Genomic DNA, 72,089 nt, shown 5'->3' on the forward strand with positions numbered 1-72,089 from the left:
TCTGCACAAGAAAATGACAATAGACATATATATCATAGCAAGAAGAAGACATATGTGTATAGAAGACAGACAAAAAGTTGTTGGTGTGAAATCATTTATAGAATACAATTCCTAAGTTCCTACCAGCACACACCAATCCCACATCATTATCATGGGAGCAGTTGTGTTTGAGTGAAGATGATGTTGGACAGAAGTGAAGCTGAGATTCGTTGCCTCTACACTGAAGCTCCTCTGACCACACCTGACCCTCCCCTCTGCCAAAAGCAGCTGCTGCCAGCACCTCCACAGGAAGCCCACAGCCCAGCTCTCGACACACAACCTCTGCATCCTGCTGGTCAAAGTCAGCATCACACACTGTGACCCAGGTCTTATTGTGAAGCACCTCTACTCTCCCAGAGCACCGAGATCCACCAATCAACCTGACTCCTGAAAAATTATTGAGATTGAAGTGAGACAGTGCAATGACTTTTTATGGTGAAGAAAATCTAATTCACAGGTTATTAAAATTAATTTTATTTAAAAATATATTACATAAAAAAGATGTTGTACTTGCAAATGCTTTGAACTTATTATGTAAACCATTATGTAAAACCTATATGTAGACATATGCAGCGCACCTGAGCAGATGACCCCAGCATTCCTAGTCTGATTGCAGTTATGTTTACCCCATCCTGCTGATCTACAGTTCTTCAGTGTAGACTCTGATCCACTACAGTCCACATCATCCATCCAGATTGGTCCTGATCCTGATCCAAAGTGAGCTTCACTCAGTACATCTACAGCCTCTCCACAGCCCAGCTCTCTACACAACACTGCAGCATCTCCCATATCCCACTCATCATCACACACTGTTCCCCACTGTCCTCTATGAAGAACCTCCACTCTCCCAGCACAGCGACTGCCACCATCCATCAACCTCACACTGCCTGTACGACACAGAGAGAGCAATAGAGAAATCGTACATATTAAGGTAGTGAAATTATCTTTTATTTTCGCATAAATAAATATAAAAACATGTATATAGACACAATGAAGGTAAGAATGATCATTTAGCGACGTAGCTATACTCGTCATTTTGTCAAACCTGTGTTATCATCTTTATTTTTACCCTTATGTTGATGTGCATTTTTCTATTGGTTTTTATGAAGAGTTTTGAATATAATTTATTTAAAAATGGCCTCTTTTTCACTACAGGGCCGAACAACTCTGAGCACAGAGGGTAATCGCTCCGGGGGCTTTTCCACATGGACGCAGTTCACTGCAAAATGCTTAAATGGACTGGGCTTATTTTTTTCAGCATTGTTAGCCAACCATACTCGGTACCATAAACCCGTTTAGTGGGAGGACTTAATGTCATAGGAATCTGCTAATTGGCTTCATATTTGCTTCATCTTTGCGCTGCAAGATCCTGGGTCTGTATATTTCCAGTACAGGAAAGAGCGAAGACTATGTAATAAGTACAAGAATAGTTGTTCCATTTTACCGCTCTTGTGCATTGATAATTAATGTAGCGACAAATACTCTTTTGTTCACTGTAGCATATTTAATACATTTTGAGACTGTATATTGTATTTTGCCTGGACCATGGCTATACACTATATTTCCAAAAGTATTCACTCACCCATCCAAATCATTGAATTCAGGTGTTCGAATCAACCCCATGGCCACAGGTGTATAAAATCAAGCACTTAGGCCTGCAGACTGCTTCTACAAACATTTGTGGAAGAATGGGTCGCTCTCAGAAGCTCAGTGAATTGCCAACTTTCTGCAGTGTCAATCGCTACAGACCTCCAAACGTTATGTGGCCTTCAGATTAGCTCAAGAACAGTGCATAGAGAGCTTCATGAAATGGGATTTCATGGCCGAGCAGCTGCATCCAAGCCTTACATCACCAAGTGCAATGCAAAGCATCGGATGTAGTGGTGTAGAGCATGCCAATGGACAAGTCTGAGTTTAGTGGTTGCCAGAAGAATGGTACTTGTCTGACTGCACTGTGCCAAGTGTAAAGTTTGGTGGAGGGTGATTATGTTACTGGTTTGTTTTACAGGAGTTGGTTTCAGCTCCTTAGTTCCTAGTCCTGACCTCCACTCGATAGAACACCTTTGGGATGAATTAGAGTGGAGACTGCGAGCCTGGCCTTCTCGTCCAACCTCAGTTTCTGACCTCACAAATGCTCTTCTGGATAAATATATCCATTAACACTAAAATCCTAAACTAAACCCCTAAACCTTGTTAGAAGAAACCCAATGGATTACGAATGGGATGTCACTCAAGTTCATATGTGTGTGAAGGCAGGCGAGCAAATAATTTTGGCAATATACTGTAGCTATCCATTGGCGTGGTGCTAGACACATGTCTGCATCTTTTTAACAGTGAAGTTCATGTTGGACCTGGCTTAAAGTGACTTACAAGAGAAGTAAATCTGAGACTCATGGTGACAAACAGTGGCAATACATCCTGTTACTTTTTTTATATTTATAATGCACGATTGTTATTATTGTAGCTGTAAATCTATGATATGTAAATGCAGCTCTTACCAGCACACACCAGTCCCACATCATTGTCATGGGAGCAGTTGTGTTTGAGTGAAGATGATGTTGGACAGAAGTGAATCTGAGATTCGTTGCCTCTACACTGAAGCTCCTCTGACCACACCTGACCCTCCCCTCTGCCAAAAGCAGCTCCTCCCAGCACCTCCACAGGAAGCCCACAGCCCAGCTCTCGACACACAACCTCTGCATCCTGCTGGTCAAAGTCAGCATCACACACTGAGTTCCAAGTTTTCCTGTTAAGCACTTCAACCCTCCCAGAACAGCGAGAACCACCAACCAGCCTGACTTCTAAAGTGAGAGACACAGAGAACAGTTAAAATATTAGATTTTTAGTGACAAAGTCAAAGACAAAACAGAATTATGTGTTTTTTATACAATGTATCAAGAAGTAAAGGGAGTAGGGGGGGGATCCTGATTACAGACCTTTTCACATATTAACAGCATTAATATAGGTATTTAGGGGAATTTCACTGGCATCATTACTGTGGACCGTTAAGAGATCAATATTAACATGTAACCTGTTAATCTAAAAAAAATCTAAATCTAAAGAGATTAAGGAAGATTCTACCAAACTGCAATCATCACACCAGGCAGAACCAAAGAAAGAAGTAAGAAAGAATACACATTTTTCACAAAAGTTCTCAGAAAATGTTTCCATGCTCAGAGTGTCTCCTACATTGTAATGTTAGATAACAGACCTTGCATTAACCTGTGTTTTTTTCTGTCGTCGCTTACATATACAGTTGCAAAGAACGTAAGTCAACCCTTCTCAAGTTTGCCTAAACTGTGTTCCACTGTGTTTCCGGGAAAACATTTTGTGAACACAAGTGGAATTTTTGAACACCAAAACCTCACCCCAACTGTGAAGCAGGATGGAGCAAGCATCATGACACTGGGCTTCTTTGCTGCCTCATGGTCTAAAACACCTTTGCAGAGAGGAATTTTTCATAATTCATCCTTAACACTGTGCAAGTCTCATTTGCAGCTACAGAAAACCTTTAGTGAAAGTGATTGGTACTAAACGGTGATCAGGTTTCACTTTTCCAGCCTGCAGTTTGACCATTTACTAATTTAAAGGACAAGACTTATTTAAAAAACATCAATCAATAAATCAATAAATTAATAGACAATAATCCAGCTGGTGACACTTTGGTGGTTTGGCTCATATCTCACACTGGACAGTATCTGTTCTTAGTTGTTCTTTCTGTACACAAGGGTACATCTACACATATTATACAAAGATTAGCCCCAACCTTTTTAGTCAGAAGTAGATGACAGGTTAGTGTAATAAAACAGTGATAGAAATGATATATGCACTATATGCACTGTAAATTACATGTGAAAAAAGCTCATTAAGCATTATGTTGCTTTACAGCCTCATGCCATTCACAAAACACAGCTATTCAGTGCACAAATCTTTTTTTAACATTCCGCCCCTGAAAAATATGTTTCCATGAATAAAAGTTACTAGTTTGGACACATGCATTCTATGTATTTTTGTTTGTTTTAAAAGTGTTCTAATAAAAGCAAAGCTAACACACTTTGAAAAGGCATGATTTTATATGAGTTTTTGGATTTGTATTTAAGTGAGAGAGAGAATTGACAGCTTACCTGAGCAGATTATTCCTACATGTTTACGATCACAGTTGGGGTTAAGTGTTTTTAAATTTCTTGATCCACATTTCCTCAGTGTAGACTCTGATCCACTACAGGCTCTTCCATACCGCCACATTGGTCCTGATCCTGATCCAAAATGAGCAACTACATCTACAGCCTCCCCACAGCCCAGCTCTCTACACACCACTGCAGCGTCAGTCAAATGCCAGTGATCAGCACACAGTGATCCCCATTGTTTTCTACGAAAAACCTCCACTCTCCCAGCACAGCGACTGATACCATCCGCCAGTCTTACAATATCTATACACCAGAAACAGTGAAGGAAGAGAAAATAAAGTAAATAACGTATAATAATAATATAAGATCATATATGAAGTATTTAATAGTAGGTAACTGTACAAGCTTTAAGGTTTAGATATACGGCTGTAGAGCACTGCTAATGTACTGTCTCTTTCTGTCTCTCTTGTCTTAATACTACTGCAATTTTGTGCCATTCAAGGATACAAAGCAATTCAGCCTGATATTGTTCAATCAATAAAGAAACATTATATCACAATACTAAATATTAACATTATAATTATAATAAAAATACTACAAATAAAAATTATAATCGCAATTAATAATAGAACTCTTTCCAACCTAACACTTACCAGCTGTGGAGAGTGTGATCGTAAAGGACAGAAGAATGAGAAGCACACAGCTGTCCATCTTCCTCTGACCTGCACACACTCCGTTCAACTCAGCAGCAGAACAAGCTTCACCTCCACTCCCCCAGAGAGACTGAAGACACTGCATCCCCTCACTTCCCCAAGAGAGCGAGAGCTCCGCTCTGCCGCCAATCACACTCACTATGACCTTATTAGAAAGAGGAGAGGAAACCATCAAACATTTTCAGTGACAAATCAGAGGAGGCATTTTTTCCTTTCTCCATATTTATCAAAAGAGCGTCAGCGCTGATCAACACAACTCCACCTTACTCACTAGAGGAGTGTGTGAGTGTGTGTGAGAGAGAGAGAGGAGAGACACTGGCAGCAGTGTGGTAGGAAACCCACCAACGTACAGGAGACTGACTTCAGAGAGAGTAAACACTCCAATGTAAAACAACTTTAATGCTGCACCTGCAGAGAGCTGATCCATACGCTGATAAATGCCACACACAACTGCTCTAGATTAAGTTAACTTACAGTTGAGTTTTAGTAAAAGTTTTGTAAATGCTGTCATATACATTACATCATATACACAAAAGTATAGGGACATTAAAGGTTATTAAAAAAGGGGTTTGTTGGAGTAAATGTCTTTACTGTACATGGAAGACTTTCGGGAGCATTTTGGAGCATTACATTGAGGATTTGATTGCATTCAGCGACAAGAGCATTACTGAGGTCAGGATGTTGGATGATGATCACATCCACCCCTCATCTACACTCAACTCCCAAACTCATCCCAAAAAAATTGGATGGAGCTTCCACTGCTCCATAGCACAATGCTCGGTGGCTGTATACCCCTTTAGCCCACGCCTGGCATTGGGCATAGTTCTAATAAGCATGATCCTCTGCTTCAGAGAGTCCTAATCTATTGGCAGTACTTGTTTACAGGGACTACACAAGCTGTGCAATGGCTGCCACTTAAAGTAGCTGAAGGTATTTATTAGATGGTGTGTCCACAAACATACAGTGTAGGCAGAGGGAGTGATTAACTAGTATGTGATTTTTGTGTTTTTGTTAAATAACCACATTTCTTATGTTATTTATTAACATGTAGTTTGGAATGTTACCCTTTATTTGCATTTGCTCCCCACACTGGTAACAGGGCTTGTATTTTCAGGCCCTTAAAATTCTCTACTGGTCGGAAAGAACTGCACTCCAAGACTACCCCTCGGAGACCTCTTCCACAAACAGTCAATAATGTTGGCAAACATTATGCTTTGGGGTCATTGTTGTAGGGAGCATGATGACACTGTACACCCGAGGGCTGTGCCATATCCACAGAGCAAAGGCCAGAACCATATCCACAGCAAAGGCCAAGGGGTTGGAAAGGTGATGAAGTGGTCTTTGATGCTCTTTCGTGAGTATACAGAGTGTTGGGAATATTAGAGGCTAAAGCGTGAATTTGCATTGCATTGCAAGAATTGCTGTAGACTTACTGGTGTCGCTAAGACAACTGCAACATTGCACTATTGGCTTGGCCTAACCTTTGTGTTGTGTAGTAAGAGACTAAAATAAATGGTCATTCATTGTCATTTTGGCCTGTTGTCATCCTGAGAGAAGAATGGAAAGAGCCTGAAACAGTGGGTGTTAAATCGGATCACAAGTAGCTTGCTTCAGCCCTGGAGCTTTGCCGTGGGGAAAGGTCCACAGGTTGTTCTGACCACATTCTTTCAGTAATCCAGCATTTTTCGGTAAAGGTGACAAGACATCGTGGCCAAAATCTTTATATACAGTGAAACCCAGTCTCTCACATTAAATCTGTCAGTGCTCTAAGCTTCATTTCCCATGAATATCCCCCTAATTCTGTAACACCCACATGTGCTCAGCAATTTAATTAGGAACAGTTTCCACGCTCAGAGTGACGTGAGTTCTAACTCTTGTCAGCAATGTCTCTTAGCTCAATTTAGCTCAGTCTATAGGCTAGGTTCACATTACCAGGCTGAAATGATAGAAATCAAATGTGTCTCCGGTTAGTCAGACAGAAATCTGATTGCAGTGTGGGACGAAATATGCAAAAAAATGGCCTGTTTCTCAATCATTACATAAAGTGAAAAAGGCTGAAACACTTTGAAACACAATATTTTAGTTCAGTTTCAATAAACCACAAATATATAAGAACAATGTTATCTGACTTTCCATATTTCGTTTTTAATGCTGATTGTGTACCAGATTTAAATCTGAATATTGGCTTGAAGAGGCTAATTGGGACCTGCCCACCAGGTATGAGAAAACTTTAAGTAAATGGTTTGGCAAAAAAAATTATATTTTTTTTTTCACTCACATTCTTTCCACGAATACATACACCCTTACATACACATTAAAATGCTCACACTTGTTGATGTGATACAGTTTAATTTTACTATGAGGTGTTAAAATGAACAAAACTTCTGAAAGTACACCAAAATAAAATGCTTTAAAGAGTTCTTTATGAAATGCCATAGAAGAACCACTTTTGGTTACACAAACAATCAACTCCTTAAAATGCCTAAAATTAGAACTAGATGCACACATCAGCTGCAGATGATTAGAACTATCAGCTGGGATTTTGGAGGAGCCGGTCTTATTTAAACCTCAGACATTACGTCTGGTCTGCTTGTTAAAGTAAGTGTTATTACCATTGTGAGATCCAACAAGCTCTCAGGTGCATTTAGTTGTAGATGCAGATGAGTCTGGGAGGGGGGCTTAAGAAGAAAGATCTCAGAATAATTAGAAATAAGCTGTTAGACTGCTCGCAAAATCATTTCCAAGTGCAACATCTGCCAACATGACCAGATCAGGCCGTCCTAGCAAGTTCAGTCCAACCACAGACAACAAAATGTCCTCATGGGATGTAAACACTATGAACTATTGGTGGCCAGTATAGGGAGATAATACTGAGATACATATACAGTAAAAAAGACACTACAAAATATGTATATTGCACATGTTATAGTGACAGAGGCTCTTATTTAGAAGGGTTATGGCATGATATATACAGTGGTTATGTACTTTACAGTTTGTTTATGAGTATTTATTAATGGGTATTTATTTGTAAAGATAACAGACGACTGAGCCCCAGTGCTTTGTATAATTCCCCAATGCTTTGTATAGTTCCCCAATGGCCCTTACTGCTGCTTTTTGTGTTTCTTAGAAGAATTCCATCAGTTAAACCCAGTCAAAGCTTCCCTGATTAAGATGATAAACTCATAAACACTCAGAAAGGCAGTTTCAACTTTTAATCACTAGATGGAGCTGTATGACTGGACAAAACTGTGACTCTGTCTATCACAATACTTCATACAATACAGTATACACCAAACAGCCCTAACATTTATACCAGGTGAAAAACATTGATTATCTGTCAAAGGGTGGATATATTAGGTGACATTAGGTATAAGTGAACAGTCAGTTCTTGAAGGTGATGAAGGTGTTAAAAGGAGGACAAGTCGGCCAGCATAAGGATCTGAGCCACTTTGACAAGGGTGAAATTGTAATGGCCAACATTACATCTCCAAAACATTAGGCAGGTCTTGTGGGGTGTTGCCAGCATATTGAATAGTTGAATAATTGAATAGTACCTACCATGTGAACCAGCGACATGGTCATGGGCTCCCAAGGCTTATTGATGCTCATGGAGTTCCCACCTCATCACTTACAGGACTTAAAGGATCTGCTGCTTATGTCTTGGTGTCAGATACCACAGGACGCCTTCCGAGGTCTTGTGGAGTCCATGCCCTGAATGTTTAGATCTGTTGTGACTGCACAAGGGGGACCTACTCAATATTAGGCAGCATATGTCATCGTATTTACGTCAGCATTAACCCTGTTTAGGAATACATTAAAGTAACAGGTTATTTTGTATTGCTATCTTAGTATATCTGTGTACCTGTATCAGTTTTTGCATATTTATGATGTTCACTAGCACTGATGTGTGATGTTTATCATATGACAACACAGGTTTGCACCACAACACAGTCCCAGATTGACACATACTGCAGACTTAAACCCTTTTAGACCAGTGAAAAGGAGAGGTCTGTGATGCTTAGCTTTTCTCTTGAGGAACCATGGCACCAGTGCGTTCCAGCTATTAAGGATGTACCCTCAAATTGCAATGGTGATTGACGCTGGCTTTCTCAGCCGTCTGGTCGCTGTGGGAACGAATGTACACCTATTAAATTCTTACAGAGGCTGCTGCCGCTGCTGCAGATGGGGGTTTCCATAGAGACCGCAGGAGGCCAAGGCCGCGATAAGCAACCCCAATAACTCCTCAGATCCTCAGCCGCACTCCTCCCCCCACTTTCCACCTCTTTCCTGAATCCAGGTATGCTTCACTGCTTGAACAGTATTGTGTAGTCAACATAAATATGTGCTTCCATACAAGCATTTCAGACCAGTAATGTGATTACCTAGTTAATGTTCTTGTACTAAGAGCATATTTTAAAAGCTGTTTTAGTTCTTTACACTATATGGACAAAAGTATTGGGACACCTGCTCATTCATTGTTTCTTCCAAAATCAAGGATATAAAAATGAGTTTATCCTGCTTTCATTAGAGTAACTGTTTCTATTGTCCAGTGCAGGCTTTCTACCAGATTTTGGAGCATTGCTGTGATGATCTGATTTAACCTTTTCTGTAATGGTGATGTGTGAGTGTGAATGTGAGAGACTGTACTGAAGTGTCTTCAGATTCCCTTAGCTTAAAGATGAATGGGTGAGCCATGCACTCAGCGCTACTGGGCTTAACTCCACTGCTTACCAAATTGAGCAGGGACCTGTGTAAAACCAGTGGTATAAAGATGCTTTAGCCCAAGCCATAAGACATCAATCTACACTGCCCCACCAGCTTCAAAATCTGGCCACAGTTCCACATTATGCATTTGTCTCTAGCCGTAGTGGCTTTTCTTCCTGCTAAAACCCAAAAATTACATGAAGGATGCTGTAGATCAAATCAGTTTATAAATTCATTAAAAATGTTGGTTTAGTTCTTAAAGCATATATATATATATATATATATATATATATATATATATATATATATATATATATATATGAGAAATTAAACAAGGGTGAAAAGAGATTTATTAGGACTTTAATGAGAGGATGTGTTTGTGTATGTGTTGCCATTCATGACTGTGAGAGTGGACCAAAGTTATAAACAGTAATGCGATATGTACCACGTCTGTTATCTAACAGTTGGCGGCTGACTGCAGCCACTGACTCGGAGCACACACAGCTTCAGTCAATGACTCAGAGCTTGTGGAGAGTGGGCGTCCAGCAGCTCATTCATAGAAACATCTTTTTCGACCACTAAAATAGAACTAAAATCCAGTAACGGAGCACTGCTAGCTGATTTCCAGGGAAACTAAGGACTCTCATCCTCACATTTAAACAAAAGCACAAATATAAAACTGTAAAATTACAAGCCAGTAAAGGAAGAATCCAATGTGCATAATCTTTAGAGATGTGTGAACTTAATCAATATTAAGCTTTCAGTCCTCAACATGACCCCCACCATACATGTTAGCTGCTATTTCTTAAACTGAGAGAAACGACTACCTGAGGAAACTTTGCTCACTCCTTAGCCGCCTTCTGTAGGCATCAATTATTTCCACTTTCAGAGTGCTAGGCAGCTGCTTAGAGGAGCCCATGATTGCAAATTGTTGTAACAAGGTCTGAACTAGCAGAGTATTAATAAAGCTTTCCTAATGAGGACTGTGAACAAGACATTCATCAAGCTAATTAAGGTTTAAAAGGTAAAAGTTATTTGAAAGGTCACATTGCTTTCAACTTTATTTCTTTTGGAGATCATTTTATCCTCTACTCACTTTAAGAACATCTACCACTAAAGTGTACCCCAAGAAATGTCTAACATTTGCTTGAAGAAATATATATATATATATATATATATATATATATATATATATATATATATATATATATATATAAGACAGGCAGCGCCTGTCTACTGGCTGTTTTACCAAATACACACAACCCAGCCTGTCATGTACTCGAAGAAGCACTGAGAAAACAGTGGCCAAAATGGATCCCTATTCCCTCATTAGTATTGTGCTATATAGGAAGGCTCCCTCCATACAAACAATGTTAGTAAAAGCATTGTGCTGTTCGTGAAATAATTCATGATATAATAAGTTATTTTGCTTAGAAACCTAAGCCTCCAGTTATTGAATTACATGGGAAAATATCTAAAATTTACAGCAGCCAGTGGCTTGTAACTGTCTCCCATTTAAATGAGCAAATGTCGCCAGCTCCAGTTTGTTCCATTGGCTGTTGCTTAGTAACATCACTCACAATGCATTCTGGTCTATGTGGTGAGCTATGATGTTTTATATTTACGAGTGCATAGTGGGAGATTGCAGTGCCCTCAAATTTGAATTCCACTTTATGATTCAGACACTCAGAGAGAAATGACTGACATGCTCATAAGTACCCTAAAATGTAAATAGGCAGTCATTTCGGTCACAGCCAGTGTCGCTACAGCATTCTGCTTTTCTCTGTTATGAAGCTTCCAAAAAAACATTACACGACAGAAATGAATGAAAAAACTGTACGAATTTCACAGTCTACTATGATTATGTTTAGGGTAATGGTAAGGGTAAGGGTTAAGTTTAGGTTATGATTAAGGTTAGGGATAGGGTTAGGTTAAGGTTTAGGTTAAGTTTAGCCTACATTTAGGTTAGAATTGGGTTGGGTGTAGTAGTTTAAGTTTAGGTCTATGTTAAAGGTGTAGGTTCAGGTTAAAAAACTATATCAGGTAAACTAACTATGCACAGTAACAGACATTTTGAAATGTACTCAACTTCATGGCATGTTGAGATTAGGGAGAAGTAGAAATGTGAGGTTTCATCATTGCAGATTCAAATTAAAGTGTGAGGACAGATCATAAAAATATGATTAATTATAGATTGATTTTGCATTGAAGTTGATATGAGGTTGTTTCAAAGCCTTACAAAAATGCCAAAATTCACAATTCTAAAATATTACAAGTCATTCAATCACTGCTTGCTATGAACATATGCGCATTACCTATTTCATTTATAATTGGGGTTTAATGGGAGGCTGGTGGTGAAACAGGCAGGAAGATCTTTAGTAAGACACCCAATGTTCTCCATCAATCGCTGTAATTAATATCTCCATTGAAATTCACCCTCACGTTCATCTGTTGTCTCTGCTGATGTGCAATGCAAGGCCACTTTTGTTGCTTGTCATGGAAGATAATAGCATATAACAGCTACACTGGTACTGGAATATGATTAAAGTTTAACCCCTTAATGCAGAAAGGCTTATTACACACTAAGGTGTATTATTCAATAACTACAGGAGCATCTGAACAAACTGGTGGGGCTAGTATTTGGTAATAGAACTTTGTACTTTCAGCCCACTGACGGCCCTAGACTGTTTTAAGGGGTTAATTTGTATCTAAATCTGTGGTTTAGTGCCTGACTTTGAATTGGCTGGTTGACTGTGATAATGGGCTGATAGTCTGGCACTGGCTGTAAATCATTGCCCCATCCTCCACAAATGTGTGTGTGTGTGTGTGTGTGCAGGACTCTGATTCTGCTTATAGATTTCCATGTGAGGTCTCACATAGGGCGCATGTATTTGAGAAGTGGTGATGCTAGACCAGGTGGAGGCAGAACTTTAGATCTAAATGTTCTTCCTCTCCATTAAATAAATGCACATTATTATTTTATCAGTTTATCCACTGAAATCAAATGTGTCAAATCAAACTGTTCTCATGTTTCATTATTACTGCAGTGCGGTTGTGTCTCCAAATTAAAAACATAGAGATATAAAGGCACTAGGACTAGGACACTAAGAGCATTGCCTTTTTTAAATAAGAGAGTAAAGAAACAGTCTGCAATTGCTGAAGCTGTGATGAAAGCATGCCGAGATAAACACAAGCCTCAAAAACATCACATACTGAGTGGAATAGTGAATAGTTTATATGTGATTATACAGAATCTATATGGATTTGTGGCAAATTATGGTCAGAATAGCAAGATATTGATTTTCTCATCTGCTTCTTAGCTAGATATTGTGACGAGTCCACTTTTTTAGTAAACTCCACAGATAAAGTGTGAATGAGCCTTAGATATAAAATAAATAATGTGATTGACTGCTTTATATTGATTACTGTTATATAACCCCACTGAGTACTATGCTAATACTGGGTAAAGCTTCCCTTTTCTCTCAAAACAGAAATCAATTCAATACATTATGCCATGGACTCCAGATGTTGGAAATACTTGTTTAAGATTATGGTCAGTGCTGACATGATTGTGTCATGTGATTCCAGCTGATTGCTGAGTGCTTTGCTATTTACTCAAGAATAACCTCAGCTAGTTTGAATAGGCATAGGCACAGCTAGTATTACTTGGCATTCCCACACCATTACACCACCTCCACCAGCCTAGGCTGACAGGACAGGTTGGGTTCTTGGATCCATGCTGTTGGTTCCAAATTCTGATACCATTTGTGTTCCTCTGCAGAAATTAGACCAAGCTATGTTTTTCCAGTCTTCAACTATCTAGTGTTGGTGAGCCTGTGCACACTTCAGCCTCAGCTTTCTGTTCTTCACTGATAGAAGTGGAATCCAATGTGGTCTTGTTCTGTTGTAGCCCATCCACCTCAAGGTTTAGCAAGTTGTGCATTCTGAGAGATATCCAAGTTACTGTAAACTCTGTGTCAGTTCAAACTGGGCAGGCCATTCTTCATTTACCTCTTTTATGAACAAAGCTTTCCGTTCGCAGAATTACCGCTCTCTAGATTTTTTTTCCTTAGGGCACCATTTTAGCATTTATTTATTTATTTATTTAATAATTCAATCAAATGTACTAAATGTTTGTTCAGGCATATGATACTGTGGATAATGTCCTTAGCTGACTGTTTTTTTTCCTACTCTCCTCCGCTTACCACATTGAAGTCTTGTTTATTCATGAGTTGATTACGTGAGAGGGCCAGAACGAGAGAAAGAGGGAGAGGGAGGGAGAGCGTGTATGTGTCAAAGAGGATCAGCCAAGAGAGCTCTAATGAAAGATGATTTTTGTGCTGTGATCCGAGGGGCAAAATGTCTATTTCTGGTCGCTCATATCAATAGGTTTCCACTGGCGGCACCTCAGTTGGATGCTTGGAAAACAGCCGCTGTGACCTTTCATCATTGAAAGAGCTCTCAACAGCCAAGTGAAAGCAAAGCAACAAATGGGTTACATTTTCTTTGACAAGCAGTGCATAATGTTCCAGGAGTATGCCGAACGCTTTCAAAAAAAGGGGATTACAAAGAAGTTGTGCCACACAAGCCGTATGGAAATAAACCTTTATGTCAGCTGGACATGATGCTGGCTTATGTTTAGCATGTTTAGCAGAACAGTTAATATTGCAATGATATTGATCATACAACTGTCATGTATGTAACTGTTTTTGACTGAAGACGCCGTATTGTATTAAAGTCGATGTAGTCAAGGTTGACATATCATCTTATGTTCATAAGAATGTTGTTAGCCAGCTACTGATGGTCAGTGTGTAATCTCTGTTCCCAGCCAAACCAGTGAGCATTAACTGTAACATACAGAAACCAAGCAGGTCAGTGCTACATGCTGGGTCTCTGCTCAGAAAAAGGGGGCTCTCTGGCTCATCAGCTTGAGTTCCCTGACTTCTTTGCCTCAGCCCACAGTGAGCATGGCCCACACAAGATGTTGGATAATCTCCACCCCACCCCATCCCAAAGATATTGAATGGAGCCCCATCATTTCAGAGAACACAGTTCCACGGGAGGGGTTATACCACTCTAGCCCACATGTGTCATTAGACATAGTGCCAATAATTTCATGTTTATCTGCTTCAGAGAGTCCTATTCTATTGGCAATACTTCTCTACAGGGACGAGACAAGCTGTGTTTGTATCTGTGTCAGCAATTTGTGCAACTTCCAGTAACTGAATGCGTACATCTGAAGGGGTGTACATATAGTGCATCACCATATGATCATTATTACTGCAAGTAACGACAGTGGATATCATACACAGCGTTCCAGCTTGCCTGTTGTGACATAATGCATTATTTGGGTCACTGCTTAAATGAACATTCATCCGATCGTAACAACAAACCTCAATCATGCAGAGGTCTGGGAAAAGGTACCCACATCGATGGGTGAGTGTGCTGACCTCAAAAATTGGAGATAGCTCACAGTCTGCGAGGGCCCCATATCAGGACAGTGCCCTTCTATCAAGAGAATGACCTCAGGCCCACGCTGATCATAGAGACACTAATGCAAAATCAATAGCCATGCTGCATGAGCTGTCTGCTTACCACACAGTAGGAGAGGTCTTGCCAAAGGCTAAAGCAGTGTTTCTCAACTCCTCCTACAATTTTGAGGGGAGTTGTTCACTAGGCAAAGCTTCTGAAACCTGTACTTAGTATGCAAAGTGTGGTGGAAAACTTGTGACAGAAGAGGCACTGAGTCTCCGAGTCAGTATCGAAGTGAGTAACAAATTTATTGAGAGAAGTACAAAGCAAAACCTTAGTTTCTGCCTGTCTGCTCTGAGCTCTGCATGGTCTGCAGGAGCCTTTATCATCGCTGGGCTTTACCCTCACCCGCTCAGCAATGATTGACCAGATAGCCTTATATGGTATAAACAGGCTATACATTTATCTGTTACTTGCATGAGAACTGTCCCAGGAATTTGACCCCACTGACCCAGTCTGGTCCCAGTTTATGGGGGGTCATTCTAAGGTAAGTGCTGACCGGAGATCGTTCTGCCCTACAGTCGGCAATTGCACCCTGATAAAGACAAGCAGAGACAGACAATAACAGTGTGGACAGACCCCGGTACAACATGGATAAATAACACAAAGTGTTACGTATCACAGAATATGCATCAGCCATTTAGGTATTAATTATGAATCATCAATAACTTCCATTATGTCTTGTATTACTATAAAGCATACAGTGCAGCCTATATTAATTCATTAACACAACTGTGTTTTATAACTGTGTTTACTTGTTCATAATTCTAAAATGTTGTGTTGTTTATTTTCTGATTAAAAATAATAATAATAATAATAATAATAATAATAAATAATTCAAATTCATTCAATGTAGGCCAGCTTGGTAGCACTGCATATATTGACCTAAAGTAATAAGGTTAATGAAAGTTGAGGAGGTGGATCATCAGTTGAGTAGGGATTGTTTCACTGCCCATACTTGATTAAATCTGCACTTACATAACAAACCAAAGGAGAGTACAGATTTATTTATAGCTTGTAATGGCTATTATAATTAGATGGTGGACTGTTCTAATCCCTTTAAAAGTCAAAGATGTTTATAACAGCAGACTGCTTTTTCTTTTTGTAATATAGCGTGTTAACTCTTAAGCTAATGTGATTGTAAATCTTACCTGAAGACGTAAGCTTTCACAGACCTCTTGCCTCAAACCTTGAGTTGCAGTTTGTTTTGCATATTCACTCACATAATTTTCCCTGTACCTTTTAGCAATCTGACCTGCTGAGTCATTTCAGTTGTTATTGCTGGTTTTTACAAAGCCATGAAAAGCCAGTCATTTTCTTTTTTTTCTTTTTTTCTTTTTTTTTTGAGGGATATTGTCAAAAGAGATACGTGGACCCGCCTGTGTAAAAGCAGGCCCACTGAACACTGCTGCCTGATGTGCTTTCAAAGCCTTAACGATGACCATATGGAGCGGCTGGCAAATGTGTGGCAATCAACAGTGTCAGATTGTCTGCAACAGGTTTTTTTCCTAATCATGTCTCTCCCTCTCAGCCAGGCTTTTCTAGATCAAGAAATAAAAGTGTGTCTGTGCTCTAAATTCAAATGTTACATTCAAACAGTCTCTGTAACTCTTTTTAAATGCGTCATAGTGTTTAGTTGTCTGGTTCCCCTTATGGTTGAAGGTTGAATGCACGTTGCTTTATTTGTTAAGGAATCTAGCTTCTTCAGCAGGGGCTTTCTGGGGTGGTCAAGCAGAGTAAGGTGCAGTCACTATGACCAGATAATCGCTGGTTCGAATCCCGGTCCTGCTGCTAGCATTCGGCATCCGGAGCATGTTGTTTGCCGGGAATTGGTGCATTGACAGCAGTTCCAAAAAGATGTGATGTCTGGCTGAACACACTGAACTTGCCCTCTCCGGGGTTTGTCTTTACCCTCAGTGTCAGGAGGATTGCATGCAATAGTAGGAGAATATGTATGTGTTGGGTAATTGGTGATCCAAATTGGAGAGAACATGAGTAAAAAAAAGAAACAGCTCAGCTAAATGTGACATGTTTAAAAGTTTAAAGAATTGGAGCTTCCGGCAGAGCATCATGTATTGTAAAGTCAGCCATGCAACAGACTGTAATGGCAGCTCATATCTGTATGTAACCCACTGAAGCAAAAGTGTTATTTTTTTGTATTAATTTATACTAGCTAGCAACTACTTATTGTCATTGAAATTATTATTATTATTATTATTATTATTATTACTATTTAGCAATATTATTAGGCCCCTGTGCATTTACCATGTGCACTTTATAGTTCTATAATTACTAATTGTAACCCATCCATTGCAGCACAATTTGTCAGCCAATCTTTGCTAGTGGTGTAGTCAGGCATATACAAACATCTATATAAACCTGCCATTAAAGGCAAGATGTGGTATTTGTTAGTGTAGTTTCTGTAATCACACCAGCAGTATGCATTAATGATAATAATAATAATAATAATAATAATAATAATAATAATAATAATCAAATAGCCTACTGTTTCAAGAAATGCAATTTCTCAAACATTTTCTAAATAACCTTCAATAGGCAAAGTCAAAGTTATTTACTCCCACTGGTAAATGGTGGTGATTATGCAGCAACAGAAAGCTAATGCAATGCCAAGCTGCCATACCAGCCTTCAACTGAATAGATCTGGTTTTCAGCCAGTCCTCTGTAGGAGACTTCTTTTGATATCCTTCAAGATAAAGAGGCAGAGGCCCGTTGCCCTGATCAAGGTGAGCCTATGTGCACCACATGTTTGAAGAAGCGCTTTGTGGACATCAGAGATATGAAGCTCACCCCTCCTTTGAGCAGTACCTTTTTTTCATGTTTTTTTTCTTTTGGTGTGTGTGTTTTTGGCACTTGTGCAACATCTTCAGTGGTAATTACCATTGTCAAGGGCTTTGAAGGGGCAGTTTTAGGGGGAATTTACCCCCCTTTATTGTTTATAGTCCCGCTAAATTAATATTGGGCTATTACATATCCCAATTCAAAATATACAGTAATAGCAGGGTGCTATGGATCTTGTGATCCATAACAATTAGCCCCAATACAAGGACTTGAACCGTGGTCTATTCAAAGTTTTAGGACACCTATCCCATTATACCTATAGGAGCGTCTATGACATCCATAACAGCAGATTTGGAGCTCTGCAGTTATTGAGTCAGTAGAGGTTTGGGATACTTTTATGCACTATGCTTCTCTTCATTTGGGTCTGCGACCCTGCTCTGTAACTACATGCTCTGTCACTTTGTGGCTGAGTTGCTGTGGTTCCTGGAAGCATCCTCTTTACAATAATTCCACTCACAGTTGATGGTGGGATTTCTAGGAGGGAAGAAATTTCAATACCTGAATTGTTGCAGCTGTGGCATCCTATTACAGACCCACGCTGGAGTTCAGGGAGCTCTTTAGAACCACCCATTCTTTCACTAATGTGTGGAAAGGCAGACTGCATGGCTAGGTGCATTATGTTATATACCTGGTGCAATGGGACTGAATGAAACACCAGAATTCAATAATTAAGAGGTGTGTCCGAATTCCAAGTCCGTATAGTGCTTCTGGGGCCCTAACATGTGTAACTATTCAAACTGGAACAAATAACAAATAAACAACAAATAAAAAATTGAAACAGGAAACTGATGAAACTGCACTTTGACAAGCTGTTTTTATTTAGTTAAAATACATAGGAAACAGATACAGTAAAATTATATTTCAAATATTTACTGAATAGTTTTACAAAAGTTATCACAAAACTGTACATGTCATGACAAAGTGTAGCGACCACTTTTGTTGCCAAATACAATTATGACCAAAAAGCACTGTATTTTACTGAGAATCCCTTCAGATCCTCGGAGAACGGTATTCTCAGCAAACAGAGTGCTAATCCTACCAAGTTTACAGTTCGATGAGTCAATTCACTTGATGCAAATTGTGTATAAAGATATTATCGAAGATCACAAGCTCATAGTACAAATTACCACCAAACAAATAGAAATACACTTTAACATAACGTTCAAGAAAAGTCTCAAGTATTTACGCACGTTGGCACCAGGAAGGAGGATATGTGCAAATACACACACAATTTTCAAAGTTCTGTAGTAGCACAAATTCTACTTTTTAAAATGATAGCAATCAAATCCAGAGGCTTGTGTCAGCATGCTACAAGAATATATTACTTTTGTTCTCATACTCAAACAGAGTACTGGGGCAGAGACATTATACTAATGTGCAAATTAAAGTTAACAGTACACAGCCTTTATGTAATTGCCATGTTAGTTTGCATTATTACTTGTGTGAACAATTAAAAGGCAGGGGTCAGAGGTCCACCAAGTGAGTATTGTGAAATTCACAACATATGCCATCATTTCAAAATGTACCAAATCTTAGCAGGTACTGATAAAGTCAGTCCTCGGCATGCTTGTGTTGCTATGGTGACATTATAAAATCAAGGGCATACAGCTCTGCAATCAGCAAGCAATCAATTTTTGGACAGTGTAATGTAAATTTAGGTTTACACCTTTGGTCAAAAAAACATTGTACATAGAGGAAATTGGAAAAGTACCAAGAGTAATTTGCATAATTGCAAAGCGCCCTACTCTAATTGCTGCTTTGGCTGTTCTGTAATCCACTGGGAAAATGACATAGTTCATACCTGCTCTGTATTTGGTTTATTCATCACATTTGAAAATCAATTACAATAAATAAATAAATAAATGAATTAATAAAATATTTACTCTATATAAATTTATCAAAGGCAACTAATGCTCACTTAATAGATGTCAAAGATTTAACAGACAAAGATTTGTTCCTTTTCAACCTATTTCAGTGGCATACATTCAACACCTAAATCATTTCCATCTACTGCAAAGTTTTTTAGAGTTTTAATTAAATAAGACCATATGTTGCACTTAATGCACTACTTTTTCATGGGCGCTCATGCACTGTTATTATATGGCTTAAGAACGGGATAGATAGATAGATAGATAGATAGATAGATAGATAGAGTTGTGTAGTGTAATTTTAGTCACTTTAATGAATTCCTATATCTGTTAAAATCTGGAAATGTGAGACTAATATGCTACCTTTCTACACACAAGTTCAGAGGCCAAAAGTTTGTCACTGGAAAATATAATGTGTTTTATTTTGTTATTCTGTCTAAGACAAAGTTTACTTTGTGAGCAAGAGATTCACATTACAAAAGAGATGTTTTTATCCAGTTACAAACTACATATAACACATATAACAAATAGTACTGCGCAAAAAGTCAGAGACCACTCTTTATTTATGTCTTTTAGAAATGGCCAAATTTGATAGATTACATTCCATTTGTTTATGAAAGTTTCCAAAACTGGATTTGAAAAACACAAGAAAATCAAGCTTAACTTCAGATCTAAAAAAAAAGAACATCTACAGCTGTCTCTGTCCATCCTTCCACTATGAGAAGACACTCAATACTGTGGGTCTGAGCAAATGTATACACTGTAGTCATATAGGGTTTTATATAGTACTTCAATTTTGTTGTGCTATGTAGAACCATTTTTAAAATGTTGTTTGAAGAACCATGTATAGGAGGTTTTGATCATAGGGCTGCACCACTTTGCCAGGCATTGAACCATTTCAGCAATCAAATATTTAAATTATTTATATTTAATATTTAAAGAAATTGAACTGCTGAAGCTGCTGATGTTCTTACTGTTCTCAGAACAATTAACTGACCAGCACAGAAGGTTGGTCTCTGACATCTGTGCAGTACTGTAGTTTTGTCACATGTGGGTAAGAGTGTAAAAAAAAAGGTTTTAGCCTGAAAGTTCATGTGTTCATGTGTAACTGCTGACTGCTTGTGAGACTTTTCATGTGTGAATGCCTTTTTTAAGGCTAGATTAGATTGATTTGTTAGTGGGGTCTGTGACAATGTGCGCTCACCTTGTAAATATGATATTTCAGGAATAACCTAAAGATAGCATTATTATTAAAATTCTAGGCAATGATAATTGATAATGTACTGTTAGCTGTGCTGGGGCACAAACTCTTTGCTTTATGATGGCAACAAATAAATACAAATGCTCACGCTACATCATCCGGCTACTGTGACACATCTCTTTTTTATCAGTTCCAGTGAAAAGCTGTTGAATGCAAAAAAAAACAAAAAAACAATAAAACGGGAAAAGTGTCTTGAAAATAAATTCAGTGAAAGGTTCATGCATCCTTCCAACTGTTCCATCATGTTCAATTTCTGAACCTAAGCAAAAGTGCTGGAAACAAAAGCAAGTAGCATCTGTTTGCCAAATATTCCATTATAAACCCATCAAACCTTTTGCAGGGTTTCAGTGTTTTAGCTGAATGCATTGCTAAATTGTAGATGCTTTTCTCAGTGATTTATTTTTTTAAGAAATGAAGAATAAAGCAAAAGCACCAATCTTAGAACTTACACATGACCCTGGATGACTGTTTGTAAGGCTGAGGTTGTTGACCTGCACTTTAGGACGAACAAAGCACTGCAATAAAAACGGTTATATATCTAAATGTACCCAAAGCACTGAAAATTGTGGACCATGGCCTATTCTGACTTTTCCTAGCTACTAACTACATTTTAAGATGCTGCTGAAATGCTCCTGTTTTCCCCTTACCAGTTGTCAAGTGACTACTGTTAGGTGAGCATTGTCTGAAATAAAATGGAAATACTTTTCTTCACGGCTTTGATAAACCATTAAGATATGTAAATATATATTTTTTTAAATCTTAGTAATAACAGTTGCATACATTTTTACTGTCATAAATCATTTTTTATACTCATACATTGCACACGTGACAGTGTTTCAGTGTTCGACATTGTTTTATCCTTTAAATCACAAAAACACAGTAAGTTTAGATTTTAGATATCCATGCCACTTCGGTTATTTTTTGTCCTTTTAAATAACACATCTATATTTTCAAATATTGTCATCAAGTAAACACAGCCTCATTTTCAACATTTTAGAAAAGACAAAATGGTAAGTGCTGTTATTTGATATGTCATCCATCCAACTGACATAGCATCATTACACTGTCAAACCTCCCTATTCCATCATTTCGCCATCTGTCACATCTACTGAGGGCCTTGCTGATTGCTCCAAACAGCTCATACATCTTCAGAACAAAGTCCTAGAGGTAATACAGTAGCATCAGGTGTGTGTAGCAGGACATACCTGCACTGAGTCATCCTCTGGCATAGTGACGCAATGTTACAAGCTACGACAAGAGAAAAATAGATAGCTCATTGATACAAACCAAAGCACATGTGCGCTAAAGTGTTTGAGGAGACTTGTGTGGTTTAGGATCTCATCTGCCATGGTTATGGAGTCTGTGGAGGCTTCGGGGACGGGCAGGAGCCCTGACTTTCAAAACTGGATGCTCTTCCTGGCCACTGTAATGAGAATGTGAAGATCAAAGATATTTAGATATACTGAACAGTAGCAGTGGTTCCCATCTCTGGTCCTGGACTATCCTTGCAGAGCATATTTAAAATCAGAAGGGCCCAATCCTGGGCGATGGCAAGAGGTGGGTTTTTGACAGATACTTCAGGGAGGCCACCTTAAGCTTAAACAGTCCCATACAGATAAGTCAATAACGTAAAACTCAAGGTATGTATCATGTAGTTTTGCTTTAGCCACATTAGCTCTGTTATACCAACATATTTCGATGTGATAAACCCTATTGCACTGTTGTTGCGAGTCAATAAACACCCTTAAAAAGAAATATCCCAAACCGGCCCTAGATAAACACCTTTGAACCCTTTAAAATGAACATTTTAATATGCATTTTTAAAAACAAACAGGAAATGTGTGGACAACTGTCCATTAAGCCCCTGCTATAGATTACCATAAAAAGGTTACCTACCTCACACAGGGCATGCCAGTGTGTGATGGGCTTGCGTGGGTAAGCTAACATCTCATTCCAGTGGTCTCTGCCCAGGCCCTCCGCATCGGGGCCTGCCCGACACACTCCAATCACCTCATTGTGCCCAACCCTGAGCAGAAAAGTTCACTTTATGGTAATCTTTAACTTTCATTGTTTTCTTTTCTCAATTTACTCAGCTTACTTTAGTCTCATATTAGTTCAGTTCTTATTTCTCCTTTAGTTTATGGCTAATTTCACACTTTTTGTTCTCACATGTACTGAGGGTATTGTCAGTAAAGTCTGCATCAGTGACTAATATTTTCTTGTCAGCGTTAATCCTTTCTGAAAATGCTTGCATTTGTGATGGCAGTTCTGTGCTGGATTCCTTTGTCCTTAGTTTCCTTGTTTCTATTCAGACAAAGGCTCTGTTGCACTCGGATTATCTCAAAACTGAGAAATTAAATGAAAGAGTGGTGGTTTCATGACATGACTTGTCAAATAATGTTGTGTCTAATTATGCCTTTTCAGACTTATGATAATTGCCAGGTTTGCATGACATACCTCTGCTTGATTGATGAAGTTATTTTGCCATTTTAAATTGATTAAAGCATAACTAATCTTTTCATTTCAGTTCATCATACCATGGCTGCTGTACACTCTTAAAAACAAAGGTGCAACAAAGGGTTCTTTGAGTGATGCCATTGAAGAACCGCAGAATTGTTCACAGCTATGCTCTTATTTTGTCAGATCTTATTGTTCAAATAAGAAAACACTGGTGAATGTCAGAATATTTGAGAAAACTGCATGAGTGGGTTTTAGAATAAATTTCTTTTTAAGAATGAATGGTGAATAAGGCCTGTGGTTCTTTCCATCAATGGTTATTCAGAAGTGGTTCTTCTATGGAATCAAGCAACTTTTTTTTTAAGAATAATAAAATCTCACTTCTCCACAATCTCTAAAAATCTTCTCTTAGCCTAAACGTATTCCACTGCAATTTTATTTCAAGTCATTTTGGAGCATATCTATCAGCCCATTCATCTCCAGATGTTCACACAATGTGACAAAGGTGATTATTTCAAATGGTCTTAAGACAAGAAAGTCAAACTGCCCTCAGTAATTTATCCCACTTTCTCATACATGCTCATATTTGATCTACTGCCCCTTCACTTTGCAGCCATACTGTTCATCCTGTAACCTTCTAAACCATGCTTCAAGTTGTAATTGTAGTCAAGGAGGCCCACAGCTATTGAACACACACCACTCACCTGTCATAATCCATCACCATGATTGACAGGCTGACTTGCTCCACGTTCTCGGGTGGGATGTCAAAGATGATGGCCTCATTATACACAGGGTTGAGAGTGTTTTTCTTGGTGGTGGTCTTACGTTTCTTGAGCCTCCGACCATCGCAAATCAGCGAGACTTTAACATATGGATCTGAGGAAGCAAATACATACAGTATATGGATAAAAGTATTGGGACACCTGCTTATTCATTGTTTCTTCTGAATTCAAGGGTATTAAAAAAGAGTTTATCCTGCTTTTGTTGGAGTCACTGTCTCTACTGTCCAGAGAAAAAGACTTTCAACTATTTTAGAGCTGAGGATTTGATTGCATTCATCAACAAGAGTATTAGTGAGGTCAGGATTTTGGTTGATCACCACCCCAACTCATACTCCACTCCCCAACTCACAAAAGTTTTGGATGGAGCACAACCATTCCACAGTTGCACTGCTCCATAGCTCAATGCTGGGGGGCTTTAAATCCCTCTTGTCTACACCATTCGGCATTATGCCAACAAGTTTATATTATGTTATCTGCTTCAGAGGGTCCTGTTCTAATGTTAATACTTCTCCACAGGGACTAGACAAGCTGTGAGTGTGCATTTGCACTTCTGTGTCAGCGATGGGTGCAATTGAATGTAGCTGAATGCATTTATTAGAATTGTACATTTAGTGTATAAAGGTCACATAACTCACATATTACACTTTAGGATATTTCTATTGGTCTAATGAAAATGGTTCGGGTAAGTCCGGTGGTATACTCACCAGAGGCGCCAGTAATATCCATGGCTTTTAGATTTCGGCACTTGATGACGGTCAGGGTCATACGGCCAGCCGTGGGAAGGTAGCAGAGGGAGTACATGATTTCTCCTAAATCCACGCTTTCCTGCGATAAGTACAAAGAGCATGGTTATTGTTTAGGAGTTCTTCTTGATCTTTATAAGCATCACAAGCCTAAGTGGAACTCACTGTGTGAGTGCAGGAGGTCTGTCATTGGAATGATCATGCACAGTTATAGATAATAATTAAATAATAGCGTATTAAATTCACACATAAGAAACCTTCAAACCAGACATGTTTGATAATTATTTTCGAAAATCAATACATTAAATCCCCAAACAAATGTTTGTTTTTTTTGTCTATGTTGAGAACTTTGAGTTCTGTGCAAACCACAAACATAAAACACAACGGATTGACAGTCCAAAGAATATTCTATTTGTCTTACCAAAGCCCTTGATATTGGACTAATGTTTGCTCAACAAACAAAACAAAGATCTTATATTAAATCTAAGGAGTAGAGACTTGTTTTCTTTAAAACCTAGTCATGAAAAAAAACACACAGGAGAAGAACTATATGTCCCTGTCGGAACACTGAACATTTCTTTCTGAGAAAGACAGCTCTTTCCTCGAAGATTTCAATCACAACTGGCTTTCCAGGAAGACTTTCATAATGACTGGTTATGAGAGCTATGAGGTGCTGAAGAAAACCACAGCTCTTTAGACAGGCAGAAGATTCTGTAGTCGTTCTTATTCATATTTAAATTGACCAATTTAGAGAAGGCAGGTCATTTAGATATGACTTTTTATGCAAGATAACAACACACAAAAAATTAAATGTGTTCACACAGGTATCTTCTTCTTCCCTTTCAGCGAGGTCAGTGTAAACAAATATTATTCCAAGTCAGACCATTTCAATTGGTCCTTTCATCATGAAATTGTGACACAACATAAAGAACTGCTTCTAGTTTCAAATTTTGTCAAAAAGTGAAAAATTACAAAAATGGAAATAAAGGTTTTTGCATGACAGCGACAGTATTGCAACTCTGACATCTTTTACTACGTTATTTTCCACCTTCTCTTTCCTTAATGGTGTCCGTGCCATGAACTACAGAATTCGTTAGCTTCATATTTAATGGAACATAAGAAAGGATAAGAAAGGAAGGTGCTGATATGCCACATGGTGTTCTAACCGTATGCCTACTGGTTATCAGGGATCTTCCAGTCAGTTATGGAAAGCAAAAGCTTGATTATCAAGATAAATCAAACCAAATTATTGTTTAAAATCTAACAATGCAAAAAAAAAATCCCCTTCTTACCCAAAATAATCACAAATAGAGGCAAATCCAGCTCATATATGCTTACTAGTTTATCAGCATCTTTGCTTTTGACAGGGTTGGGGAACCTAAGGTTGTGGCCAGCAAAGTTTAGTGAGTTAGATAAAGCATGCTTGAGCTGGAGTTTCACACCTGGCTGATAATATACATAAACCTTGTATATCCAACACAGTATTTTACTTACATTTTCATTGAATTTAATATAAAAAGATTTTATTATTTAAGTCATTTCAAATCAGTTTTATTGGTCTACTCACTGTAAGACTTTGGCACAGTGAAAAAAAACAGCTGCCAATTAAATTTACAATCAAAAAGTTACAAACAAAATTGCAAACATATAAAATTGGAGACAATAAAGTGTGATGATGGTTATTCAATATATTAAAGTAATAGGAGTAAAAGGAGATATTTTACATTTGGTAAGTTATTCTGGAAATGTAAAAGCATCCTTTACTTTTTGGCTTGTTTCTGCCATTTCTTGAATTTGTAACAAAAAAAGAATGATCTTTAATGTAATGTAAATGTTATTCATTAAACTACTTATTATGCAATTACAGTACAGTCAAACAACAAATAACTCATAAAAGGGCTTCACAATGTATTGTAATTACTATGTGCACATGGACAATAGTCACATCGCAGGACGTGCAATGTCAAACAGTCAATTTTGTGCTGCTTATTCTGCCTAATATCATGTATTTTACTTCAGTAGTTGATACACAGAGTGCATTATTAATCATTGACATTTTGCGACTTTTGGTGCAAATTTCTGTATTGATTAATTAATTAATATATACCACAGATAATAACTGGTAGTACAACTAGTACTAGTACATTTCATTAGTTTCATTGGTTTTCTTTACAGTCAAAGCACCACTATCATGACAACTAGCTCTTTGTTTAATGCTGCATCTTTAATGTTATTTTAGCATACTGTCACACCAAAATCTTGTATCTCCATTTTTTCTGATTTGACAAGTTTTCTTTTTGACCTAATGCAAATCTGGCAGTTGTATTTTTTACATTGTGTCATAATTTGGTCAATCAAAGTTTTTTTTTTCTCCAATAAAGTTCATATTTTGGAAATACAGAATCTTTGTGTGCCCGCAACACTAAACTGCTACACTGTAATAAATACGTATTCTGTAACACTGTTCCTCTAAGTGCTTTGTTGTTGTTTTGCAACACTCTTTGCTGGATGCCATGATTCTTGATTAGGGCTTTAAGGAACACCCCCTGTCACCCTACATTTCCCCTCCTGACCAAGCCTGTCAACAACTGTGAATGCACAGCGCTGTAGGCGGGCTCAGGGGCCACGTCATGTCACTGTGTTCATGACTAACTGAGACAACCTACAGCTTTTCGGGGCAATAACACCCTTCCTGTTCCTGCCCATCTGACTTCCACGCCTTCGCAGTGCTGCCCGACGCTCAGCCGTGCACTGCAACACGTGGTGACAAAATTAGGCCCACAAACGTCAACCAGGCACAAAATAGAGGGTTTAAACGTGCGGCGGAAGCGTGACAGGCTAAGGCTGCAATCAATGGCACAGACTATTCTGGGATCTATGAGTAACCAGACTGTCTCCACAATTGGAGCTCAAGGAACAGCTGGTTCTGAGCATCAGTTTCGTCCCTGGAGCTTTGGAGATGGAGTAATGCTTTCCTGTGCCTTGCACGTGCAGAACTCCCACATAGCTTTTGATTTCACGAAGTACAGTCCAGGAATGTAACAGAGATGATCTTTTAATTAATGACGTGATACACATGTTTTTCTGCTGTTGTTTATTTTTCTATCAATTTAAGGAATTGTAGGCGTCATCGTGTTTTGGCAGCGTTTTAGGAAATGCTAATCATCAGACTGATTTGATAAATCAGTAAAATTACAGCTGGTGCTTGTGTCACGTTCAGAACAGAGCATTCTCTGCTAAACTTCCAATTCCCACAGATGGTACTGTACTGTACTGTGCTTATGAGGGGCCATACGTTGCCACTGGAAATCAAAGAATCCAGGACAGTTTTGTGTTTTAAAGGGGTGGTAGTGTCACTTATCACACAAACTCTAAAACATGCCATTAATTCTCATTTTAGAATGAAAAAATGGGATTTTGCTCTTAACATTAACATAATTCTGATGCTTTTTATTAAAATGGCCTGAGCTTCACAGAGTGCTCAATCTGTACACCCTCAAATATCCTCCACATGGCATAGTCTGGTGCTTTCCTGGCTACAATACACAGATTTGACAATTAGCTGATTAATTCCATTTTGTACACTACAGGAGGGAACTGTGAAGTGCTGTGGCTCTTCATGACTAAAGCTTGGGAACCCTATAATGAGAGAGAGAGAGAGTGAGTGAGAGAGAAACTGAGAGAATGACGAGAGCTGACAGTGACATAATAACACATCAGAACGTTAACAACATGACAGGGACAATAATACACACCCCTGTCAACCGAATTATATGCAGAAAGGAGTGCTGCGAGGCATCTAAACAACAATGCATCGACACAACAACAACCAGGGTGCTTATGAGCCTCAAAGAGGCTGATGTGCCCAACTTTGTAGACGGGAGAGATTATAGTGCTCCCTAGTACGAGTGAGTCATCACAACAGGGGTTCTCAGCAGTAAACCAGTCTGCACTCACTCTCCCCATCTGACCAGGGCAGGGTGGATGCTAGAACATCTTAGGAAAGCATATGTGAGTCACTGAGAGTGAACTCTGCTCGACAGTTTGACTTGAGTTGAGGACTGAGTCACTATCTTACGTTATGAGATCAATTATTTTCACAACAGTTTTATAATATCAGAGTCAAACTTGAAGGGTAAGTCTATGAATGTAAAGGATGTATATATATATATATATATATATATATATATATAATCAAATATTAGAATATAAATAAATGTGAAAGCATTTAGGAACCACAGCAATTTTGCCACGAAGTAGCAGACCACATAAACTTACAGAGTGGGGTCGCCAAGTGCTGAGGCATAGTGAGTATAGTGCATTAAAGTCTCCAACACTCTGATGACTCAATACATTGTATAAACCTGCTGTTAAAGCTGCAAAAGGGGGACCAACTTCATATTACTGCTAATGGATTTAGAAAGGAATGTCATAAAAGCACCTGTAGATGTAATGCGTACATGTCCCAATACTTTTGTCCATATGGTGTAAGTTATGCGTTATATCATTGACCTGCTCTACTAATTAACTTGTGTAGTGAGAACTCTCACTTGCCAAAGCCATGACATGTGCATGTGAAGCCAATAATGAAGCTAATAATTTTGTTATTTATAGAATGGATTCATTTTTACTGTCTTGCAAAACACAGTATGAAATTTGCAACACATTACCTTAGCTAACCCAGCTGGTTGTACCTTTATTGACAGGCATGTCAGGTATTTCTTGTATATGGCTGGACAAAAGTGAGAATTCGCTCAAGTTTCTAAATGTTGGGGAAATTGTAATTTCTGCACTCCGCATGGATTAAGATAAGGGCGCTTTCCCTTAGTTCCTGCAAGCTCTCTCACATCAGAATCAGCTGAGCGTGAAAAGAGAACAGCTTTGTACAGAAAAAAAGTACAAAAAAAACTGACACAGCATGACTGAAGTTGTTACATAAACTATGATATCTGCTGAGGCGTAGTTTTGAGTGGGCTGGAATATTGCAGGGCAAGAGAAGACAAAGGAACCCATCCAAAAGATGACATGGGAGGATATCAGCCATATTATGTTGAAAAGGAAGATGGCAGCGTGACAGTAGGACAAGGCCAATACCAAACCTGTGACATATGACTACAGTCATGTCTCAAGGCATGGAAGATCTAGTTGGAGGTTCAAATTCCCTGTGGGTTTGGGGCAAGCTAATTTTATCTCTTTTGGGAAGGGGTGCGTGGGTGTCTAGAAGGGTGAATCAGGCTTGAACTAAGTCCTCCCTCACACCTAGCTTTATGTAACAAATCAATCTACTTGCTAATGAAGCCCGCAATGCCTCGTCATGCTTCTACCCTGTTGGTTCTTGTGGGCGGCAATGTTTAAGAACCCAACAGCTTTAGGGTACCAACCGTAATCATTAAGCATTTGATGGGGCAATTCTTTCCTGTCCACCTGCAAAGGCAAAATCATGGATAGCAATGTTAGAAAATTCTGACTGTCACAGACATACACACAGTGTACTCACTGTAGTTGATGCAAGGATGTCCTTCCAGACCACAGCCTCGCGTGACAAGTCAGACAGCTCAAACAAATTGTCCACCACCACCTCACCGATCATGTCATGGCTTGTGAAGCGATCAAAGTCGTAGACGCTGAAGTGCAGCTTGCGGTTACACAGCTGCTCGTAGTCCACTGGAAACCGAAACACCTCGTCGAACGTTGGGTTGAGTGTCTTACGATGGACCCGTGTCTGGAACTTCTTTTTACGCTCAGGGAGCAAATAGATCTTTACGTAGGGATCAGAGGTGCCCGTAAAGTCCTTGGCCGGCAAGTCTAGGGCCTTAAGGATGCGTACCACCAAAGCCTGCTCCTCATAGTCGTAGCTCAGGGCGAAGCTCAACTTGCCACAGGTCTCCACCGGCTCCTTGTTCCCTTCTTCTGAGTCCACAGACTTCTGCTTGTAGAGCTCAGGCTTGATACGTCCAATGCTGACTGCTGAAGACTGCCGCACAGGCAGGGTCTCCATGCTGAAGTCTACGCTGGACACATTCATCTGCCTTGGGAGATGACGACGGAATGAATTGTGCCTAGAAGAAAGATGGTAGAAAAATGAGGATAGGCAAACTCACCTTAAGTACAAATCCCAATGTGCCAAGTAGACCTGCATTACCCACATTTGCACAAGGCCTCCAATGTACTAGAAGGAAGCCACGACTGCCAACGGCTGTTGCTGTAAATTTGATTCAGACAGGCACTGAACCTCATCAGAACTTGAAGATTTGCTGTTAAACAATCAGGAACGAGAATCACTAGGCCCTCCATCCTCACTCTAGTACTTCTGAGTGGATCTTCAGCCCATTTCCTCACACACATAATGACTTCCATTCCTCAAGCAAACTGCGACTTTTAACTCCTCTCTTTGGTGTCTCCTAGCAACTGGCACCTATTTCCGTTAAAAAGACACAGTTCTCCACATTGGAAATAATAAAAGCCACCGCAACATCACATAAAATCATATAGTGTCGAAAAAATTGTGGTCAAATGGAATCGCACGCTAAAAACATTCTGTAAGGCATTTAAATGTGTTGAGCTCTGTTAGGTGAGTCATGTCTAAAATGGCTTTTACAAACCAGTGCATTAACACAACACTCCACATCACACCACATTCTCAATGGCAAGCTGTTGTTTGAATTGGTGTCACATGGTGTCACAAGCTAACAATAGTGTATTATTCATTAACAGCACCTGTTGTTGTCAGAATATATTTAATAAGATGCTTAATATGTGAATTTAATGTGAAATTCATTTTTAAAGCATTTGAACAGTTTGATGTAGAAGCAGCAAATGTTTTGAATGCATCTGAGAGACCAGCATGAATAACCTAACTTTTAATAAAGTGACTCTGTCCTTGAAGAAAATGTTTCACACAAACCTCCTTTCAGACACTTGCCAGGCCTAGTAATGTCAGGAGAGTGGAAGCATTCTAAAGAAAAACAGCAGTGAGCTGAAACACTTGAAATGACTTGGAAATGACTAGGAATAAAATTATTTTAGATTGACTTCCATTAAAGGTGAAAAGAGAAAAACACACACATATATATATATATATATATATATATATATATATATATATATATATATATATATATATTTATATACTATGTGAACCATTTTCCATACATGTACCACCTCTTCTCAATCTCTGAATCCAACTGCACGCCTTGCAGGTATTTATAGCCCGAGCATTCTTGTGCAGCGCCATCTGCAGGAGCCTAAAGGTGACAATTTTGTTACTGTTGCACCAAAACTCTATATATCCAAAATGGCAATTTTACATGAGGAGGAAAAAAACCTTCTTAACGTTCAATGGAAAAATAATTTATTTCAAGTCATTTTGGAGCCTTTCTATTGCTCTATCCTGAAATTGGGGCAACTGCCATATTTCCCATTATGTAAACAAGTAAGGTTTTTGCTTGACAACATTCTATAAATGTCTTATGACAGCGATAGAAATTTTATTATTTGTTTTATTTTTGCTGATTGTACTTCACCTACCTCTTGAGCCACCCTGCAATTCTCTCACTTGCCCTTCTCACTGAATGCCTATGTATGAGTATGTACAATATCATTTATCAGTATCTGTATAAACAGGGACTATTATTCAGCTCCTGCCACAAACCCTGCTGCAAAACAAAGTACTATGTTCTTACATGGCCTCATGGGATCGCCTAAGACTGGGAGATTGATCTTAATGGAAGCTTCCTATGAGTAGGAAACACATTCTCAACATAGAATTAGATGAATTCCTGTGCTTAATATAAATCCAATAATGTGTCATATTGTTGCTGTTGTTCTCCTTTTTCCCTTTTTTCTGTTGTGTCTGTAAGTCTTATGTGGGAGGACGCCAGCACAGGTATAATAAAACGTGTGTCAGTGTAATGATAGTGTAGCTGTTTCTGAATTCGTGCCAATATGATTTGTTTAGGTCTTAACATTTTATTTCTCCCTCCACGTTTGCATAAAATCTCTCACAGCCTGCCATTATATTAACCCTCTCATTCCCCCATGTTATTGTCATTGACTGGTGATTAGCTGCCCAGCATGGCAATACTCAGCTAAGCCTTTAGTGAGAACATGGGACAGTATGTTCAGTTCACATTAGCAGCCAGATGGTCAGGAAATGGCAGTTTTTTAGCAATTACTTTAAGCAATTACCTCACAGCCTGAGCTCTATTAAGAAGTTTGCACAGAAACATTAGGCCTTAACATTTGATGATCATTTTCATCACCACACTGAATTTCTTTTTCAGCATTTTTCACTCAAATGTCATTGTAGGAAACATTTCCCTGTGACACAGCTCTTCTGATTGACACAAGGGACAAAGGCTGTGAATGCTTGCCAGCTTTTTTCTCCAGACAATCAGTCATGTAGCATTTCTGAGCACCTTTGCATGGTTGTAGATTAACGCTAGTTTCTGCCCTCTTCCACGTGACCAAGTAGACCCCCAGGTTACTGGCGACAGAAGAAGCAGCCTTCATTCTCTCCCAGTGTGAGTGTGGATAATTGTGTTCTTGAGGACCTCCGGCCACAGACAGCATAAGGCACAGACAGCATAAGGCACAGCAGCGACTCAAACTTCATTGCTGTCTGCATTTCATTTAAGTTTATGGATTTGTCTATCAGTAACAGTCTATCTTTCTTCTAACAGTCCATCTATCTTCTAAATCATGTGCTTCTAAGGGCAGAAGAACCACTTTTGGTTACACAAACCACCATGATTGTAAAAAAAAGATGTGTGAGTGTGAAGAACCTTTAAATTGGTAAATAGTTTTTACATGAAATGAATGTTACCAATTTAAGGTTCTTCACACTCCTCCATTTGTTGTGTTTTGTGTAACCAAAAGTGGTTACACTATTCAAAGAACCCTTAGAAGCATCTTACCTTCATAGCTTGCAGATCAGCACACTGCCCAGGAATAATGATAAATGAGAAACCACACACAGTTTTGAACATTTGATGAGAGACAGCAGGTGTACGGATTTTTTTCAAATAATAAGCAAAGTGTGAAAAAGAACTCATGAATAAATGTTTCGAAATGGTTTGAACGTATGAGAGAGTCTTAGTTCAGTTTGCTGAGTTTCCAAAATATGAGTGTTCTTTTGTCTTTAAAAATATTCTTCATGCTCACATATCTCACTTACTAAATGGTTATTTAAAGAACCATGCATTTGCATCAAATTATTTACTTAATTTGCATGGATGGATGAAAACCCTCCACCCATACTGAGATGTGCACCAAACAACCAAGGTATGGTCCACCAAAAATCACAATTAAAGTCTTAGCCTGCATCCAAGAGAGCCCCAGCCCAGTTCACTGCAGAACTTCCACAATGTGGAATTTCCTAAAATTTCTTTTTAAAATGATTCTTCATGTGGAAACATCTCATTTTCAACATGGTTTTTCAAAAAGCCAAAGAGTTTAAGGTTGACTTCCATCTTTTCCATATTTGGTCCAACACACGTGAACCCTCAATCCGAACTGAGCTTCGGACTACCAAACATCACAAGTTTTAACCCACTTCTAAGAGAATCCCAGTTCAGTTCGCTGCACAAGTTCAGTTCGCTTCTAAAATGTGGAAGTCCCTTCATCTTTACAATTGTTATTCATGCTTACACATTTCAACCATAGTTTGGTATGCACCAACCAATTGAGCCATAGTCCACCAATGTCCACCTGTATTAAGACAGTCCTGGTTCACCGCACTGCAGAACTTTATTTTACAGATGAAAGAAAATAGGAAAATCCACATCGTGCTTCCTTGTGCTTACCTGACTCTTTAACAGAATAGTTCTTTAAAGAACCATGCATTTAAGGTTGATTTTAAACTTTTGTTTATATTGATCCAACAGGTGAGAACCCTCTGCCCATATTTAGGTGTGCACCTAAAGCAACTAATGGTCCACCAAGATCATGGGTCTCAGTGTTCTTCCAAGTGAGCTTCTGTTCAGTTTGTTGTAGAACTTCCATTACTTTTTTTTCTTTAAAATGTTTTTCCTGCTTAGACATCTCTTCTCCAAAATAGTTTTTTAAAGAGTTTTTTGTTTCGGACTCACAGAGCATAATTTTCTCATTGAACATCAACACTTCAGTGCATGCATAATCTGCCCATTTTAACATTAGGCTCTACAACCGTTCTTGCTCCACAAGTTACTGTTAAGAGCAGATGCGCAGTAGTGAAGCACTTGATTTTGTCACACAAACCACAAACCATGCATAGCTGGGGCAAAGCCTGGAGACTCGATTGGCTGAATTCAAACTAATGGGTAAACAAACAATCAATAAAAGAATCTAACATCCAGTAAGGTTTATTGCTAATTATTGTGACTGGGATCCAGTTACACACTACATGTCTGTTTCATGCCACATAATGGGAAGAGCTTTATCTTGGATAGATCTGAGGGATATATCTGGATTTGATGAATGAATGTGTAGGCCACTGTTTGTAGCTCATTTTGGCATTAATGGAGGTGGATGTGAAAGTAACCGAGCATATTTCTGCCACATTACAGAACCAGTCTGAGAATTCTGTACATCTTAGCCATAGCAATGTGAAACCAACTAAAAGACCTAAGCGCAGACTAGCTGGTGAAGATGCTAAGGTTCTTAGAAGAACCAAAGGTTGTTCGTCTATGGCATCGCTCCACAGAACCATGCCAAATGTGGTGTGGGACAATGTCCAATTGAGTCAAGCAAGGCACCGTTCCTACAACTCATTCTTTCTGGGCAGATGACCTTTAAGCTTCATTTGGCCTTGCACTGTATGCTATCAACATGTAATTTGTGAAGACGCCTCATTCGTTAGGCTGCAGCCGGGCTTTTAATGACAGCTCTGTGGCGTAATGGCCACCATCAGCAGAGGAGTGCAGCTGCTCGTCATGGTCCCCAGTAGGACAAATGCTGCCGGCATGTCAGTTCCATTGCATGGCAACACTAATTACAAGCCAGCTCTCTTTAAACATGGGGCCGCAAATGAAACAAAGGGAAGAACAACTGATTGTTTAATTGCCGTTGTCATGGCAGCATGACTTGGGCGTTCAGATTTTGGAGCTGCAGTGATTACAGGGCTGATGCAGAGGCTAGGGGGCGTGCTGGGGCCCTGTCAACCGGTTTGGGAGGTGTGGCGAGGGAGGGAGTTCTACTACTCCATGAAGTGAAAGCAGTTGTATTGTGTTTTTTGCATGATATATTTTTTTTACAGTAAATGATTGATAAGTTGATAAATAAATCAAAAAATAAATGAATAAGTGCTTATAAGAACATTTTCCCCCTTCTCTAATAAAATGACCATGGAGCTGAAGACATTTTGTTACGACAGCTGCATTATATGATGATAAACTTTGTTAGTGCCTGTTCATCCAGTATTTGAAATAACCTTGGCTGCCAATGATGAGACTGAATAGACTGAATAGAACTGATTAACAATGACAAACCACTCTCCTGCATGTTTAGTTCAATGAAGCCTTTTCGGTGTTTAAGGCATTCAGCCTGTGTATAGTTTTCCCTACATTAAAGAGAGTCTAAACATAAAATGTTCCCTGGATCCCTTGTAATTATCTTTTAATTTGGAAGTGAGCCAAGAAATGCTTAAATCACAGATATGGCAGACAGCTGCATGAAAAGGTAAACTGTGTGATTCAGTGCATTCTAATATCAGCAGCCTCCCCAACACAGACAGTCTTCTGCGGTTCAGGTGAGAATATTAAATTAGGAAACTGGATGTTGGAGATTATGCCGGCTAATGTCAATGTTAACGTTCTTATGAGATTACGCTGGCACAGTCTCAAAGTCAGCTGCAATATTCAAATGCCTCATGCAAAAAAGTGTTCCCTGAATCTGACGAATGACAAGCAACCATGATTGAGAGAGGGGGTGTAATTATGCAATAAACCGTGCTAATTCAAGAACTGGTACTGAACATGCTGTGAATACGGTAGTTAACAGGAAAGACAGTTAGTAGTTAAACATACGGTTATTCTGCACATTACGTCGTCTAGAATAATAGACATGGGTATTATATTCACTCTTAGGGACCTATTTTACAGGGTTTGTTCCTTTTCCTGAATGTTTACAGCTGCCTGACAGCAACAATATAAACTATATGGACAAATGTATTAGGACACCTGCTTATTCATTGTTATTTATACAGAAATATAGGGTATTAAAAAGGAGTTTATCCTGCTTTTGTTGTCTCAACTGTCCAGGAGAGAAGACTTTAGTATTAGTGAGGTCAGGTTAGATGTTGGATGATCACCACCTCACCTCAACCCCAACTTCCCAACTCATCCCAAAAGTATTGGATGGAGCAGCAACCATCATTCCAGAGAACACAGCAGTTCCACTGCTCCACAGCTTACTACTATAGGGCTTATTATCCTTCTAGCCCATGCCTGGCATTAGGCATGGTGTCAAAAGGTTGATGCTGATCTGCTCCAGAGAGTCCGATTCTATTGCTGTACAAGCTTTATGTGTGTGCCTTTGCACATTTGTGTCAGTAATACATAATTGCTGTATTGTAACTTCTTAATTTCCTCTACTGGAGTTTCAGTTTATGTACACCAGTCTAAAGAGGTCTAAAGAAACTTTAGAAGTGTGTAAAGAAGACTTTTTATCAGTTCCTCATACTTGCACATCTCTTTTACAAACAAGGTGATGTTCCTGGTCAAACTTATTAACATGCACACACACTCACACATACACAAATACAGGCAGGTGTCTTAAATAACCTTGGCTCAACACATTCTTTGAGGGTACAAATGTTCTATGTTCTATATATTTACACAAATTGCTGGTCATTTTTGGTCAGTTGTATTACTTATATCCTTACCTCATGATTGCATGAATGTCTAGTAATTTATGTTCTCCCTCTGTACGCTGACCGCAGTCACTAAACAAATTGTATTACCAGTAATAAAGATTAATTGGCTCTCCAAAAGGGGAGGGGGGCGTGTGTCAGGCAAAAAAAAAGAAGGAAAAGTAAAAACGAACATGGTTCTATTTGGAATCAAAAGTGGTTCTTCTATGGCATCAGTCAAAGAACCATCTGAGGTATTTGGATGTCAACAAGTGTCCTGCTTATCCAGCATTTCCCCAAACTCAGGTATATTATTATTGAGCTTTGCTGCAGTTTTAACCTCCTCCGGTAAGGCTATCTACCTTTCCATTTGTCAGTCAGCCTGCCTTCACTCAGTTTATTAGATACACTTACTGGCAAATTTACATTTATACACTTCTACAAGTGTCTAAGACCTGTTCTATAAGTACATCTGTGTCTCCCTGGTAATCTGGGGTGTTTTTTGTGCATCTTGCTACCATTTGAGGAGTGGATGAAAGTTGTTTCTTCAGTTTTTCTATTAATACAACACTGCTATTGTTTGTTTCTCCTTTCTGTTGTGTATTTGTTTCTAGGTTTTCTTTTCTTAGAATAGAGTATTCTATATAGATGGACTATTTTATTAAGGGAAATACTGTCACACATTTCATATATAATAATTTCATTTATAAAGCCAGACATCGTGTCAAGCTGTACACCTACAAGGTTTTTTCAACATTCCTACACGACTACTGTTTCTAAGTGGGAAGAGCTGGGTTGAGAGTTGATACCTGGAGGAGGAGGTGGGCTCAGTGGTCTGCCTCTGGATTTTGGCCTGCTTGCTGAGGCGGTCGCGCAGGGCCTGCTGCACCTCAGCCGGGATGTCCGGTGACGTCTGGCTGATCTTCATGGCTGCCTCAAGCAGTTTGACTGAGCTGCGGCCGTTCACCATCACCTCAGGCACCTTCCTCTTCCTTTCCTCCTGCTCGTCTTGCTGCTGCTGCTGCTGCTGCTGAGAGGCCTGGCGCCCCAAGGCCAACACCCCGGTTGACTTGGGCTCTGGAGCAGAAGGGGGCTGAGGGCGGGGCGAGGGAGGCGGTGGCGGCAGATTGGCTGGGGGAGCCTCGAGGAGCACCCCTTGCGGGATGCTGTCGGCTTGCGAGGAGAGGGCCTTGCTTCTCCAGATGGGCCAGCACAGCTTCCAAAACACAAAGAGAGAGACTACCAACAGAGCGAGCCCACAGAAACCCACGACCACAGCTAGGAGACTTACAGAGATGTCTACAGGCAACAAGAAGACATGGTCGGGGGAGGGAGGAAGGAAGAAACAAAGATAGGCGAGAAAGAGGCAGAAGGTACGGCAGGGAGAGAAAGAGCCAGAGAAGGAGGAACAGGAGCAACGAGAAGAGTTGAGGGGTAAAGTGAAAATGAGTGAGAAATTGAGAAACAGAAAAACAGGCAGACAGACAGTACAGACAGAAAAGGCCAGCAACAATGAAAAAAGTGCATGACAGACACACACGGAAGAGAGAGGGCAGGAAGAGAGAGAGAGAAAAGGGGAAGAGAAAGGGCAAAGCATAAGAAAGAGAAGACTAAAGGTCTTGTATTGCAGAGAAGGGAACACTATCATATACAACCAAAGTCTGAACAGAAAATGCAGATGTGGTTTCTAGTTGCAATCACAATTTTAAAGATTTCTGGTTGCAGCCTTTCCAACCCCCCAGCTAACATGCTCATGTGGGGCTCACAAGGGTAGAAGATGGGTTGGGTGGGTTCCAGGTGAGCATGGGCTCTGAGTGGGTTTTTACATGTGTTTTTACCTGAACTTGAACATGAACAGTTTCCCAAAAAGGCCCCATCATTACAGCCCACCTTAATCTCACAGGGGTCCCATTTAGGCCCTGTAAGCAGTGGACAACCCAGATGGGGCCCATGTTTAACCCCTTCTGGTCCCATCACTGACCATGGTGGGCATCCATATGTGAGGCCAATGTGGAACCTGAGGCCAAAAATGTCTGGTTCCCAGTTGTGCAACTCATACAAGCCCCATATAGACATGTTAGCTGGGATACATGCTATTTTGGAGATACCCTTGACCAATGGTGGGACTCATTAGAAATTATTTAAAAGAGTAAACAAATGAGTGATTCAACCGTATGTATATCTTTACAGGACAAGAAAAAATCTTCTGAACAATGGATGTCAATGTAAAAATTACTAATTGTAGTAATTACAAAGTAATTGTGGAGCATTCATCAAGAAAGTGTTTACCCAATATAAAGACATCAACTGCCAGAATTGAATGCTGTCAATAAAGCAAGGTCTTGCATTGTGTGTGTGTGTGTAAGTGTGTGTGTGTGTGTGTGCTTGCTTGTGAAGAGGAGGGGTTCAGGATAATGCTGGAGGTTTATTATGCAATACACACGTTTCCAGAACAGGAACAAGGGTGGCACCCTATCAGCAGCCTGGCGCGGTGTATTGAGCTGTATATCAGCACTGCTGCTCAACAGCATTCATATTTCATACAGATTAGCGATCCTGTGAGGAACAGGTGTCAGAATTTAAAAGCCACGCAGCCATGCATAACTGTTCATTAGTCATGTGCTACCATTTGTCACGTGCAGCCCAGCATGCAGTGCATGTACTATGAAACGGTACAGGTTGTCCCTCTTAACGCACCTGTATAACCATAAAGGGACTTTATAAATACTAGCCTCTGAATGCTGTGGAAACAATTGCATAATATATATATGGATATTATGCTTAATGTAGGCAGCATACAATCTGTATTCACTCATAAATAAAAAAGGGACAATTCAATGATATATTTATTAAAAATAAATAAATACAAATCAATAAATGAATGAATGGATAAATAAATAAACAGGTGTATGAACTATTAATGGATTTCTTTATGGCATGGTATATTCCCATTCAAAGCAGTGTAGGGTCTGCATATATAGACATCAGAACACACGTATTTTAAATGTGTAACTCAAACATCTGCTTTAGTTCCTTTCTTAGACTGTAGGAACGTTTTTGAGCGTGCAGCTGTGGTTCTCGTTTCCATGCATTTTACGCTGGAGGCTGAGGCGAAGCTCCTGCAGCAACCTGTTGCACTCCAGCCGCGAGCTACAGTTGGCACAAACTGTCCTGAAGGATCGTTTCATAGAAAGTTTACGCGCACAGTTTGGCTCTCGGTACGACTCTGCTGACCCCTTAAAGCCCGTGGTCACTCGTATTAGACCCCTAACGAGACGGAAAGAACTTTCTGAATACACTTCTTGCTCGACTCGGCTATTTCAGCAGCTGTATGCGCGCACACGATTCCACAGGGGTGGAGAGGAAGGGTAGAAACGTGGTGCTTAGTCAGATTTACCTGAACTCCCTTTACCTGGTATGTTGCTCTCCATCGGGAAGATGTCCGAGCATTTTTCCCGGTCGACGTGGCCGGCGAGGCACAGCTCCGTGACGATCTGGAGTGCCCTCTGGCACAGGCTCACGCTGTCCTCCGTTCGGACGCTCATGTCTTTCCTGTTAATCCATTGTATGTTGGACGACGACCCGTGCGAGCGGTGGCTCATTTGGACACCATGCGCGCTGCCCACTGCAGCCAGCTTCCGTGCGTAAAAGAGAGGAGAGCGCGCCACGATGCGTCCGCCTCATCTGCGCTGACCGGACGCTACTGGCGCAGCGAGGAAGCTTTTGGCGCGCGCAAGTGCCACTTCCAGACAGACCAATAGAAAAGAGAGACGGGTGGAGAGGAGGGGGAGGGGGTCGAAACGCAGCACGGTCTGCTGGACACACACACGCGCACAGGTTCTTCTTCTTCTTCAAGTGGATGAAGGGCTTCGTAATGAAGTTCGTACTGACAGACAGTGGATGGATTTCAGGGGCTGGTGAGAGGATGGTGCTAATGTATCCAGTACCTGAAAAGAACTAACTTTTATGGTCAGATGACACATCCATTAGTCCAGCCTGATGGTCACCTGTACTGGGAATAGCACACCAGTCTCTTTTACAGTCTTATCTACTGTATACCCAACTACAGAGACGCAAAGGTGCAGCTCATGAAGTGTGTGCAAAAGAGAAATGAGAACTGTGTGTTCTGTACATGGAGACCTGCTCATGTAGACTCCGTAATCACCTTGACAACCATACAGCTTATGAAGACATTGTCTTCTAGAAATGACAATTACAACAGATATCCTGTCTGCCGCTGGAAAATCATACTGCTCAGGAAAAAAGTGTCTGGATACAAATAACCTCTAGAAACCTTTCCCAGTAGTAAAACAGCTCTAACATGTATTTACACAAAACCTATAAACCTATATCGTAGCAATACCATAGAAGAAACAAGCCTGCTTCCCTTTAAGAGCCAGTTCTGTGATAGATTTGTAAGGGTGAAAACAACCTGTATATCAAGTGAAGGTTCTTTAAGCCTTTTAAAGAACATTAAAGCAATGTTATGTAGCATTTTTACCTTAAAATAACAGCTTCAAAATCATATTGATGCTCCGCTGACCTGTAACAGGGAAAATGGCATCACTATCATTTCTGCTCTGGGCTTGGCTCATTGATAACTGGGCTCATTGATAAGTCTGGAGAAGCAGGCAGGACAATGCTTGTGAGAACTGCATTGACTCTACCACCTCAGTCTACAATGCTTTTTTCACTGTTAGCGATGGTTCTGTATCTCTCAGATTATGCAGAAATGCATGTGTAAAGCATGTTGTGTAAAGGTGACAAAGTGAAAAATTCCTCTTCCTGACTGTAGAGGGAGCCCAGGAGCAAGAAATGCAAATCCCCCATAATGGTGCTTTAAATACTTTAACATTCCTCTTACAAATCTCAAGTGCAGTGATGGTTATGAGCTTTTAACCTGGTCTAAAATGGTGTTTGGCCTTGGATAACACAAATGCAGTATTTTGGTGTGACCCAGCAATCATGTACCCAGTGTAAAAAAAATTACATATTTTAATATAGCGTAATTTCTTTTGGACATGTTTATGAGTTTATGAGAATTTATGTTAAAAGAAACTGTTTAAACTGCTGTTTTCAGCTTTCAAATGTCCTAATTTACATTGTTTTTTCAAGTAAATTAAATGGAGCATTTTCTGCTTTTCAACATGCAATTAATCATTCAATGGAATTGATGTCTGGACTCAGTCCATTGTTCTGATAGACCCAGCAGCTTCAGCAGGCGGATTTGGTCAAATGCTCCTCTTGTTTGTCTGATTGTGTTTTTTAGTAAGAGCTTCTCAGTCAGCTTCACATCCTTTAAGACTCACAGAGTTGTTTGTTCAGAATTGTTGTTTTTAATATCTTAAGATGGAGCGGTGCTTGATTTTCTCCTCTTTCTTAATAGTGAAAGTGCTACCATGACAGCTATGACTAGCACAGTTGTAAGAAGTCCATTATCTATTATTTTCCTTTTTTAAGTACACTGTCCTTGATTCTGTGAACTCATGTTTGAACTCAGATTATAGAAAGCCCAAAGGACTCCAGAGTCGTCATACTGGCTTAAAGTGCCATGGTAACATGTTTAGCTCATGAAATGTACAGTTTTACGCTGGGAGGTCCTGTAAAAACCTATTTCTGTATCTTGTAGTGAAGGCCAACTGCTGAGTTCCATTTAAGGCTGATGTTCTCTCCAGTATGCCTGCGGTGAATAAAAAGGTAAGTGTACATTATGGCTGCAATTGTGGAGAGGTGGGAGAACAGAATCACCCATATAACATCACATTCTGTTGAAAGACCAAATAGAGGCCTACAATTATGCATGTGCATGGACATGAAATGATTGGTACAGTGTATTTCTGGTTCCTTACCCAAAACTTCACACATCTTCACTCTTGATTGTAAGTATTTTATTATTATTGAAATCATCAGAGAGATCAGCTAACTAGCTAATAAAACCTCTGTTGTGCATTGCAGTTGAATGCTGTTCTTCTTAGTCCCATGGGCTCAGTACCATATAGCAGCTTGGACTGGTACTGGCTGCCATGGGATGTTAAAGTAAAAGAAATCATTCCATGTCCAGTTCCAGCTTTAAAGCATGCTTCGTGGAGGTCTCATGGAGTCATGGAGGACTCAATGGAACCTTCAAAGCAATGCCTGTACCAGTTTAAGGATTCTTGACTGTGTGTTCAATAATCATTTAGGAACCTTTTTTTTAAGACTAAAGGCATGTAAGTAACCACACACTACACATTTCGGTGTCCACCCTGCAATCAATGCACCCGAATCAGCTAATTGACAAGCCCTTCCATGAGTTTAAAATGGAGATGTTATAGAATAGAAGGGAAAACTCTTCAGAACCAAACTTTGGAAACCATTCAGGTACAGGCCAATGATGCAAACTCTTTTTAGCTTTGCAGAATAATCCAATAATCCAATTTTGATGTAGCTCAGAACATGTCATGGCTAGCTTCTAACACAGTGAAACATACACCAGCTTGTTCTCAGCACATGTAAAGTCCACTCTGAAAGTACTGACCAATGGTTGCAAGGCCTATGGGCTATGAGATGCACTCATGAGCAGTAAGAATTAGAAGGCTACATTGGAATTTGCCAAGATGAGCCACACAGGTTTTGCAAAGTTTCATAGATGAGTGTACCAAAGTGATGGAAAGACCAAAGTGTGGAGAAAGAATTGATTAGCTTACGTAGATGAGCCTACGTATGAGAGAAACATACAAGTTCATCTGTCAAGCATGGTGTAAGTCATCACTGCTTCTGGAATAGGCTCAATAATTCAGAGACCTACAGAAACATTCTGTCTGCTAATTTCCACTAATGATTGTATCTAATCAGAAGGAACTAGTTAGTGACCAAAAATACACTGCCAACCAACAAAGGCAACAACCAAACTTTATCAGGGGGAAAAGTCAAGCGTTTTAGACTGACCAGGCCAGTCAACAGACCTTAAAACTGCCATGTTGCTTACCAAGTTGCTTAACAATAGAATATTTAGAACACATCTAGATATAAATATTAGAAAATAAAAGCTGAAACTCTAATCAACCATCCCATATTCATATTCTGATCTCAAATCTAAATATTTGTCCAAATTCTTTATGAGATGAAAGTTGGCAGAACTACAACTACAAAAGTGAAAGTCTTAAAAGTGAGTTCTCATGCATACTTTAAAGTGCTAAGTTATAGCTTTTAGCTCATGAACTATACTGTCTGATGCTGTGAGGACCTGTAAAACCTATTGGTTGCGTTGAAGCCAACTTTCAGAGGCTCTTGGTAAAGATGTACAGGTACATCACTTTCACCAGTATTCCTGCAGTAAATGATGGAATGTCTCTGTTTTGTAGCGGTAATAACCATTTCAGTGTATCCGAGATGAATCATAGAAACACAAACAACCAATTTATATGATTTACACAAACTGAACATCAACAAATCATACATAGGCCTATAGAGATACTACGTAAAAAGTCACTTACATTTATCAGCCATTGCATTATTACCACCTGCCTAATACTGATAACATTGAGCTGCCACAACCGATCTGACCATTTAAGACATGGACTCCACAAGTGTTCTGAAGGCGTCCTGTGGTATCTGAGCTTTATGTGCTCAATGACTCTGTTGCTGATTCACCGGTTGTTCTTTTTTGGAGCACTTTCATTCGGTACCGATCACTGCATACCTCAGTGACCCCACAAGACCCCACAAGACCTGCCTGATGTTTTGGAGATATTCTTACCCAGTCATCATACTCTGACCCTTGTCAAAGAGTCTCAGATTCTTATGCTTGCCCATTTTTAGGCGTAGTATGGCTTGATGTGAAGTATATTATTCTAGGGAAACTTGCTGAGTCAGAATTTTTAACAGTAATAAGAACCAGAATGAATGAATGCCTCTACAAATTACCTCACAGAAGGTTCCTACCTAAAATGATCACAAATACACTGCCTGATGTGTGAGGCATTGTTGTATAATAACTCTGAGAGGGTTTTGGCCTAAATACCTTTAAAGATCTATTCATTGTGGAGAAGTGGAGAAATCAGAACAATGGGGCAATCTACTCATGGTAGACAAATGAAGAGGCATGGCAGTGGCAGTCGCAAAAGGTGATGTGAAATTTTAATGCTCTGTTTGTGTGACATGCTGATTTGCACATGCCCTTGCATTCACGTACATAAACTTCAAGTAGTTTTGTGACTCATTCAGGCTGAAATGTTCGAAAATGATGTTGAGTGCAATCAAAGTGTGCATTCATGTGTGTCTATGTGTGTATGTTTATTCATACATGGATGAATCAGTCGGGGTTTAATGTTAGTAAGATGTGTGGGAATGAGTTTCTATAAATGTTTAAGTTGTGGGAAGAGGGGTAATAAAGAGAGCAAAATGAGAACTAGGAGAAGAGTTTTGATAGGTTCTACACTTGTATTCTACGTTGTTGTGCTTAGTGATTTATGTAACAAAATAGTTTATATGAGTTAATGAGTGAATTCTGTATAAAATTTAGTTTAAAGCAAGAAGTACACAGCTGTTTTTTTTTTCATGCATTCTTTCATGATTCCTTGCCACAGAGATGTGTAGAGTTCTTTATGGTTCCATAATGTATTTGTTTTTCAAAATGGATATGTTTGTGAAGAACCTTTAAAGGTTTAAAGAAGTCCATGTAAAGATTATTTACCCATTTGAAGGTTCTTCACATGCATTGCACCTTTACAAAGTGTACAAAAGTGTTTCTTCTATGGCATCCCTCAAAGAACCCATTTTTTTTTAATGATGCAAGTTTAAGAGAGTGTTTAATCTACTTGATCTACTTTTTTGATTGGCTGCTTCACTGCTTCACTTGGTATGTAACAAACATTATGTAACAATTCTAATTTTGTTACATAGAGAAAATAGAGTGAACAAACACAGGGGTTAGAAGGTTATAGAAGATGCAGGCTCCTTAATGGTGGTTGAAACTGACCTAGAGGACAGGCAGGCAGCAGAACATTTGTAAACAAACATGTACTAGCATAGAAAAGAAAGCAGTGGCAACGCATCTCAGAAGCTGGGAGAAAGACAGTAATAAAATACAGAAACAAAAAAAAAATTTTTTATATTTTTGGTAGACAGAAAAATGGCAATAGTAATAACATGGGTTCACCATGGCTACAACAACAATCAACAGAAAAATGTATTGGAAAGTTAACTAAAAGCTTGCTTAAAGAGGTACGTTTTTTAATATATATTTGAAGCTGTATCCCAAACTATATTGTGAAAATTATTCCAAATTTGGGAGGTCTTCCTCCTTTTGCCCTCTTCATCTTGTTTTTTTGTTTCTAATTTGTAGAACTGACAGTAGGTCAGCATCTTGTATATAAGGTTTATGTGACTGGCTGCAGGATTCAACAGGAGAACGGAGATGCAGGATGCTGGGTCAGGCTGTGTGTTCTGCTGGTGTAATTTAGTCCAGGAGGAACTGAATCTGTCTAATGAATGGTTACTTCTATAACTATAAAAGTAATCCTAAAAAATCCTAAAAAAAAAATAGTACATCCAACAAGTCATTGTGCAAACTCTAAACAAAAATAAAAACAGAAAGGGCTAATTCTACACACTGATCTGTTTTACTATGCACAGTGTAAACAAGCACATGCCATAATTAACTAATAACTAATAATTAAAAAAAAAAGGTTTTACAAGATGACTGCTAGGGGGATCTGTTCAAAGAGATTTTCAGAGATTTTATTTCTTCCCAGAAATGTTTGACAGGTGTGCAGTTCCAGATCGCATGCTTTCTTGGTTCTTGGAGAGTTCAAGGTGCAATGTGAACTTTCAATGTGGATGTTAAATAGCTTTTATCCAGTAAGGTGTGATTTGTGAATAATTATGCCTTGTATTGCACTGGATGTAGATTAAAAGCCTGTTCTAATAAAATAAACAGCAAGTGCACATTGTGTTTAAAACTGCTGTTAATGCAACTAATACACAAATTATTGCATTGCTGGGAATGGCCCACCACCCAAATAAGACCTGTGTAGGTCCTATCATGGTCCTTTTTCATTGAAATGATCGGCTACAGCGAGTGTAAACCCACACAATGTACCCATATGGCACGTATACCTAATAAAATAGCTGTTTACTACAGGCACAAGGTAAGTTCAAAATATATTATATAGAATTCATTTTAAAAAGACCTATGGTTTTTGGAAGGTAGATGAGTGCGATCTGTTCTGCTGAACTGGTAGCAGAGGCCATGAAACGAATGACCTAACACTGAGAACTGACATTCGATAGAGAAGTTTTGAGATCTTTTCAATTAATCTCTCTCTATGAGACGCTGCAGAACTGCAGTGAGTGGTTAAGTTCAAAAGCAAGGTCACCTCAATTTGTTTGCTAAACAGCATAATTGCATGTTAGCTCCTAAGAGCACAGCGTTACTAAAAGGCCTGAGGGCAAAGAGAGAATCCTCTTCACAGCAAAGCTCAAATTGTTCTGTATTTACAGAGAGAATGTCGCTCTCTAGCTGAGACACACAAAGCCATTATTGCTAGATTTGTTGTTGTCTTAGAAAGTGCAGTTTGATGGCTTTAAAAGCCTAAACAACATGACATGGATTAGGCTGAATTGTCTGCACATTACTGGAAATCAAGAAATGGAATTAATATGTTGAGAAACAGACAGATTACAGAGTAGGGGTTGCTCTAAATTGTTTCATCCTGAAGCTTTACCATTGCAGCCCTAGCCTGGTGTATTCTGTCTTCATCAATAAATACCAGTCAATTAGTTCAATCGGCAGCCATATGCAGTATACCCATGCCATAACAGTGCCTTCACTATCTTTGACAGAGAACAAAGTATCCTGTGTTTTGTTCAGTGTGGATCATGAACCATCGTTTCTCTACGTGCAAGTTAATTATGGTTTATCTGCTTTTATCTTGTTTAAAAGTTTTTTTTTCTATTAGTCCAGTCTGGCCTTTGAGTTTGAGAGTGTAGCATCTTCAGAGTAAACTCTTGAGGACTTGAGGACCTGACAATGATACTCCTACCACTCTGAGACTGTTCTTGACTTGACTTGATGTAAAGTGTTTTTTCCACAAAAGAAAGAATTCTACATTTTGCTGAGCCACTGTATTATTATTATTATTATTATTATTATTATTATGCACCAATTGCTGAAATGGCCACTCCTAAAGTTGTCCTCCTGTTGTTGTCTGATTGGTTTGTTTTTCTGCCTAATGATGGCCTCCTTCACTTGCATCAGCAGCTCTTTGCTCCTAATGCTGAGTTCCCATGAACAGCTACTAATGCAAATTCAGCACTTGGAATCAACTCTAGACCTTTTATCTCCCTGATTTGTCATTAAGTAGTAGTGAAACAGGCCACACCTGACAACATTTTGTTGTTGAACCCCATGAAGTAAAGCTGAAACTCTCCACTTCAATCATACCTCGATTGCTTATTTTAAAACTCCAAAGTGGTGATGTACAGAGGCAAAAGTTGTTTCAGTGTCCCCACCCTTTCAAAATAAAGGTCCATGAAAGCTTTTTTGGCACCATTCCATAGGGAGCCTTTAAATTAATGGGTTTATAAAGAACAGTATAAATGAGATGCTAGTACAGAACATTTGTAAAGAGGAAAATGTTAAGTTGTATTTTTTGAATCTGAAAAAACTGCAGAGGCATATCAGACCCTTTATTTTTTAAGAACATAGGCATCGCTTGAGCCCAAGGTTCTTTAAATCTGAACATTTTGGAGATCTCCTTGTTCAAAATCCCTTCTAAAGCATGCAAATAACAGATGAGCTGCATCTGGTGAGTTTGAACAGAGGAATTATTAAACTGTGCGAGAAATTGGCACTCCAGGCCCAGATTGGAAGAACCCTGCTTTAGCCATTTATGAGTGCAGTTGCAGTTGTGAAATTGTAGTTGTAAATGTTATGATATGCACCTGAAGAGATCATTCCTACTGCGGCATTTATGTGCACACCAGAGGCAGCTGTAGAAATTAGGTGAACTTAAGGAGAGAGAATTTAAAAAGCTGCCCGAAATAAAAAAAAGGAAAATGAACAAATCTATTCCTTAGAAGCTTGGAGTTAGACTTTCCGACTCTCCACACCTTAAAGCTTCTCACCAAATTAGCTCCAGTCTGGAGTTCGAATGAGTGGGTGAAGTTTTTCAAATCGAATGGTGGGCAGCGAAGCTAAAAAAGAAAAACGACAGAGATACACCATCAGGATGAAAACAGTGTTCAGCAAACTGAATTCTGGGTTGAAAAGGTCTGTACAAAATGCATGCAGTAATTCAGTCAAGAAAGGGGCCTAAAAGAAGGAGGAAGAGACAGGACAGCATGTTTGCTCTGGTTTACAAGTTGAATGCAATGGTTTCTTGTTGGTAGATGAGAAGATCTATGGGGTAGATGATGCAAAGTAACAGAGAAATCAGTTTAAATGGAAGTCAGAGCATGTTTGTGTAAGTGTGATGGTTCTGGATTGGACACTGTAGCTGAATAGCATGGTGCACATAAGCAATAGATACAAAAAATATCTAATATATAGAGAACTTTATTTCCTTTATGTATTAATTCATATGAATTGCTTGGTAATGAAAGTGCTTTGTAGTGTGTCAGTGAGGGAAAATATCTGGAATCGCTGGAATTAGATGCACATTTGCCCTATAGATCTGTCTTCAGAACACAGACCTTTTGATTTCTATAGTAAACCAATACACATTAAAGTCAAGCTGGTGACTAAAATTAGCCACAGTGCACTGAGTAGTGAAATTTCAGTGAATGTGTTATGTAAATTTCACATCTTTGTACAAGTCAGCCTAAAGATCATTACAGCAATTCTGAAGAAGCCCATAGTTAAACTGCCATCATTTGTACACTTATTACACTTTTCCTGCTTTCAAGCACTGAATACTGAAACGCTACCTTGCAGTAACTTTTCTGTAAATCAAATAAATTAGGAAAGAGCAGATCTACAAAAATCAATTCCTGCATTATCGTCTGTGTGCATTTTGGCCGGATCACCATGGTAACAAATGCCAATAAAACAGAAGAACAGGCAAAAACAAAAGGGGTGAGGGTAGCACATCTTACCGTTACCCACATAGAACCAGCCTATTTTTGAGCTCTTAAATTAAAAGGCATCTATCATGAAAAAACACCATTTCCTTGATTTTAGGAAAAGTTGAGATGAGTGTAACCACTGTTCAAATCCCCAAACATACCATTTACACTCTACTCTGTCCAGTCCACACATGGAGCCATTAAATAAGTGGAGTTATGACATGACTGAAACACCCCCCCCCCCCCCCCCCCATCTCCTCTCTTTCTTCCATCACTCACCACACCAATAAAGGGGGTCCAGCTTCACGCACAACCCGGACTCCAAGCTAATAATATTCCGATTCCACCTCCCATTCCATCTCAGAGCGTGGTCCATGCTAGCAAACTGAATAATGAATTTGGAGAGGAGGAACATGCCTGTTCCGTTTATCAGAGGGGGCCTTTTAGCACAAGCTAAAGCTATTCTAACTCCTGTCCAAAGGTCTCTCCTGTCTGTTACAGTCTCCTCCCACATGATCATATTCCGATTGCATGTTACGAACTAGCAAAATGGAAACTAAAAACCACATGAAAACATTAACATAAAGTATATTCACAAATTCAGCCTACAACAGTTTAAAGAGCCTATAAGACTGGTATGTCTTAGCTTGGACTGCTTTTTCATTGAGATTTGACACTGCCAATCAGAAAAAAAGGCTATTTAAGCTATGCTCACATTACAAGCCTCATTAATCAATTCCACATCAGATTTGGCTGTCTTTACTGTTCACATTCATTAAAGTAAGTGAACCATATCTGTTCTATAATCCCTTCACTGTAGCTTTGCCGCAATGCTGGAGCTGCATAATGATGACAGTACCAAGCGCACGCGTACAAGCAAAACAATGAAATCCAATCAAACTTATACGTATCTGATCTAGGGCCAGGTGACTTAAATCTGATTTAAAAGCATGGAATCGACATGTCCACACAGCCCTAAAAAATCTGATCCGTGTCACATTAGAAGAACAAAGAAATCTGAATCAATTTTCCCTCAATTTCTAAATCAGTGGGAGGAGTTACATTTAAAATCCCTGTGAGCTACTCTGATACTTTTAACAAAATGATCATGTACATGAATTGTGACTTAAACTGAATTGCAGTTCTTACAACCACCATTACGCTACTTAAAGACAAACGGCATACTATAAGTAGACCTCAAAGGGACAAGAATAATGTTCCTTCGCTGTACGAAGGCATTCAACAGCAAATTATAATGTTAGCACATAATAACAGTGAGTACACTGTTTAAAGAATGCTGCTATTAGTTAATTTAGACCTACAGGTATGTGTGTGAGGTTACCAGTGTTCCTCCATTCTAAAATGAAATGTGGTAATCAAACAGTATTGTTGAAAAAGGTCAAATGAGTTCAGTCGCAGCAAATTCCTGCCAGCATCTACTGCCAGCCTGATCTCCAGACCTCTAATGTATTCTCTCTGAAGACAACCTGATCGATAATGTAGGTCTGCATGGCTCCCTCCATTGCATGTTCACAGTGGCAATGCAAAGAAGAGTGAAATACAAAGTACATACAAATACGTACATGTAAAGAAACAGATGTCATAAGATTGCCGTCAGTGTCATGCAATGCCCTTTATGTTGTGTGATCATTCAATAACAAATGGACCAAGAGAAATCATCCAAAATTACTTGGAATAAAATTGTATAGCATTAACATAAATTAAAGAGGTCTTTTATAATCCAATAATCATGTATGTTTAGAACCATTTCCCAACTTTTTTATATCAGATAGGGCATTTTTGGTTATGATCTCAAACCAACCTGATTGTAATTGCAAGAAATTGAAAACTGTGCATAACAAGGATTTTCAAACATCACATCCAGTGACCTCTTTCTGTTTAAAAAAATATATATAAACATAACTTCTTACAGTTTTTTTCTTTGCAGTTTTCAAGGTATGTACAATAACTCAACTCTAGAAAAGAGTGAATTGCAGATCTTTGTCTGCAAAGGTTTGTGCACCAATAATGCATCATCTTGAAGCTAGAACACTAGCAATGGGATACAGAATACCAAAACAATCGCCTAGCACACTAACAACACCCTTGGAAATCATGTTTGATACCAGCACAACTACCTATCACACTATCAACACTTTTGCAACCATGTGGAATACCAGATCATCCACCCAACACACTAGCAACACACATGCGGCCTGAGATCCCAAAACACCCACATAGAATACCAGCAACCATCTTGCAACCATGTTGGCTACCAAAGCAACCACCTAGCTCACTAATAACACCTATCTAGCACACTAACAACAACCTGCCAACAACATGGAATACCAAAACAACCACCTAGCACATTAGCAACAACCTTGCAACCATGTGGTTTACCAGAACCACAACCTAGCACACTAGCAACACACATGCAACCATGTGGGAGACCAGAACAATCACCTGGCACACTAGCAATAACCTTGCAACCATGTGGTATACTAAATCAACCACCTAGCACACTAGCAACACACATGTGACCACACGAGATTAGAAAACAACCACCTAGAACACTAGCAACAACCTTGCAACCATGTGGTTTACCAGAACAATCACCTAGCATGTTAGAAAAACCCATGCACACTAGCAACAATCTTGCAACTATGTGGTATACCACAACAAGCACCTAGCACACTAGCAACAACCTTGCAACAATGTGGGATACCAGAACAACCACCTAGCACACTAGTGACACATATGTGACCACATGAAATTACAAAACAACCACCTAGCACAATAGCAATACTCCTGCAACCATGTGGGATACCAGAACAACCACCTAGCACAATAGCAATACTCCTGCAAACATGTGGGATACCAGAACAACCACCTAGCACAATAGCAATACTCCTGCAAACATGTGGGATACCAGAACAACCACCTAGCACAATAGCAATACTCCTGCAAACATGTGGGATACCAGAACAACCACCTAGCACAATAGCAATACTCCTGCAACCATGTGGGATACCAGAACAACCATCTAGCACAATAGCAATACTTCTGCAAACATGTGGGATACCAGAACAACCACCTAGCACAATAGCAATACTCCTGCAAACATGTGGGATACCAGAACAACCACCTAGCACAATAGCAATACTCCTGCAAACATGTGGGATACCTGAATAACCACCTAGCACACTAGCAACAACCTTGCAACCATGTAGGATACCAAAACACCCAACTAGCACACTAGCAACAACCTTGCAACCATGTAGGAGACCAGAACACCCAACTAGCACACTAGCAACAAATTTGAAACCATGTGGGAGACCAGAACATCCATCTCCCAAATTAGCAACACACTGGCATTAAACAAATATTTTACATTTGTAATTTAATTGACATATATAGACAGTAGAGACTGTAAAGTGCATGTTTTAATATTGTTTACACACTGCGTCGCATTTTGCATCAGAAAATGTTTTGCATTTTTTTTAAATAATAAGCCCTCTAAGTGCTGTTCATGCCATCTCTTATTAAAAAAACTGCTAAGCTATTTCCCCCATGTTTGTATACAGTCTTAACTTTGATAGCAGTTATGTCTGTGCTCCAGGCTGTGTGTGTAAGCATGTGTGTGTGTTTCTGTGTGTCTGAGACAGACACTCAACATTCATCAGCCTTGCTCTTTGATTGCCCTGTTACCACAGCAACCCCATCGCCAGTCGATACTGGGGGGGGGGGGGGGGGTGTATAAATGTGTGTGTGTGAGTGTGTGTGTGGCGGATGGTGGGGGGGTGTTGTGGAGGTCTTCCCTGCCGCCTCACACAGCTATAATTAAACTCCAATTAGAGCTGGCGTCCACCACCAATCTCCAGCGAGGCGCGTGTGAGCAGCGGGCAGTCGCGAATGGTAGCGCCTTGCATTGGCTGTACAATGCTGATAATGGATGCAGATGCACCACATGATACCGTAATCTCTCTCTCACACACACACACACACACACTCCCACTATAACAGTGTCTCATGGGAACATTGTAGGAACTATTATGGAAAGAACACTTTGTGCCTATATGTGGTCGAACATGTGAAATCTTAAAGACAGTGGCGAAAGATTCAGCAAAGGTTCAGCTGCTATGTGAAGCAGCAAGAACTGGTCAACAGGAGATGACCACATTTTATGGTAATTTGTTTACATCGAAGATTTTTTTAAGTAATGCTGGGAGTTCAGTTGGGAGTTGATGCTATAGCCTGTGCTGCTTTTGTGACTTTTTAGATATTTGAACCTGAGTTTACACAGTTTTGTGTACTTGTATGTGTGTTCAGGTGCTTTTCACAGATGGGAACCCTCAGGCCTCTCTTGACCTTAAGAAATGGCCTATTGATTTCTGGGCACTGAAAAATAAATGTCTTTTAATTCAGTAGAGGCTTGTTTTTTAAAGTCTGAAAGTAATGTAGTGATTATGTGTTTCATTGCTATGTTTTGGATAGAAACGAAAAGGTTTCATTTTTAAAACCTCAAACAAACAAAATTTTATTTAGTATTTTGGTAAACTTTGGTAAACTAAACAAACTTTAGCATTGGTTAGGCCTTCATGTGCCAAACAGAAAACTTGACAGAGAGTTATCACCACATAATTAGGAAGTGACAGTGGAATCATCCAATCATGTTCTGGGGTCAGATTTACAAAACAACACATACAGCTCTGGAAATTTTGTTTTCTTAAATTTGCATGTTGTCTATGTGTCTGGCAGCCATTTTATTCCAGGCATTTCATCAAACAAAGCTGAGTGAGCTGAATTTGCAGACTATGAATGGCATAAAGTCACAAACAGCTATGTGAAAGACTAGTGCAGAGCCTGCCAAGATAGGAATGCTGTGATTGGCAGAGAAGGTTATTTCACTATAGTGATTTCTGAATGCTCTCAAAATTCAGATATTAGTACTGTGTTGTTTAAATTTAAATAATAGCTTCTTTGTATAATAATTATAATTATTATAATAATTTATTTTCATTATGTGAGCAGTTGTTTTGAGCAGTTATCATTTCTGCAAATAAATGTTCTAATATCAATATTTTTTTTTGGAATTTAGGGGAAATGTTGTCCATGGTGTCTGAAATACAACACAAATGTTAATTTCCCCAAACATATTGCCTATAAATAGTTTCTAGAGCTGTATACATAAGCATAGCTATTTATGCTAAATTTAAAATCTTATCATAATTGACATTGGACACCTTTTTACTGAAGTATTCATGAATGAAAAGTAGGAAACCAATTCAAACCAAACTAATAAAAGTCCTAAAAGCATGAAGACCATGGTGTGACACGCTATCTCCACTTTTAAATGTAATATTAATTCTAGCAATTTAACTATTTATCCTGATTATTAAAGGCTTTCCTTTTGAACAATCTGAGAGTCTAAAAGTCTGAAAGGCAAAAAAGAAAAGTTTGGGAAAAAAGGAAAACATTTTCAAAAGAACAATATATTTGAAGAATAGCTATTTATTTTAATGTTTTCTTAATTATGAAGTTTAGAAATGAAGCACATTTAAGAAGATTTTCTTTCTGAAGAACCCACTCTGTTTACACTTCCTGACTGTAGGGAGACTGAGGAGCATGAAATGCCAATTTTCTATAGTGTTGCTTGAATGCAATATTTTTGTTAAACCCCTTGAATTATAGCTGAAAGTCTATACTTCAATCATATTAAGTGCTTTGTAAAATATGCAACTGTCCTAATACTTATTGGCCTGACTGTATACAGTACATGCTCTGCTTATGTTTTTTGAAAGCATGACTACCTCAGGAAACGCTGGCATGCTGTAGATGTGACAGAGAGGCTGCTGTTAGCCTCGCCTCATAGCCTTTATCATCACAGCAGGAGCTAGGCAGGTAGCACTGCATCTTCTTTCAGTGGTCACATGATTAGAAAAAAACAGGGAAAGAGTAATTAAACACACTGCTTTCCTTCACAGTTAACTAATAGTTGGTTCAGTTTAGTCTACATCATTAGTATAATGAAGGATACAGAAATATATAAACAGTCAGTCTATAAATACAGAAAATGTAGAAATACAATAAAACATGAATACATGAATCTATATATAATTAAATGTAAAATGAAAACATCAACTTTTTATTACTGAATTATTATTTATTCAATTACATACAGTATCACTAATAATTGTGCACTTTTCATTATTCTGCTATATATCACAATAGTATGCAATACTGTGCTATGTCTTGGCTCCACTCTGCTCTGTCTCCACCCATTTCTCCTCACCTAAACCCTTATTAGTGTTTTCAACTGAGACCAACCTCCCTCCATTCCACATTTGTGTCAATGTACTCTGCCTTTTTGCCTTTTGTTTTTCTATTAAATATGTATATTCAATTCTGCCTTAGAAAAAGGACACGAAAGGAATCCTTAAAAGCCCAAAAATACAACTCAATCAATAAGGGCAGTTACTTAAATCTTCCAATGGTTCTTTACACTTAGATTCATCTCAGATTCTTTAGCAAAACTTGGCAAATTGTTTTTTCCGAGTATAGCTCCTAGAAGAGCCCAGTTGTCTTTTGCCAGTCACAAAAAGGGAAGCGTGGCACCCTCTCTCCCCGCTGTAGCGCTAGCACGCTTTACTCAGGAACCAGTAAACTTTGCTTGATCATCCCTGGTAAATGTGCCCATACAGCCTCAAGTATGTCTAAATTATTAAACATAAAGGAGACATATTAACCACACCAGGTTAATATGGAAATGGAAACATGATATTTCAAGCTAGCTCTGGTATATTCTTTTTTTGTTTTGCAAATTAAGTTTTTTATCAGTTTATTTGTAGATTTAATGTGCTTTAGGCTACCAACTAACAGTTTGTCTATTGCTTGTATAAATATTATGGAGCAATTTCAATAGAGCATGTTGAATCTGGTGTGTTCTGGTGACGGTTAAGTATCTCCAAAATTTGGCAAAAAATGCCATAATTTCACTTTTTAAAAAGAAAGTCATCATAACATAACACCAGTAGGAATTCAAGTTTGTTGCTTTGTCCCTACTTTGTGGGTCTAAAATCTTGTATTTGACTTTAAAGCTCAGAGATACAGTACTTTGCTTGTCTACTTCCAAACAGACAAGCGCTATCCTTCATAGAGGGTGTGAGTGTACAAAATATTGACACAGATGCAAAGCAAATCCATAAAAAAACAAAAAGAATGTTTGTATGTTGAGTATGCTTGCAGACTTGTGCTGAGAAGAGATTCTGCTGTAAGTAACCTAAAAAAGGTAATGTCTAAGACCACAATTCTTAACACTACAATTCGCCCAAGTATTCTTATAGGAGATGGGTCTCCAGTTGTTTGACGTCAGCAAGCAACGCTGCTGTTCACCCGTAATTAATACACAGCGTTTTGCAGTATGCTTTGGAGCAGAAGCTCAGTTTCTAAGAGGTTCCATACCAGAAACCATGGGGTAAACAAGCTTGACATAAACAGCAGCAAACACCCCATGGTTCCAGCAATATGGTGGTCTTGGCAATTGTACTGCGCTTTGAAACTCTAGTCTTCTACTGCAGTCAGTCTGATGAGGAGAAATGTGTGGGTAGCTCTTGAACACCAACTGCTGTGATAGAGTATTCTCAAATTCTCCATAAGAGTTGGCAATAACGACCTAATTATCCTTGCGGTGACTGATTTCCAGCTTACCAATCAAAAGAAAAAACTTTCCCCTTGATTGAACGCCTTTTGTGTCTCTTTTCAAATAGTACATGCTGATCGTGTGGTCCTTAACTATGATGAGAGCTCCTGAATATCAGTGTGTCTAGAATGTAGGGCATGGGCCATGGTTGCACAACTGTCTGATACTGTAATGTGAAGAACATTCATGTATACATCGATCGGCCATAACATGAGCACCACTGACAGGTGAAGTGAAAAACATTGATTATTGTCATCTACAGTGGGATCTTTCAAGGATGGGATATTGCAAGTAGCAAGTGAACAGTCCGTTTTTGAAGGTGGTGTTTTAAAAAAAGGACAAATGGGCGATTAGAATCTGAGACACTTTGACAAGGGCCAAATTGTGATGGCTAGACAAGTGGGTTAGAGCACCTCCAAAACATCAGGCAGGTCCCGTGAGTTTAATAGAATGCAGTGGTCAGTACCTACCCAAAGTGGTCCAGGAAAGGATGACCAGTCAATCGGTGACAGGGTCATGGGCATCTAAGGCTCACTGATGCAATCAATCTAGGTCCCACCTCATAACTTACAGTGACTTAAAGGATTTGCTGCTAACATCTTGGTCCTTTCAGAGGTTTTGTGGAGTCCATGCCTTGAAAGGTCAGAGCTGTTTTGGTGGTATAAGGGGGACTACTTTTATGGTTAATTGGTGTAGTATCTTACATTATACATTATATACCCTCTGCCCATTCTAATAGGTACACATATCATATACACTATATACATAGCACTTGTAGGTATAAAATTACCAATGGTAGTCTGTTACTACAGTTTGTCAGCCCTTCTCAGCCCTATATACCAGTGGAAAGTGGTCACAAAAGGAGAAAAAAATAGTTATTATGCACAATGAATCATTGACATAACAAATTACATAAACATTCGTTTTAAACATCATCCATTCAAACTAAAAATGACTTCCTGTGGTAACAAGCAACTGAATTGGGTTTTATTCAACTCAAATAAATACTTAGAATAAACCATTATTTAATTTAAAAGTATTTATTAGAGTTGAATAATCCCAGTTGTTGCTTGTTACCACATGAATTCATTTTCCTAGGGTAAACTGATAAACCCCTTTGTGTAGTGTAGGAGTTGTTGAAGAATATTAGTTGCAGGTATGCAAAGCTTCCTAAATAAAACCACATTAGCTAATTTGCTTGCTTACATTACCAGAAAGAGTGGTTGTAATTTATGTGCAATTTTATACTACAAATGTAATACGCTTACAGTTTACAGTATTTTCTCTGAAACTGTACTGTACTTCACCTAAGGGTAATGTAAGACACCTCAACAAAACATACATTGGAAGCCAAGACCCAGCCTGGATCTATGAGAATGTACTTGTCTCTTATTTGAGTGGGACGAGTCATGTGAACTATTTACCAATAAACTGATCAACGCAGACCATCAACATCAGTCTTACAGCTAAAAATACCAGCTAAATAACACCTGCAGTTTCATGTGTGCTCACATGAAATAGGTCAATTCTACACCCTATCTCACATTCAGTCATCTTTTAAAAGGTTCCACATGGCTCTGCTTGAATCATTCATTTTTAAATCCATAGATAAACCCACTCAGTGTCTTTTTTCATCCACCACCAGCTACAGAGGATTGGCTCAATGACACATACTGGTCTTATGAGGGCCAAATATTGATGGATATTTTTACTCCACTGTCTCCACTGTTTTTCACCCACCATACAGAAAGCCTGTTGACATATCGTAGCTCTGATCTTCCAGCCAGAGTGAGAAGTCAGGACCCTCATCATTCTATTTCAAAAAAGACATGTGGGGGAGAAGGGAGAGGGGCAATGATTGTGGTCTTTGGGTGTTATTTACAGGGAAGCTGTGACTGTTTAATAGATAGTGCTCCATCTTCCATGACTCTTATGCAACCAGGTGCGGCAGGTTATATAAGAGGATGACTCTTACATAAGATTACTGGACAAAGAGGTTGGAAGAAAGACTCAAGCCACACTGTTGTCTCCAAATTGCCAATAATTCAGGAGAAGGATTTGAAGAGTTTCATTCATTTATGATTTCATTGTTTGGCCCATTCTGCTCAGATGCACCAGCACCTCTCTTCACTCAAGTTTCATAGTGAGAACAGGAGTAATTTTCCCTGTTTCTTTTGAGATGAGAGTGGCTTTAACAGGTGTCTTCTGGGCAGTTTGAGGTCCATAAACAACCAGGTTTGTAAAAGAGATGTATGAGAGTGAAGAACCTTTACATGAAGGGAATGGTATTTTTACTTCTTCACACTAACACACCTCTGCACCTACACCTACTGCAAACATGGTTCATTATGGAACCAAAGGGAGTTCTTCTGCGGCATCAATACTTTCCTTTGTAGCACCTTAATTATTAAGGGGAACAGTTTGGTGGAAATCTGAATATATTTTACATTAAACATCATGTATCACTTTTCCCAGATGCAGTCAACCAGGTAAGACATGCTTGATGCACTAAATGTCTAAATATTTGTGGACACCCCTTCGAATGAATGCATTCAGCTGCTTTAAGTTGCTTACACAGATGCACACAGTTTTGGCGATTCGGCCCTTGTCAGCCTTGTTTAGGCTGATTAAGCATTTTGAATTACTGTCAGCATTCAGCCGTGAGACAAACAACAGACATTGCAGACAGTGCTAGTAGAATAGGACTCTCTGGAGCAGATCAACAATAAATGAAACTAATGGCACCATGCCTAATACCAGGTGTGGGCAAGAAGGGTATAAAGTTTCAGAAGAACGGTGAATAAGCAGGTGTCCTACTACTGTCGTCCACGACAAAATCTTTATTGATTTTCTTTAAAACATCTTTCAAAGGCCTCCATAAACAAGTATATTTAAAAAATGCAAAACAGAATGAATAGACCTTATTTAAACATTTAAACAAAAATTGCAACAGTTTCAACCATTCAGCTTTGCAGGGAAGTCAATAATGCCATGTTCTAATATTTTGGTCTGCACAAAACAAACAAAGAACAAAGAGTTTGAGCAGGTTGACAAATGTTTCTGGGTCTTTAATTACAGATAGGAGACGAGTGAAGTGTTTTTCAGCTGCTGGACACCGTCAGGTCGTTAAAAGACATCGGTGGGTGACCATTGCCCGTGGTCTTTGCATTGTGTCCCGCACTGTTGAATCTATTCGGCCCTTGTCAGCCTTGTTTAGGCTGATTAAGCATTTTGAATTACTGTCAGCATTCAGCTGTAAGACAAACAACAGACAGTGCAAATGTACACACAGTTTGTCTAGTCCCTTTAGAGAAGCATTGCCAATAGAATAGGACTCTCTGGAGCAGAGAAACATGAACCTATTGTCACCATGGCCAATACCAGGTGCACAGCATTAAGCTGTGGAGCAAGAGCACTGTGTTTCTCTGGAATGATGGTGCTTCATCTAGTACTTTTGGGATGAGTTGGGGAGTTGTCTTTAATATTGCAGTTCTATGTAATATTGCGGTTCTATGTAATATTGCACTTTTTATGTACTTGTAAAGTATGTAACAAAAACGATAAACTGTCTGTTGTGGAGATATATGGTTTTGTTGTAACAGCAACAATGTGTGTATATGCCAAATATATCAACAAGCAGGCCTACACGCCAAATCCATCATACCCAACATTTGAGATTGCACAGCCTTTTGTAACAAGGAACAGGTATAGCTTTTTATGTAATGAATTTGCCACTTGTGTGATGGTATCTCTGGTAGACATGTGCTCTGAGTCCACAATATCCCCAGAAAGCAGAGCACAGCCCTACAGCAGCTCTCTGTCCGTCTGCACTGACCCTTATGGCCAGACCTGTCGATGTTATCTGTCCCCGTTCCTCCACCTGCTGCACTGCAGCTGACAGTGAGCTACAAGGGCATGGTGTGCCAGCCCTGAGAAAGAAAGCTCTAGCAATCCGGTGGTTTCTCGTTTAACTTTATCTAGTTCTTCGCTTGACTTTATCAGGACAGTTCTGTGTGCTGAGATGGTTTCTTTTTCACTCGAAAAGCCAGCACTGAATGAGTCAGACAGGAGAAGCTGGTTACCTTAGAGCCCCTAGCCACATCACGTTGGTTTCAGTGTCAACAGAACCAAGAAAAGGACATCTGTAGGCAATGTACACAATTCCAATTGAAACTTTGCACACACCAGATTGAATGTGATCTAAAGGCTTATGCTTCTATTCTTCATGGCTGTTCATGATCTTCTTAGGAATACCAAAATTTAATTACATTTTTTTTAACAAGATGTAGCCTCAAACTTTGATTAAACTACTGACGGCTTATTTTTAAAAACCTGACCAGCATCCGATATTGCATTTAAAATATCTGACAGAGGGAATCCAGTACATTTGGGTGAATGGACATATGTCCATGACCAAGGTGTAATATGTACACAGATGGCTTCAGGACTTCTTGAAAGGGAAATTATCTTGTAAAATTTTCTGATGATACAGCCCTATTGTCTGTTCTTCAGGGTTCAGAGACATGGTTGTGTCTTATCTGCCTTTGTTAAGTGGTGTGATGAGCACTTGACCTTGACCTAAAAAATTTCAAAAACGGAGGAATTAATAATCAACTTCTTATTTATTTCTATTTTATTTAATTTAATTTATATGTAATTTTTATCAATCATTTATGGAAAGTCTTTTTCCATTTCTTTGCTGGATACGAATATCCTTATTTTTTTGTTGATTTTGTTGTTAAACTTTTAATATCGTTTCAATATTAATTCAGGGTAAAAAAAAAAGTGACGATGAATCAACATCAGACTGCAGTGTTGAATCATCACAGTTTAACACTGATTTAACATCTATTCAATGACTAGTTGCTATCTGAGTCACATCTGGGTGTAATTTAATCAATTCCACAGAGTACCTGGAGGAGACAGGTAGTACATTTCTCACAGACAGAGACCGGAGTGACAATCAAACCCACAAGCTAAGGTCCGGCTATTTCATCATTATTTTTACTGCTTAGTTTATTATTCCTTAATGTCACAGGTTCATGTATTGCATACTTCCATTGTGTAGCTTTCATACGAAATGAATATCATTCTAAAATGTGGTAAAAGGTGGTAAAAGGTGGTAAAAGAAAGAAAACCCTTTCTGAAAAGGATAGTCATAATGTTTAACTGGTGCTGCATACACTGTTCAATATATGCTAAAGCTTTAAACAATATGTCACACAAAGATGGTCTTGGATGCATAAAAAGCACCAAGCCAAAGTCTTATAGACCACATAGTGTTGTACAATGGTCCAGATCAATAGAGCTAATTTACAAGCGCTTGCTAACATTGCTTTAGTGTGTTTATCGTGCAGCAATTTATTTAAACAGCCAATCGATGTCTCAGAACACATGCCGGCAGAATGATCATGAAAACACCACAAATCTGCTCTTAATCTCTCAGCCTGCAACCTTAAAGAAAAAAGACCCAAGCAAGAGCATTCTCTCAATTTCCACACACCATCATTTAAAAAAAAAACTGAAATTAAATTATTGTAAATGTGTTGACACTGAAATGCCGTGATTACACTGTATGACCAGACACATATTCTAAGCATAGATGGTTGTGCAGCAGAGAAACAGCAGAGAAGTACAGGCGAGAGGGTGTGTATGCATGTATGTGCAGAGGTGGGTAGCACTTCTCCATAAACCCTTATAGACAATTGTCCTTAAAGGGTTGTTCAGTAACGACAATGGCATTGAATGCATTCAATCAGTATTTTGATTTAGGTGTATAAGTAGTGTGACATGATTTTTGGTTCGACAAAAGTGTCCAGACACTACTTTAGACGCACGTTAAAAACCATGACATTTTGCTTCAGACCGAAACATGCAGATTTTCCTTCAGTACAAAACAAGACACTGTAACAGGAACTGACGTTTGGTTTTGTAAACATCCCTGAGTCCAGATAGTCTTGCTGTCCTCTCTGTACTCTCGACAGAGTTAGCTAGCTGAAGAGAATTTAGTCAGGTTAGCTTTTAGTCAAGTACATTTACATTTACATTTACGGCATTTAGCAGACGCTCTTATCCAGAGCGACTTACAAAGTGCTTTGCTATTTACCCAAGAAAACCTCAGCTAGTTAGAATAGACTAATAATTCAAAAGATACCTCCAAGCTTAGACATTGCTAAACACAATACAATAAGGCGACCATAGAACTATTCGTCCAAGTACTCTCTGAAGAGGTGGGTCTTCAGTCTGCGTTTGAAGACAGCGAGCGACTCGGCCGTTCGGACATCCAGGGGCAGCTCGTTCCACCACTTTGGTGCCAGGACAGAAAAAAGCCTGGACGCTTGTCTTCCGCGGATTTTGAGGGATGGTGGGTCGAGCCGAGCCGTACTTGAAGCTCGAAGGGCTCTTGGTGCGGATCGGCTTTTGACCATTGCCATTAGATACGGAGGGGCTGGTCCGTTCTTGGCTTTGTAGGCCAGCGTCAGGGTTTTAAATCTGATGCGGGCAGCTACAGGAAGCCAGTGGAGAGAACGCAGCAGTGGAGTGACATGGCTAAATTTTGGGACATTGAAGACGACCCGAGCCGCTGCATTCTGGATGAGTTGCAGGGGCCTGATGGTGCGCAGAGGGAGACCAGCCAGAAGAGAGTTGCAGTAGTCAAGTCTGGAAGTGACGAGAGACTGAACAAGCACCTGGGTGGCCTCTCTAGAGAGGAAGGGTCGAATTCTCCGGATGTTGTACAGAAGAAATCTGCAGGACCGAGTTACGTTTGCAACATGACTTGAGAACGATAACTGATCATCCATCACTACACCAAGGCTGCGGGCTTCAGTAGAGGGAGTGACCAGTGAGTTCTCGAAGGTGATGGCAAGATCGTTTCTTGGTCCAGCAGTTCCCGGGATGTACAGCAACTCCGTCTTGCTGGGGTTCAGTTTGAGGTGGTGAGCCGCCATCCAAGACGAGACGTCGGCGAGGCATGCTGAGATACGGGCAGAAACCTGTGTGTCAGACGGTGGGAAAGAGAGCATGAGTTGAGTGTCATTGGCGTAACAGTGGTAAGAGAATCCATGGGAGGAGATCACTTTACCAAGAGAGTGAGTGTACAGTGAGAAAAGAAGAGGACCAAGAACTGAGCCTTGTGGAACGCCAGTGGAGAGACTACAAGGAGCGGACGTGTCGCCCTGCCACGTCCCTGCAATTCACACTTCTAGCTGGCCTGAAACTACACCTCAATCAGCACCTCAATCAACTAGTGAGCACCAAGCTTCTATGTTAACCTTAAGACAAGAGTGTTAGCAGAATCTAGTTAGAAGTATATTTAAAACCAGCCTACCTTACAAGCTAAAGATGACCCCAAGTAAAAAAAGCAAGCACACTGATTTCTGAGTGGCTCCACACCTAATTTATCAAGATTGGAGGCACTTGGCTCCTCCTCTGCAATTCACACTTCTAGCTGGCCTGAAACTACACCTGAATCAGCACCTCAATCAACTAGTGAGCACCAAGCTTCTATGTTAACCTTAAGACAAGAGTGTTAGCAGAATCTAGTTAGAAGTATATTTAAAACCAGCCTACCTTACAAGCTAAAGATGACCCCAAGTAAAAAAAGCAAGCACACACAAGTACCTGCTCGCTTACTCAGATTTGGCTTTCTCACACATCGCAGCACTTTTCCGTCTGATTAGCTTTAGCCTAGCATGGATACTCTCTTGTATACCCAACTTTGTATGCCCTCTCATTATTCAACTACACCAAGGTAAAAACAGTTGTCTAGGGTATATTTAATAGTTCTTTGTGTGGTTAAATGGTTAATATGTGATGGAAACCTATGAGGACTATATAAAACCTTTTTTTTAGAATGCACATTTTTGATTACCTGGAAGGTTGTGGTTCCAAAATGCATTAAAAGTTACGTCTATTCTTTAACTTAATGAGTTTTATTCACACAGAACAGCCATTTTTATTTGTATTTTATTTAACTTTTTGCTGCTGGTGATGCAAATCCATTCGTGGTTATGGGCTGGTGCTTGCGTTCCCCCTGCTTCTGCTTTGTAAGATGGCCAATTTTTGCCAACCCCTTTGTTTTTCCCTCTATTCAATTTTCTTTCTATCTCTTTCCCATGTATTGAGATGCCCTTTTCCTACTGTACTATCTACTCCCCTGCTGCCCACTGCAAGGCTGTTCTTCTCTGGATCTCCACATTGTTTCATTCATGCATCACTGCATAGCGGTGAATATGACTGTTTAACCTCCATGGATTTTCACATTAACACTGAACAAGTGTCCTACCCTTACACTCACACTCATAATAATAATCTATGGTTTGATTTGACATCACTCTTTCTCACTATTTCAGTCCTAGTATTCTTGTCTCTGTTAATTGTTCTGCTATCTGGTGTCAACAAGAGGAAGATGGGTTCAGCTTTTGAGTCTTGGTCCCTCTCAAGGTTTCTTCCTCTCATCCTGAGGAAGTTTCATCTTGTCACTGTCACCCAGGGCTTGCTCAAAAAAAAAGTTTGGACCTTTGCAATGTAATCACCCTTCACCCGGTACCCTATTAATTCCACCCAAGTTCCACTCGGAAATCTTATGCTGCATATTGTAAGCAAGTTATGTTTGGATTTGCATAGCATTGTGGGAACTGTAGTAGATGTAGGAGTATGTAACTTAAATGAAAGGTAAAAAAAGGCAAAGGTGACTGTTCATGACTGTTCATGATTAATGTTTTGGGGTTTTGGTCATTTTTGCCCATTGCACCGAACCCATACCAAACCGAGAAGACCAAGCCGCAGTAAGAACCGAGCTGTGACCGGTTGGTGTACCATTACACCATCTATCCACAGCCGTGTGTTGAACTAAGCAGACGAGAAGATGAGAACTAGATAGATCCTCTAAGGGCCTTGAGTTTCACATCGCCCTTCTAAAGAGGTTTAATGGGCTCCTTGACTGGATAAGAGGAGGGTTAACCAGCTTGACACTTGGCACAGAGACAGAATACTGATAAATAACTTTAGAATCTAGGAATGACAATCACAGATTACACCAGTGTGTGGCAACTGCAAACAATGAGCAATGTAGAATACTGTGTGCAGTGTAAGTTACTGTACAGTTTTCTTTTATAAATCATGAACTTTCAGCCTGAATCAAACAGGCTTGCATTGTTTTTTTTGCACTGTGAATATCATAAGCATCAACTCCACCCCACTCCTCTCTATGAGGAGCTTTTGTTTATATATCACTTCAGTTCCAATGACAGTAATTTTATTTGGGTCATGGGACCTGTTTAAAATGGCAGGGATTGTGAGTCATGCTAGATTTGTGTGCTGTTCTGACTCAATGTATTTAAATGAGGCCTCTGTTATGTAGCCTGACCCGCTTTCTGGGCATAGCCTGCAAGTGAGTATTCACTCATAAAAGCTTAAATCAAGGTAAATGCCAGAGATGACAAGCCGGCTTATATTCAAAACATCTCAGGTCCTTGGCAGGAAGGGTATATCTAGGCCACTTACCATTTAGCTATTCTGTTTTACATAAAAAGGGGGCACAGAATAACCACTTTTCACATGTAAAGATTCTATGTCAGTGCCAAACTATGACTATTAGAGCTAGGCATTCAGTTCAGGCCATAAATGTCAAAACTCAGAAAAAGTGAGAGGAAAGACCTGTATGATAAGGCCATCATTTCTGCACAATGTAGATCAGCAACAGAACTGGTCATCTAATAAAAAATCAGCTCATATCCTGGATTTTCTAGAAGGTCTAGAGTGACGTTCATTCTCATAAAACTGGTCCGACTTACTGGTAATCAGAATGTGACTGGTTACTTGTGCAGTTGAGCTCTTAGATTCCCAACCAATGGTAGAACTCACTTGGCAGTGTCTACATAAATATCAGAAAAATGATTCCTTTTATGGAGGGCTAGTGGAAAAATATATATTAGTCTTGCTTTTGTTGGCTGGTTTACAGCAGTATGATTTTAGTACTGTAACAAAAACTCTGTAATTATCAGTCTTAACAGATTGATGTCCCCTTTTTGTATCCTCTCAGTGTGATGTGCTTTTAGCAAGCTGGATAGATTGTAGCCTGATAAGCTGTTAGTCTTGCCCCCACTTACTTCCCGTCTTACCGGTGAAAAAATAAGATGCTACTTTCCTGTCTGATTTGTATTCAGCTCCAGTTTGCTAGTCAGCTACCTTCTGAGGGAGTGGAAGTTGTAGAGCAAATATGGTTAAAGACCTTCAGCTAGCATTAGCTTTTAGCCTAGCCTTGCTTCCTCGGTTGTCACTTCATTGTATTAAGAGTCTGGAGGTGATGTGCTGGTCTCCGGCATCAACGACACCTTCTACCGAAGTCATGTTTACTGTTTACCGTTTACATGTTTACAGTTTGACCAGTGCTTTTGCTAGTGGGCTGGGGGTATGTAAATGTTGGGGGTGTGAATATAACAAAAAGACAATTTGCAGGGTTTGGGTGAGTCTATTTTCTAGCCCAGTTTTGATTAAAATTAATTTTCTGTTGAAAAAGGAGACAACAGTGTTTGAGCTTCATAATATGTTGGACTGTGCCAAGACAAATAACCATGAATTACAAGCGTGTTTTCTATTTCATTTCCAGAAATCATGAAGCCTCTAAAGGCCTTGAAAGCCCTGTCGGTTCCCATTTTTTAATGGCAATTAAAGATTTTCTCTAGAATTGTACCAAGCCATTTATAAGCCGTTAGTACAGGTAAGAGTCTAAAAATCTGCTGAAAATTCACCCTGCAAACAGTAACAAACATCTTCTAAGTCTAAGTAATCTAAATCCCAAAATGCTTCTATTGAACACTTCATAAATTCTCTGATGTATTTAAAAATCAGTGAGTGGAGCTCACTTCTTGTGCTGCTAGCATACCTGGCTCACAGATTACATTTCCCATTAATTTGGTCAGGGTGCTCTAGAAGTGCGAACGCTCGGCCATTAACTTTCTTCATCAAGCTGTGAATCCAATTAGAAGGAGATCTGCTGTAAGGAGCTACCAAGAGCCTGCTAATCTGTGGTCAAGTGCTAAATAGCCACAATCAGAGTGAGAAAGGGGCTAAAAATAAAATGTTACAGAGTGTGCTTGGATATAGATGGCCCATTCTATGTAATAAACAAACCTTTTATATATCTATGATGTCTTTAGTAGCAGAAAGAAGAATTTACTCATGGTGTCCTCACTGTCTTAAATAAGTCTAATGTCAAGAACCTCTCATGGCCACACAGTTGAGTTGGAAGAGATGAGTCAGAACCATGACTAGCAATGGACATCTGTGCCGAGGGTGCTGCCTCATGCTGAAAATCTGGCAACAATGTCAGAGGTAAATAAATGAGTGTCAGTCTAGTTTTCTTGTGATTCTGATTGTCATTAATAATTGAATTACATTTCTCACGTCTTTCTCTCGCTGTCTAATCTAAGATATATCCTATACATACCATATTTACCATTTATGGCCTGTTAAAGTCCCTTATTGCCTTGTAATGGAAGTGAATCTTGTGCAGTCTGTATTTGGCAGTAGCTATTTTCCCTCAGCCCAAACAGTGATAATGACCCCTAAACAGATGTTGCCCATTAAAGCCAAGCAGAAAATGGACCTCACACAAGGTGAATGCTCGGTTCAACCTTACCAAAACATTTGGTTTTCCTTTTAACTGCTACAAAAGATTCTTTGAGTGATGCCATAGAAAAAGCAATGCTGGTTCAATAAAGAACCGTGTTTGTAACAGAGATGTGTAAGTATGAAGAGCTTTTTAAAGATCTGAAGAACTATAGATTGATGTAAAGGTTCTTTACCAATTTAAACAATTTCTTCAGACTCATACATCTATTGCAAACATGTTTTTCATGCAACCAAAGTGGTTCTGTGGCATTGCTTCTTCTGCAGCACCTTTATTTTTAAGAATGTGTGACTAAATTCCTGCTACTAATACATATGCTATATTCAAAGACTGCAAACAGTTATCAGTAAGATTAGCATCAGCAGGTTTTACATTGTCACCCATATGTATCAGATACCTTTTTGATGTACAAACATCAGAGAATGTGGATGTCAGTATCAGAGGCAAACCTCTAACCTTTTCATTCACCCGTGTCTCCTGGTTGGTGTTGCCCATCTCACCCAGTCTAAAGGTTAATTAATTTCCCATCTTACTCATGGAAAATGCCGGAACATCGGCATAAATAATGCACAGAGAGCTGCAATTGGTTCAGGAACATGCTGAGACATTCTCACTAAGGTCCTACTGTGTCCAGACTGTTTCAAACACCATCTCATCTGAATATGTTCAGAATGTTTTGGATATGCCTGTATTTACACACTGATTAGATGTTAGACCATGTATATGCCTGTACTGTATATCTACTCTGGATGTCTACCTAACATTCAACAAATTATTTACTTTTCTATGTAGTGTTTACAGTGAAGTACATAATTATTTGGACAGTAACACCTTTTTGTGTCATTTTGTCTCTGTACAAATCCTGAGTGGATATAAAATGAAGCAATCAAGATTATATTGAAGTGCAGACCTTCAGCTTTTTCAAATAAAATCATAGAAGACAGACTTTGTAGAAGACAACTAATGTAGATGATCAAAGAATTAGTTTCTTAGTAAAGAAAACCACTTCACAACATCTAGTTCAGACAGGAAGGAGGATTTATTTTAAACTGCAAACTACTCTACAGTCAAGAACAGAAAACCAGACTGCTAAAAATTACCTTTTAATGTCATCTCACTTCAGAAATGAGATTTTTGGTGGTGAAATCAAGATTAAATCGAGCATGGAGAAGGAAAGAAAGAGTTCATGAACAAAATAGCATTCCACCTTATCTGTCAAACAGGGTACAGCTGACAACAAACCTTATTCACTGGTGTTTATAGAAGATAGGAGAAGGATAAATACATTCTCACAACTAAAAGTACTGTACATATGAATAATGACTCCAAACAACATCTCAGCTAAATTTAACAGAGCATGCTTTTCACTTACTGAAGACCAATCTAAAGGCAGGACGACCCCAAAACAAGCAGCAACTGAAGGCCTGGTAAAGCATCTCAAGGAACAAAACGTACATAAATGTGTATTAGATTCCATGCAGTCAAGGATTTGGACAAAAGTATTGGGACACCTGCTCATTCATTGTGTCTTCTACAGATGTTAAAAAGAGTTTATCCTGCTTTGGTGGAGTAACTGCCTCTACTGTCCAGGGAAGGTTTTTTGCTAGATTCTGGAGCATTGCTTCAATGACATACTGTATGTGTTACTGTATGTTGGGCAGTCACCACTCCACCTCATCCAAACTCTCAAACTTATCCACAAAGTATCGAATGGAGCACTATCATTCCAGAGAACACAGGTTCACTGCTCCACAGCTTAATGCTGGAGGGCTTTATACCTCTAGGCCATGTCTGGCA

At 39.3% G+C, this 72,089-nt stretch overlaps 2 protein-coding genes across 3 annotated transcripts in view; both read right to left on the reverse strand.

Annotated features, from left to right (window-relative positions):
* Nucleotides 1-4,420, reverse strand: part of LOC140549730 (scavenger receptor cysteine-rich type 1 protein M130-like) — a 15,823-nt gene extending 11,403 nt beyond the window's left edge. The window contains exons 1-5 of the mRNA XM_072673474.1: nucleotides 4,164-4,420; nucleotides 2,538-2,840; nucleotides 618-926; nucleotides 124-426; nucleotide 1 (exon numbers count right to left, since the gene is read on the reverse strand). The exon at nucleotide 1 is cut by the window's left edge and continues 308 nt beyond it. Of these exons, the coding sequence (XP_072529575.1) occupies nucleotide 1; nucleotides 124-426; nucleotides 618-926; nucleotides 2,538-2,840; nucleotides 4,164-4,284 (1,037 nt within the window). The 5' untranslated portion in view covers nucleotides 4,285-4,420. The remainder of the gene's footprint in view (nucleotides 2-123; nucleotides 427-617; nucleotides 927-2,537; nucleotides 2,841-4,163) is intronic.
* A 14,349-nt stretch (nucleotides 4,421-18,769) lies between these two features.
* syt10 (synaptotagmin X) lies at nucleotides 18,770-41,599 on the reverse strand. Of its 2 annotated transcripts, none has more exons than XM_072673075.1 (7): nucleotides 41,324-41,599; nucleotides 38,721-39,210; nucleotides 30,583-31,144; nucleotides 25,047-25,167; nucleotides 24,265-24,436; nucleotides 23,000-23,129; nucleotides 18,770-22,526 (listed from the first exon to the last, which is right to left on the reverse strand). In XM_072673075.1, exons 1-7 carry the CDS (start codon nucleotides 41,511-41,513, stop codon nucleotides 22,455-22,457), a joined length of 1,737 nt encoding a protein of 578 aa, XP_072529176.1. In that variant the 5' UTR covers nucleotides 41,514-41,599; the 3' UTR covers nucleotides 18,770-22,454. The 2 variants fall into 2 exon arrangements, with proteins under 2 accessions (XP_072529176.1, XP_072529175.1); XM_072673074.1 differs by having other exon boundaries at nucleotides 41,309-41,599.
* Nucleotides 41,600-72,089: the final 30,490 nt, after the last annotated feature.

The sequence above is a fragment of the Salminus brasiliensis genome, chromosome 2 (assembly GCF_030463535.1).
Source record: "Salminus brasiliensis chromosome 2, fSalBra1.hap2, whole genome shotgun sequence".
In the NCBI taxonomy this organism is placed as follows: domain Eukaryota; kingdom Metazoa; phylum Chordata; class Actinopteri; order Characiformes; family Bryconidae; genus Salminus; species Salminus brasiliensis.

Coding starts and splice junctions, on each gene's coding strand:
- syt10 (XM_072673074.1), bottom strand. CDS start 41,513: ATGAGCCACCGCTCGCACGGGTCGTCGTCCAACATACAATGGATTAAC. Junction 39,211..41,308: donor ACCAGGTAAAGGGAGTTCAG/GTAAATCTGACT, acceptor TGTTGCCTGTAG/ACATCTCTGTAAGTCTCCTA. Junction 23,130..24,264: donor ATGGTGATGGATTATGACAG/GTGAGTGGTGTG, acceptor TTTTCTGCTCAG/GGTTGGGCACAATGAGGTGA.